Source organism: Halichoerus grypus, chromosome 11, assembly GCF_964656455.1.
Source record: "Halichoerus grypus chromosome 11, mHalGry1.hap1.1, whole genome shotgun sequence".
Classification (NCBI taxonomy): domain Eukaryota; kingdom Metazoa; phylum Chordata; class Mammalia; order Carnivora; family Phocidae; genus Halichoerus; species Halichoerus grypus.
Window position 1 is genome coordinate 50,146,648 of NC_135722.1, and position 62,168 is coordinate 50,208,815.

The 62,168-nt window shown below is 38.1% G+C and overlaps 4 protein-coding genes and 2 pseudogenes across 4 annotated transcripts; 5 read left to right on the forward strand and 1 right to left on the reverse strand.

Annotated features, from left to right (window-relative positions):
* Window positions 1-1,513: 1,513 nt before the first annotated feature.
* LOC118549827 (olfactory receptor 51A4-like) lies at window positions 1,514-2,246 on the forward strand (annotated as a pseudogene).
* A 4,403-nt stretch (window positions 2,247-6,649) lies between these two features.
* Window positions 6,650-7,576, forward strand: LOC118549826 (olfactory receptor 51A7-like; annotated as a pseudogene).
* Window positions 7,577-13,043: 5,467 nt separating this feature from the next.
* On the forward strand, window positions 13,044-13,968 carry OR51A4 (olfactory receptor family 51 subfamily A member 4). The gene is given in 2 exon segments (XM_036114428.2): window positions 13,044-13,264; window positions 13,266-13,968. Coding segments are annotated over 2 exon segments (924 nt in total).
* Window positions 13,969-22,090: 8,122 nt separating this feature from the next.
* On the forward strand, window positions 22,091-25,095 carry OR51G1 (olfactory receptor family 51 subfamily G member 1). The gene is made up of 3 exons (XM_078057496.1): window positions 22,091-22,127; window positions 24,172-24,885; window positions 24,929-25,095. The coding sequence occupies exons 1-3, from the start codon at window positions 22,091-22,093 to the stop codon at window positions 25,093-25,095; spliced, it is 918 nt and encodes a 305-aa protein (XP_077913622.1).
* Window positions 25,096-33,137: 8,042 nt separating this feature from the next.
* On the forward strand, window positions 33,138-34,078 carry OR51G2 (olfactory receptor family 51 subfamily G member 2). The gene is given in 2 exon segments (XM_036114416.2): window positions 33,138-33,633; window positions 33,636-34,078. Coding segments are annotated over 2 exon segments (939 nt in total).
* A 9,169-nt stretch (window positions 34,079-43,247) lies between these two features.
* OR51A7 (olfactory receptor family 51 subfamily A member 7) lies at window positions 43,248-44,185 on the reverse strand. Its single transcript, XM_036114414.2, is given in 4 exon segments — window positions 43,248-43,459; window positions 43,462-43,867; window positions 43,869-44,093; window positions 44,096-44,185. Coding segments are annotated over 4 exon segments (933 nt in total).
* Window positions 44,186-62,168: the final 17,983 nt, after the last annotated feature.

Consider the following 62,168-nt stretch of genomic DNA (forward strand, 5'->3'; position numbering starts at 1 on the left):
AAAGAAAAATAATGAAATAAAACTCAATAGTTGGAATACATTTCAGACCAGCCACAAACGAAAACAGAATTAGTAAATAAGAAAGTAGTACTGAAGAATGCACCAAAATGCAACAAAAACAAATGAAGAGTTTGAAAATATGAAGCAATCTAACTAGGAAGTTAGATTGAGAAGGTTCAACATGTCCCAGCTAGATATATTGCTTAGCAGGTAATGTTGAAAGTTATAATGGCAGAAGATATTCAAAATTGAAAAAAAAAAAAATACATGACTTTTCAGGTTGAAAATACTAAGTTACAAGCAAAATAAGTTAATTGTAAATCTCCACCTGTGTATTGCATGTTGCACTGCAGAACATCAGTGATAACAAGAACAGCCTAAAGACTAGAGGAAGAGGAGAAAATCTTAAATAAAAGGAATGAAAGACCATGTGCCAGCAAGAAACAGATGCACATGAGGAAGTCAATTGAGGAGTGTCTCCTGAAGGATTTCTTTACAGAAGTGCATACATGGTTAAGGGGGCAAAAGAAGATAAGGAGGCACTCAGAGATCTATGGTAGGAAGGGAGGATACAAAAAGAGAATGGCCAGCATAGACAGGCTTATAATGGGCTTCTATAACAAAAATCTGCAGTATTCCTCTACATGACCAGTAATCATTACAAAAAATAGAAAAATAAGAGAGAATAAATGATCCTATAAATAATGGCAACAATTGCATAAGGATTCTAAAATATTTTTACAAAAGATGTAAAATTTCTGTGGAGAAAGTGACCAAATGTGTTGGAGAGACATAAAAGAAGATTTGAAGAAAGAAAAAACCCATGTCTACATTAGAAGACATTGTGTAAAAATATATTACTTTGGGGCGCCTGGGTGGCTCAGTTGGTTAAGCGACTGCCTTCGGCTCAGGTCATGATCCTGGAGTCCCTGGATCGAGTCCCGCATCGGGCTCACTGCTTGGCAGGGAGTCTGCTTCGTCCTCTGACCCTATCCCCTCTCATGTGTTCTCTCTCTCTCTCATTCTCTCTCTCAAATAAATAAATAAAATCTTTAAAAAAAAAAAAAAAAAAAAAAAAATATTACTTTGTCTCTGAATTTTATGTCAATTAATTGAAATTTTAACAGTATGTAAGTTATAATATTTACATTAAAAAGTGAAAGTATCAACTTCTCAAATTGGAAAAGAAGGGCCTGTATAATTATCTTAGTTGACCAATCAGTCCTTGTATAGAACTTATACCTGTTACAACTTGTATCTGTTGTAAGATTCAATTTTGATATAAATTTGTTTCCCTTTTCTCTCAGTTTATGTTTTCAGTTGGATATTGATGACCACTCTTCCTATCTTTCTCCATTTAGGTTTATATCTTAAGAATTATGTGCATATTGCTTGGAATCACAAGATCTCTATGACTGCAACTGGATAGAGTCCGGCGTCTGAGCCAGTCTATCTGCAGCACTGCAGGAAGCCTCTCCCAAGCCTCTCATCTTGATTCCTTCATTTACCTGGCATGTCTACCTTCAACACCTCTAAAATTGAAATCTCTGCCTTCTTCTTGATTGGGATCCCAGGAATGGAGCATGCCAACATTTGGATCTCCATCCCTATTTGCCTCATGTACCTCGTTGCCATCCTAGGGAACTGTACCATTCTGTTTTTCATAAAATCAGAGCCATCTCTGCATGAAACCATGTACTACTTTCTCTCCATGTTGGCTCTCTCTGACTAGGACTGTCCCTCTCTTCTCTCCCTACCATGATAAGGATATTCTTGTTCAATGCTCCAGAAATTTCCCCTGATGCCTGCTTTGCCCGAGAGTTTAAATTCATGGATTCTCGGCTATGGAGTCATCAATTCTTCTCATCATGTCTTTTGATTGTTTTATTGCCATCTGCCACCCTCTGAGATACATCTCCATCCTGACCAGTGCCAGAGTCACCAACATTGGGCTTGCCTTTTCTTTGAAAAATGTTTTATTGATGCTCCCTTTCCCTTTCACTCTAAAACATCTAAGATACTGTAAGAAGAACCTCCTTTCTCATTCCTACTGCCTCCATCAGGATGTCATGAAGCTGACCTGCTCTGACAACAAGGTCAATGTCATCTATACCTTATTTGTGGCTGTCACAGGCATCCTAGATTTGACATTTATTTTCATGTCCTACATGATGATACTAAAAGTGGTATTGAGTATAGCATCACAGAAGCAAAGGCTCAAGGTCAAGAATATAAACCCTGATTAAGACTAATTTTCAATAAAGGTAAAATTATAGCTCTCACAAAGACATAAAATGAACATCCATTAGAGATCTAATTTAATTCATCCTTTTTTGTAGGCTCCACACCCAGTATGGAGCCCAAAGTGGGGCTTGAACCCACAACCCTGAGATCAAGACCTGAACTGAGATCAAGAGTCAGACGCTCAACCAACTGAGCCACCCAGGTGCCCCAAATTTAACCCACTTTTAATGAAAGAACCAGGCAAATGATACAACCAGTTCAAAGGAGACCCCATATAAAAGACAGATAGGAATATTGGAATTAATTTGCAAATGAGTACAAACAGCCTCTTCCACTTAATGGAACACATGCTTATTGACTTTCTACCAGACAGAATTTATTTGCAGGTCTACCTACATGAAATACTTTGATTGCTATTAGTATCTACAACTTACAGAGTTGGAAAATAGCTCAAAGGCATTGAAAACACCAAGTCCACATACTCAGAATCAGATAACCCATAAGAATGTGTTCTAAACAATGTAGTTTTCCACTGAAGCACACATTTTCCCCTATGGTCTCCCCCATTTTAAATAAAGTATAATTTCAAAGAAAGATTATTCTTGATCACAAAATAAGCCTTTCATTTGATTTTACCTCATTATTTACACAGATGCAGAAAGAATGGTAATATACCAAATGGGCTTCTTAAGCTTTCAGTTCTGGAGATTTCTATACAGAATCAGATTGGATGTTCAAAAGCTGCTATCATATGCTATATCTAGGATAGGGAGTTACAACCAAGAAATTGTCTTCATCAAATTACTCCTTCAGGTATCTATACATTTGGGCAATATTTTCTTTTCTCAGACTCCCCAAAACATCCCAGGATCCTGGTCTGCCATGGAAGTGACCTCCCTTACCAGCTTTAAGGGCTATGCCTGTAAGTCAGGTAACAGGCTAATTTACTTGAGAGAGCTTTGTCAGCACAGATTTTATACAGTCAATTATAGTTCCCTAAAAGTCACTAACCATACTTGATTAAATGAGCAACATTTTCAAGTATGAAATTCTAGGAAAGGCCTTGGTTACATAACCAATTCTTCAAATTATATCCTAGGTAAAAAGAGGACAGGTTCTTATTGCACCCAGGCAAGTACACATTGTAATGAAAAGAAACACACTTGGGACACTTGGGTGGCTCAGTCAGTTGAGTGTCTGCCTTTGACTCAGGTCATGATCCCTGCGTCCTGGGATCAAGCCCCGCAACCAGGTCCCTGCTTGGCATGGAGCCTGCTTCTCCCTCTTCCTCTGCCCTCCACTCCCTTTGCTTGTGCCCGCTCTCTCTCTCTCTGTCAAATGAATAAATAAAATATTTTTTAAAAAAGAAATACACTCAATAAGAGTTTCTGAACTCTAAAGATTCAATAACAATCAGCTACAACCTCAAAATGTTTCATTTTATAAAAGCAGAATCTATTGGATTATTGTTGGTTGGAAATAGCTTAAGAGAAAGAAAAAATCCTCCTTATATATTCAGAAAAGAGAACATAAGATAACATCAACAATATTCCAAACAAACATAATAGAATGTTACCCATCAGTTCATTCAGTCCTATGCAATTAATTCTTGTTCTCTTGGATCTTGGGTTAACAGTCTCATGAAGCTATCATCTATTGACTGAAAAGAGTCCTGAAAATCACCACTCAACCCACTGGAATAATCTGAAAGTTACCCCAAGAGTCTATTCTTTGAAGTTTGAAGTACCTGGTGTAGGCCTTCTCCACAAGCTCTGGCTGGGTCCTTTTCTACTGAAGACAAAACTCTGGCCTGTTGCTAATTGCAGAGCTTTCATGAATGTATCAAAAAACTATCTATTGTTTTAAGATATTTAAGCTAATGTAAGAGTGTTACATTAATCTTAAATGTCCATTGTTAATTTTACTTACACCATTCAAATATAAAAGTCTAATGAAAGTTCATAATACATATAATGCAACTGACAAGTAAATTCGGTTGTTTCCATGATAAGCAAAACAATACTATTACCAAAAAAAAATGTTTTAAAAAAATGTCTCTAAGGATGATGATATAGCCTATACACAAGGACAGTGAATGTTACATCTATTGTATACAAATCAATAAGCATAATTTTTACAGTGAAAACAATACTGATATATAACATAATAATCATGGGAAATAATTTACATAATATACCAAGAAAACACCAACACTATACCATGAATATCAAGGAAAGAGATTCAGTGAATCTGGAGCAGGCTTAGAAATCTCTGTTTATAAAATTCCACAGTGAAGGCTGAGTGCAGTTGAAAACTACCATCTTTCCACAACCCTCAGTTTGTTGAGGAAAAGGAGGTGGGTGGGGGGATGGGCATTGAGGAGGGCACGTGATGTGATGAGCACTGGGTGTAATATGCAACTAATGAATCATTGAACATTATATCAAAAACTAATGATGTACTATGCATTGGCTAATTGAATTTAAATAAAAAATAATAAATAAACAAATAAATAAAATGAATTTCCACATTCTTAAAAAAAAACTACCATCTTTGCAAACGCTAGATGAAAATTAAATTTTCCAAAACTTTGTCAATTTGTAGAAGGAAACACATATAAGTTTAAGGGAGTAAAGTTCACTGGAGGAGACAGACACATAAAGGCATAGTTATCATATACCGTGAAACTGTTCTGATTATAGCATATTCTGCCAGAGGGAGCAGAGGAGGCTTAAGGGGTGTTTTGCTCAAAGAATTAATTCTCACTTACAGGGGTTGGATGACTCTCCTGGGCTCCAGTCGCCTTTGAGGGGTTGCACCTACAGGGAGTTATTTCTCTGGGTACAGCCTGCTGAGCTGGAACCCTCAATGTTTTCTGGGCCAATAGGAAAGCAGCAAGGAGGCAGGACTAGATTCTGAAGGTCAGGATAGACTATTGTGTCTACATAGCAGTGAAATTCTGGTGACTGCATGCCACCTCATTTCCTCTTTACTCTGACATGTGGGTCCAACAACTTACCAACTTACTAGTAGGCTTCCTGATGTTCATAGCTACCACTCGCCTTTGCACAAGCTTGAGCAAAAAATTCACATAGTATCTGCCTGGCTATCGTTGCTGAGTGATTAGGATGGATGCCATTACCCTAACCCTCTAAAAAGTCCAACAATTCTGTAAATGCATGGTAGAAGTCCACAGTCCTGCTAAATGATAGCAGTCAACCAAGTCCTAGGCCAGAATCACGGACCAAGAACAAAGAGAAATTCAAAGCCTTGAACCTGGCTGGCTCTGGAGTGGCATGTTTGCTGAATGGTCGAGTTATGGCTGTGCAGATACGAGAGACCTCTTGAGTTTGCAGAGGGCTTCGGTAAGAAGGCAGTAAGGACCACAGGGAGTTACTTTATCCATAGTCTGTCCTAACTCCACACCCTTCTTCATAGTTTTAAATATCTGCTTTACATTTTCTCTCTTGTGATGAATAGAAAGCAGTCTTATGATTCTAAAAAAAACTATGAGTTCACGGATTTTAAGTATGGGTGTGAAGGTGAGTTTTGTATAAATTTCATTTAATCATTTAATTTGTAAATAGTGGCCTCCATCGAGGGTATAACTTTTCATTCATTTAGTCAGGTCAGTGTACATCAAATGATATCTGCTTCTATAAGATCCTATGAAGCCAGAAAGAGGACAAAGAGCACCAGTGATATCACAGACCATACAGCCTCAGGTGACGAAAACTTACCACCTAAGTTTCCTTCTAAGACTTTTATTGTTTTAGCTATTTTTAGTTTTAGCTCTATAATGTATTTTGAGATAATTTTTGTGCAAGATGTAAGACACAGGCCTACCTTCATTCTTTTAGATATGGATATTAAGCTTTGTTAGCCCCGTTTTTGAAAGAATACTGTTCTTTAAAATTAATATTATTTAATAACTACAAATGCAATTTTATTAAGTGTTGTCCTTCATTGATCCTATATTTCTCCAAACAGTCTTCAAACTTAAAGGCAAGACTATCCTTAAAATGTTGCTACAGGAAATAAAAGCTGTGAAATTTACTGCTTCCTTCATGCATGATGAGCTCAAGAAAAGCATTTAAAATATTTAAAATATCTATCTGCTGGAAATTACTTGTGCAGATTAATATACATTCATGTTTCTCTTGATATCCTATCTATATGGGTCATGCTATTACTCCTAACGATATAGTTTAAACTATACTGTTTTAGTCCAAGAATTCTTATACAAAAAAGTTGCAATCCCCAGATTTCATACTAACGTTTAAAGCATACACATTTGAACTAATTTATTCGTGCCATTGCAGGAAGGCTTTTCTGAGATCCATATTCTGATCCCCTCACATTCCTATACACAAATTAAATGATCCCCTCACATTCATTCTTTAACACCTCAAAAGTAGAAATATCTACCTTCTTCCTCATTGGGATCCCAGGAATGGAGCATGCTCACATTTGGGTCTCCATCCCCATTTGCCTCATGTACTTCCTTGCCATCTTGGGGAACTGCACCATCCTCTTTTTCATAAAAACAGAGACCTCTCTGCATGAGCCTATGTATATTTCCTCTCCATGCTGGCCTTTTCTGACCTGGGACTGTCCATCTCTTCCCTTCCAACCATGCTGAGAATCTTCTTGTTCAATGCCACTGGAATTTCCCCTGATGCCTGTTTTGCCCAGGAGTTCTTCATTCATGGATTCTCAGCTGTGGAGTCATCGGTACTTTTCATCATGTCCATCGATCGCTTGATAGCCATCTACAGTCCTCTCAGATACACCTCCATCCTGACCAGTGCCAGAGTCATTAAAATTGGCCTCGTATTTGCTGCATTATGTATTATGTTTGTTCTCCCTTTCCCCTTTATTCTAAAGAGACTGAAATTCTGTAAGAAAAGCCTTCTATCCCACTCCTACTGCCTCCATTGGGATGTCGTGAAGCTGGCCTGTTCTGACAATAGGGCCAATGTCATCTATGGACTGTTTGTGGCTCTTAACATCTTTATTGTACTTGGTATGCATTTCTGTGTCTTACATGTTGATCTTGAAAATTGTTCTGGGCATTGCCTCACACAAGGGCCGCCTCAAGGTCCTCAACACTTGCATTTCCCATATCTGTGCTGTGTTCATCTTCTATGTGCCTATTGTCACCTTGGCCGCCCTTCACCACTTTGCCAAAAATGCTTCCCCAGTTGTTAAAGTCATCATAACTGATATCTTCCTTCTGGTTCCCCCTCTAATGAATATCATTGTGTACTCTGTGAAGAGTCAGAAGATTAGAAATCGGATCCAGGCAAAACTATGTGAGAAACAAGGTTGATGAGCAATTTCTGCCACAATGAAAGCTCAACTCGGCAATTTCTGAACAGCTATAGAAACCTGAAGATGGTAATGACAGAATAAAGACTGAACACAAAGAGCCACAATGCCTGTACTCAGTGGGCCCATGAAATGTCTAGTTATTGATTTAATTAAGCAGCAACACAATCTAGATTAGATGTTTTAGGAGTCAGGATTGGGGTTCTTGTCTTCTTATAGCTAAGTGTCCCATCTCCTTTCTGATTTTTATCTCTCTGTGCAACCAGCTATCTATCAATCTTAGCCATAGCAGTGCAGTCCTAATTAGAGTTAAAAGATTTTTAAAGTATCATTCTAAACAAAAATAGAAAAAAGTAAAATAACATATTCATGGCTTTAATTATCTTAGGCGTGATCAGCAGTAACTAAAATGTGCTGATTAAGCACACATACTCAACCCACACACAGACTCAGCATCTCCTGAACATCTAGTGTGTATATGTGTGTGTGTCTGTCACCAGCAATTCATATAAACTATTAAAAATTCCTCTGTCCTATAGTAGTGTGATATATGTTTGGAGATACAAGGTTCACATACATAAAATGATTTAAATTAAATGCAAAAAAGTAGATATGCAAATATTTCATTCATTTATATTTTTAATTGTTTGAAATTGACTCCATAAATTATCTCCTTTAAATGTATGTTGGGTAAAATGGTTCTATTAGTGGGAATGCAAATTGATGCAGCCACTGTGGAAAACAGTACAAAGGTTCCTCGAAAAATTAAAAATATAATTCATATGACCCAGTAATTTCACTGCTGGATATTTACCCAAAGTAAACAAAAACACCAATGTGAAAAGATATATGTAACCCTATGTTTATTGCAGCATCATTTACAATAGCCAAGGTAGGGAAGCAACCCAAGTGTCCATCAAAAGATGAGTGATAAGCAAAATGTAGTGTGTACATATATTTGCAACAAGGTATAATGCTAAGTGAAATAAATCAGTCAGAGAAAGACAAATACCATATGATTCCACTCATAAGTGGAATTTACAAAAGAAAACAAATGAACAAATATTAAAAAAGAGAGATAAAACAAAAACAAAAACAGAACAACAACAAAAAAAACAAAAAAAAACAAAAAACAAACCCCAGACTCTTAAACACACAGAACAAACTGGTCATTACCAGAGGGAGGTGGGTAGGGGGATGGGTGAAATAGATAAAGGGTATTAAGAGTACACTTATCTTGATGAGCACATTTTTTTAGAATTTAATTGTAAAAAATGGAGTAATCTCATGTGTATATAGGATCTCATCAGATCTATGGGATCTCACTAAAAGTTCCCTACTGAATTTAAACCTAATTCTAATACTAATACCATTACTCCACACTCAACTCTGAAAATCAAAAAGCTTACTTTAGTGAGATACACACTCCATTACAAGTGACAACAAACCAAATAATATTATCTTAAAACATTCTTAGGTAAGATATTATAATGGCCTATAGATATGGAGTGAAATCTGTAGGACTCTGGGGAGCTACTGCACACTTCAGTACAGGAAAGGTCATTTGTACCACCAACTCTCACTGTCTTCACCTCTCTTTTCTATATTGTCAGCGTTCTCAATGAAGCTAACCCACATGGTATGGTAAGTGGTCACAGGCTGAATAAACAGGGAGTGGGGACACTTCTTACATCTCATCTAACAGAGAACTTTCACTATCAGCTCCACTGAAAGGATTGAATATAGCGTTCTTAATATCCTAAAGAGAACAGACACTATATCCAAGGAGATGAGTTTAAGGCCAATCGCAAAATTAGTCATGGCAAATGTACTTAGTAATAATTGTGAATCATTATGGAAAAATAAAGTCATCTTTGGAATGTTATGCTTAAGAATAGAGACAGGCAGCCAGGTATATGTTATCTTAACTGACAGCACCTACACAAGACCCATGAAAGCCCTCTTCCTGAATATAACTGAAGTTGTATCTTTGTTTTCAAATATTCTTTCCTAATAATTGAACCTTACCTATATGTTTCCATTGAGGGATTGCTTAACCTGCAGTCCACCCCTTTGATATGCATATTTTTATTAACATTTGGTACATAGGGCCAAGAGGAACTTCAACTAATCTGTAATGCCTTTTATTTATTATAAGAAAAATGCTTCAGGGACGACTGGGTGGCTCAATCAGTTAAGCGTCTCCCTTCAGCTCAGGTCATGATCCCAGGGTCCTGGGGTCAAGTCCCACATTGTGCTCCTTGCTCAGCAGGGGGCCTGCTTCTCCCTCTGCTTGCAGCTCCCTCTGTGTGCTCTGTCTCTCTCTCTCTGACAAATAAATAAAATAAAATCTTAAAAAAAAAAAAGAAAAATGCTTCAAATGTATATGATCAAATGTTAGTAATTATGATATCTACACATAATTCACCCTATTGTGTCATAATATTCCATATTTGAAATATTATCTATATGCAAATAAAACTTTCAAAATAATATTATATAAATGACACATGCAAAAATATAAACAATGTCAGCTTACACAGTAAAAATTCACATGAATAGATGTTACATTTACCAAAATCTGTCCTGTTACTCCATAGCAAGCATAGACAAATGGGAAAGATACTAAAGATAATAAAGTTAAAAACAGAATATGATTGGGGTGCCTGGGTGGCTCAGTAGTTAAGCGTCTGCCTTCGGCTCAGGTCATGATCCCAGGGTCCCGGGATGGAGCCCCGCATTGGGCTCCCTGCTCCACGGGAAGCCTGCTTCTCCCTCTCCCACTCCCCCTGCTTATGTTGTCTCTCTCTGTCAAATAAATAAATAAAATCTTTAAAAAAAAAAAAGTATATGATTTAAGATGCCATTTTTTTACAATGCAATTCATTCATTCATTTATTCCACAAACACTTACTAACCTACCACATGCCATTCAATGTGCTAGAGACTGGACATACCTAAACAACAATAATAGATATTATAACTGCCCTGTGGTAGCTTATTAACATTGTCATAGAACAAATGGAATCAGTCTCCAAAGTTGGGCAACAAGCCAATAAACACATAACACCACCATCCCAATTGTGACACACACACATACACACACACACACAATGATAATAAAAAACCCAGACACATTCTGCCTTCTCCTTTATGAGAAGGAATTGGAAAGTGCAGAGATAAAGCAAGAGTTGAAGTAGAGCATTCTGACAACATCGCCAAGGGAACTTATTTCCAAGGAGGATGAAAACAATAGGACATGTGTAAAATAAAGTAACTATCATAAAGTTAAAGAGAGATTATTACAGAGGATTATGGTAATACTCTGTTACACTTTCTCTCTTAGATCAACTCAATAGTAGCTCCCATCCAAGACTATATATTAATGGAGGTATATATATATATATTTTTTTTTTTGCTTCAAGAGCATTTTCTCTGTAATCCTTAAAAAGTATTTTCTTTGTTACAAAGGTCAACAAATGTGAGATTACATGTTCCATATAATTCCCTAGAATTAACTAATAGGCAGTTTAGAATGAAAAAAAACTGTAAGATTCTATCATCCATTCAATCCACAACTCCACAAACATTGACTGACCATCCTCTTTGCATGAAATCTGTTCAGTTATCAGGCATCCAACAGACCTGAGTTCCTACCTTACCTCTACTGTACAACCCTTACATGATCGTGAAGAGACAACTTGACCTCCTTGAAAAATATTTTCTTCATCAGTAAAATTAAGATAATAAGTGTACTTGTCACTATTCAAAAGATTCAAGGACTCAAAATCACCATCCAATAATGAATGAAAGTCAGTAAGTGGAGCAAATTAAATTCTCAATAAATGTTGACTATTACTATGAACAAGATGTGAGCCTGAAGAGATTAAAGGGATCAAATTTGGAGTTTATAAAATATTAAGCTTAAAGGCTTATTATGGAAATGGGTCCTAAGAAGATGTCAGAATTGGAAAAGGAGAAAATGAAGTCTATTGGAAGTTGATTTTAATGGATATTTATATTCATTTTATTAAATGAAGTTGATTTTAAGGGATATTTAGCCAGTGATGTCCGGGAGTAAATATGTGGAAGGATGAATCCAGGCTTCAGGAGTTAAGCCTAGGCTAAAAATATATATCATAGGATGTTTGTCCTACATCATTTCCTTGAATGCACAGATTCAACTCACAGCATTTCTGTTTTGACTCTGTTCAGAGCAGAGGAGTAATATCTGAGCCAAATACCCAACGGAAGTGTCAGAGGCTTTGCACAGGATTTACTGTGCCTTTACCACCCCTGGTTATTAAGGACCTCTCTTCAACCAAAATGGTCCCTAATTCAGTGTCTAGATACTTATTTCATTTCTTTGGTATTAACCATCTCTGTGGATTTACTGCATCTGCACATGTTCATTCTTATTCTCAGAACAGATTCATCCTGGCTGCAATCTTCCCAGGGTTCAATGCCTCTTGGGATATTGAGACAAGCCTTTGTATATAAGGAGGCACCTTTGGTGACAGACTAGTCATTGATTTCTAGGATCCTTCAGCTACTCTCAGAAGTACTCTCCAAAATGTCCACTCTCTGGTGAGTGCTCAAATATCCTCATCTATTTTGCTTTCATTCTCTTTTTTGGCAATCAACTGCAAACAACTTCATATAGAGCAGGAAGAAGCCTCCAAAGGCCACATCTCTAGGAAAATTTTTCCTTTCAGAGATGTATAAATGGACTATTTACCTTTTAGGGAATCAATCTTCAACAGAATTCAGATTCTTCTAAATTGTGATACTGACTTCATTATTATTGTCTCTTGTCAACACTACACAAGTGGTCACAAATTCCAGGCCAGGAGAACATGAGACATTATCTGTCAGTAATCTCTGCAGTGATTGCCCTTACAAATATATACATGATTTGAAATTAGTGGGAATTTTTTTAAAGGATATTTAAATAACCAACAAATTTCAGTTGGCAGGGAATAGAACTAAGGGTAGTTTGTGAAATCATACTTTTGTGGGAGTTCCGAGAGGTAGGAAGAAATTGAGTTTTGAGATTCCTTTGCCTTCATAGTGTCATTCTAGAAGTCATATATTCTACCCAACATCCTATCTAGGATGTGAAAGCAAGGAATAGTAGAGAACTCCACATTAATTGATTGGAGTTTATTAATATTTCACAGGGAAAATGAAATTAGATTAATATCTGAATGTAAAATATATTTTTAGTTTCTCTATAGGAAAAACATGGTCAAAACGAATTTTCTTCATCTATTAAATAGGTAGATATTAGTCTAAATTGACATCCACTTCTCACTATATGATAGTCACATAAATATTTTGTTCTGTGGAAAAGAGCTAAAAAGAGCCAAAATTTCAACAACTGCATTTTTTTCTATCAAATTTCCAGATATCCATATTTACTAACTCAAGAATCTCTGTTTCATTGTGTAGAGCCCTCTAAATGCATCATGTCTATTACTAACAAATCGAATGTTGAAATCACCAACTTCTTCTTGGTTGGGATGCCAGGGCTGGAATATGCACACATCTGGATCTCTATCCCCATCTGCAGCATATATCTTTTTGCTATTCTGGGAAACTGCACCATCCTTTTTGTCATCAAGACAGAGCCCTCTTTGCATGAGCCCATGTACTACTTCCTTTCCATGTTGGCCATGTCTGACATGGGCTTCTCTACCCACCATGGGGAGGATCTTCTTATTCGATGCCCCTGAAATTTCTGCCAATGCCTGCTTTGCCCAGGAATTCTTCATCCATGGATTCACAGCAGTGGAATCCTCAGTGCTCCTGATCATGTCATTTGACCGCTTCCTAGCTATCCACAGCCTTCTGAGATACAGCTCCATTCTGACTCCTGTCAGAGTTGCCAAAATAGGAATAGTATTACTCCTAAAGAGTGTCCTCCTAGTGCTGCCCTTCCCCTTCACTCTGAGAAGTTTGAAATATTGCAGTAAAAGTCAATTATCCCATTCCTACTGTCTCCACCAGGATGTCATGAAGTTGGCCTGCTCCGACAACTGAATTGATGTCATCTATGGCTTTTTTGGAGCACTCTGTCTTATGGTAGACTTTATGCTCATTGCCGTGTCTTATGTCCTGATCCTCAAGACTGTGCTGGGAATTGCATCCCAAAAGGAGCAGCTCAAGGCCCTCAATACCTGTGTTTCACACATCTGTGCAGTGATCGTCTTCTATCTGCCCATCATCAACCTTGCCACTGTCCATCGTTTTATCAGACATGTCTCACCTCTCTTCAATGCTCTCATGGCAAATGTTCTTTTACTTGTGCCTCCAATGATGAATCCCATCATGTACTGTGTGAAAATCAGGCAAATTAGAGTGAGAGTTCTAGCAAAATTATGTCAGAAGTAGATAGAATAGTCATATATTGGGACGCCTGGGTGGCTCAGTTGGTTAAGCGACTGCCTTCGGCTCAGGTCATGATCCTGGAGTCCTGGGATCGAGTCCCGCATCAGGCTCCCTGCTCGGCAGGGAGTCTGCTTCTCCCTCTGACCCTCCTCCCTCTCATGCTCTCTGTCTCTCATTCTCTCTCTCTCAAATAAATAAATAAAATCTTTAAAAAAAAAAAAAGAATAGTCATATATTGTAGAAAACCTATCTTGGGAATGTCTTAGATAAGAGTTTAAAGGTGAGTTGAGAAAACCTAGTATTTGCCACAAAAAATCATCAATACTTTTTTCTTGTTATTATCATCAGATTTATTTTATTCAAACTGAATACTGAATAAGGACATAAAACAAGAAATAGGAAGTATGCTTTCTGAGGTTTCCATCCCAATTAAAAAAAAATGAAAATAGATGTCTCGTGATGTCATCTCTGAAAAAAGCAATAAATTCCAATCAAGACAGTGATATGGTAGTTTATCTTTCTACCAGAAATGTATTTCTTAATCCCATATTCAATCTATCTATACTAAATTCTTTTGATTCTAGACCCAAATTACATCATAATTCATCTCCTCATTATCTCCTTTTTAATCCCCCTAGTGTGTCACCAGCATTTCTTTAGTAAATCATTTCAATAACCTCCATAGTTTCCAAATGTCTACTTTTGCTGCTTTCTAACTGATTTTCTTTTTAAAAGAAAGATGGAATGATATACTGTCTCTTTTAATTCTGTACTCTAACTTCTTTGGGATTAGAATTAAAACTATAAACACATACTAAAAATCTACACATGTCCATGGCCCTCTCTATCTCTCCAATATTATCAGATAAACTACAGCTACAGTGGCCTTCTAAAAATTTGTTGAATTTACAAATATTTCTGTTTCTTTCAGGTTTTCACATCTGATCCTTATTCTTAGATGCTTTTGTCCTCAATTTCATTTAACTTTATTATTCACCTTTTTAAAGTTTCAACATAATTTCATAATAGATTACCTGAGCTCTCAGTTCAAAGTATGACCCTCCTTTTTAAAAATCTTTTTATTACTTGTTTATTCTTTATTCTTCATGATACCTATTATTATTTGCAATTACAGATATAGCTTATGGGCTTTTTATTTCTACTTTCTAAATAGAGTGTGCTATTAATGGGAGGAAAGACCATATCTATTTTTTTTATATCTCTGTGCCTATTATCTATGATAATTCTGGCACAGAATAGATCTCCAATAAATAACTGTTAACAAATGAATGTGGAAATGAGGTCATGTTTTATAAAGGGAATTGTTTGTTGAACAGTTCAAAAATACTCCATTTAGATGGGATATAACTTTCTTAAGTTGTTTATTTCAAAAGTAGGCATAGCACAGATGCTCACGGATTTTGAAAGTAGGAAAAAATAATATGGGATTAGGGAGGAATTTTTTGTTTTGGGTTTGATGGATGACTAATAGTCCAAATTCTCCTCCTAATGTGACTTAAAAACCTTGTGGATCATAGAAAAAGTTTCTTACATTTTCTTATCCCCACTCATTGACCCAAGTCCTCTCCACCACCCACACCAGTTCTAATCTCCTGCACTTTTATCCTCAGGTAAGTAGACAATTTCCAGCAGTGATAAATGCTTAGGATTTAATAATCAGCCTTTAAAGGGATAGTATCTCACAATTAATGAAAAACTTTCAGATACAAGCATTGCATTTGAAATGTTAAAATATGCAAAATATACTTCTAGGCATTTTCAGGCACACATTCTATTTTGATTCTCACAATACCCAATTTTATAAATCATTCTTCCTATTTTTCCATTGAAGAGACTGAGGTTCTGAGAGATTATCTTACTGAATTCCACACACACAGGAAATCAAAAGCTGGGAATCACACCTTATCTTTTATACCCCAGGATACTACTATTTGGCTACATTTTAGCTTTCACATTTAGCATTGCATCTCTTTCCACAATTCTATCATCGGATCTGGGAGCTAAGTGCTTCTGTGTCTGAGGTGCATAATTTTCCATAACCTCACAGATGTAGCCATGGGCACTGAGGGCTATAGCACAACAAAGCCCGTGTTGACATACTTTATTAATTGTAAGAAATGGAAGCACATATTTTCCCAGTGTGAAGACAGGCAGCACAAAGAAGGCTTTGACAGTGTCCGTTAATAAGAAGAGGGATAATAAAATGGATTTGAAGGCTATTAAATTATCATGGTTTATTGTATAGGCATGTCACACTCAGCACAATTTATGTTTCAGGTTGTTTCTGACCTCCTTAATAAAATAAGACAAAAGCAAGATAAAGCTACAAAAATGCCAGCAGGGTTAGGGGGACTTTATGGTCACCCTGATAATTTCCACATGTTCCTGGAGGAATGAAAGCCTAACTCTGGGCCTCCTAAAACAATGGTTCCCAACTGGGAACAATTTGGCCACCAGAAGACATTTAGCAATATCTCGAACAACCATTTTTGGTTGTTGCAGCCTGGGAGGTGAGGTGTGTTATTAACATCTACTGGGTAAAGATTAGGGATGCTGCCAACCCATTCTACAGGACTCACTCTACAATGCACAGTACAGTTGCTTACCAAAAATAACTATTCAGCCCAAATATCATAGTGTCGAAGATTATAAACCCTGGTCTAAATGTAACTGTCAAACAAGAAATGGCTACCCCATGGTTACCCAGATTGCCTTGAGCTAGACTACACAGCACTTGGGCATGATCTGCTGTCAGGGAAGTCCCTCAGAAAGGCACTCAGTGGAAGACTGAGAAAACTTCTGGAAAAGCAAAAGAATCCACTTTTAAGATGCTGAAAACCCTCTTCCTTTACAAGAAGAAAGAGCAAAGACATATGGAATGTATATAAACCTTATCAAGGGACAATAGTTTAAAGATTTTTAAAAATTGTATGTTTTATTTTTTGTTGTTTTTGTTTTGTTTGTCTATTGGATGTTGGCCAATTATGATAAATTTGGGGAAAACATTGCAAGGGATGGTACACTGTATAAAATTAAAAGGACAAAAAAGGGCCATTATTTCCTAGATGTATTATGCCTGAGAATCAGGCAGAACGAATATGTCTTTGTGATACTACAGTTACATGAGCACATTACTGTAATTTTCAAAATAGATGACTATTTGCCTGTGTAGCCTAAACATCTTAGTGTTATTAGGGCCCTTTCTTTAGCATATTTTCCTCAAAGATGACCTTATAAATTAAAACCTCAAGCAAATTGGAAGCCTACTCCTTTCTAGACTTCAATTCTGATGTGTAGAAGTGAGTGCCCAGTTGCATCAAATCAAAGACAGCACTGATTGTAAACTGCATTCCAATTTCAGAGATCTTAAAATGTGAAGAATGTGCATCTTAGAATACATAAAATATATTATTATTTATATACAGAAGTTGTTCCTGGTCATTTTGTCTAAGGACATTTTCAGACTTATGCAGGTTCTGTAAATCTTAAATTCATCAGTGGCAAGAGACTCAGAAATAAATGCCTCCATTTCTTGTACATGTTTAGAAAATAATTTCTTTGCAGTGTTCTCTTTTTCTATCTTTTTCCCTCTCTCACAGGCACTCTGTTTCTATTCCTGCATGACCATTCATCAATCAGTTGTTGTTATTTTTTTCCCTGAGATTCTTCAATTTCAGTTGGAGATGTTCTACATTTCCCTTTTGCCATCATAAGCTGTTTGATAAGTTGTTGATCAAAGAAACAGTCCAAGATTCTCATTATAACTGCATATTAAAGTGCTCAGTGAAGACACATTTAATTATTCAAAAGCCATTTGTTAAATACCTACTTTGTTTCAGTCACTTTACTACATGCTAATGAAAAAATGATTAATGCGATGAGAAAATATTCTATAATACATTTCAATTCATTGAGTATAATCAACCAAGTGAATTTAATTGTAGTATAAGCACTGTCAGCTGGTTTTCTTTTTTGTAATGCAACTCACTTAAGTTTGGTTGCCAAGGCAACCACTTCAAAGAGACAATCCACTTCAAAGATAAATGTATTGACAACCACTGAACTAGATAAATGCCAAGCTATCCACTCCAGTCCAGCCCTCACTTCTACCCACCAGGCTCCTTTGTTTTAGAGATCTTGATTGATTTCCGTAAGTGACCATTTGGGCCACTTATTTTTTCTCTACCTGCAATGTACATTCTGGCTCTTATGTTTTATTTTATTTTTTTTTTTTTTCCTGCCACATGAGATTATTTTATTAAAAAAGTCAAAGGAGCAGACTGGCTCTTATGTTTTAAAATCACAAATAAAGAGTGAGCACATAAAACCCTGAGCCCCAACAAGAGCAGAACCCCAGTCCTGTGCCATGTGCTGGCAAATGAGCCAAGAACAAAAGTTGATAAATAGCTGTTGAATATCAATAAGACCTCCAAGCTCTTATCATACTCAATTTTCTCTATCTGAGTTTATATTATGAGCTCAGGCCTAGATCCATGTCCCCTGAGTCAACCCCTTAGAAGATTTTCCAGGAGGTGTGTGGTGTTATTCTCCAAAGAGCTCTTGCTTGTAGCCATCTCCAAGGACTCTCTTGGCTTCATAAGATATTGTCTACAAAGCACAAAGGGGAGTCTATACATTCTTCCCTGATTCTAATCTCTTCCTTTCCATTGACTTTGGGGTGGAGTGTTACATTGGTTTAAAAAAAGTCACAAAGGAGGTAAGATATAAATCTACTCTTTCAGAATATTTGACATCATTTGCATTCCATTCTCTATCTCTTTGGATCCTGAAAAGATGGGCTAGATGTTAAAACAAAAGTAAATCAGGGGGTGTCTGGGTAGCTCAGTCAGTTAAGTCTCTGACTCTTGGTTTTAGCTCAGGTCATGATCTCAGGGTTGTGAGATCGAGCTCCAAGTGGGGTTCCGCACTCAGTGTACAGTCTTCTTGGGATAACTCTCCCTTCTGGTCTGCTCCTCCGCCAGCTCTCTCTCTCTCCCTCCCTCCAATAAATACATACATACATATATACATAATACATACATACATGCATGCATACATAAAATCTTTTTAAAAAAGGCAAATCAGAAGATTTGCTCATGGAAATTGAGAATCTTTCAGAATTACCAAAGAGAGATAGAATGTACATGCTGATGGGAGTCTATCCAAGGAAATTTCAGAAATCCCCAGTCTGAATGAGATGTATGAGAAGTGTCTATATCTCAAATATTGCATGATTTTTTTCTTTATGTCCCAGTGGCAGATAGATACAGGACCTTGGACAAATTATTATACCTCGCTAAGATTTTTTTTTTAATCCATAAAACAGATAAAATTATAGCATAACAACATAAATGAGAAAATCTACCTAAATCATTTAGCAGGGTGTTATATTACTATATAAAACTTTAAAAATAATAAATATATGATAAAATAATTACACTTATGGATGCTTGTCATATACACTTAAATTAAATCTCAGTAATACCTAGTTCTAAAAAAAATATTCTTCAAGACAGTGGTGAGACCAATGGCAGAATACAAATGGTCAGTCTGTCAGTCTATCATCATAAGATAATTTTGGTCAAATCTAGGAGTCAGAAAAGCAAGTAAGTTCTACGGCTCAGATAAGAGTTTCAGAAGATGGGCAAACTCATAGAATGGTGGATATAATGTACTTATTTTCAGCCTTGGTCTTTCTCTTGTGTCCTGAACACTCATCCTTAATAAGATACAGATCCCAACGAAACCAGGTCCTTGGACAATACTGTGGGTGTTCACTCATTTGGAGGTTGAGAAGAAGAGCAAAATCCAGCAAAAAAAGCAGCCAGTATGAAACTGAAACACTAAGAGATTATACTTTCTTAAAAGCCAAGGTTCTCCCATGTTCTTAACATTCTTGGAAAACTCTTAAGAGTCAATTCTAACAGGTAATTAAAAATGAAGGAGATTGTGTGGATGATTGCATGGAGAGTTAATAATGACTGATCATTAAGAAAACGGGGGGCAAAAACCAATAAAGTTAATGACTTTGGAAAAGACAGACACTCCTTTGGACGAACAGCCAAGGAATTGTGTTTTCATATGTTAACAAGCACAAATATTTGTTAGTAATGAGCACCAAATGAGGAATCTAAAGGAAAACAAAAGGTCAAAATTCACATATACGTTGTTTCACAAAATAAATGAAGTTTAGTCTAAAAGGAGACAGCTAATGGAAGAAAGCGTTACTGTCTTCAACTCTGGGGAATTACATTCAATTAAATAAACAATTATGAAGCTGCAACTGTGTTTCACTAGTAAAAATGCGAGGCACTGGAAATGCAGTAGTGACTGTGTGCCCATGATTCCCTACCCTTATATTCTAGCCGTAGGAGAAGACAGATATCAATCAGGAACTAATGGGGGAAATAATAAAGAAGTTATTTTGTGTAAATGGAATTATATTCTGTACCTGCAGAGAAAAAAAAATGAATTACATATAACACTTTGTGATAAAATGAAAAATATGGGACAGATTCCAAACTGGTTGGGAAACAAAAACAGTAAGTGTAAATTAGGCCCATTGTTGGCAAATTAGAATAACACTCACTCTACTAATTATTTTAATAATTGCGTTTACTGAGAATCCATTAAGTATCAGCTATTCTGTTCAGGTGTTCCCTCCAATTGTTAAAATCAATTCTGGAAGAACTCGATATACATGTTGGTAGTTAAAATGGGTTGATGAACTATTTTAAGGTATTAAACTGGTATTTGGAGTACAAGTTTCTGAATTATGACCCAAACCACATGTGTACTGAGCAGAATATACAGGGAATGGCCAATAGTAATTAAGAAACTCATAGTTTATGACTGAAGGCCAAGGTGGACCTTTCTTCTCCCTAAACTCAAACCAAATTACACTAGCCAATAACTCTAAAACATGTCTGATTGTACCAGGCTCTGAATAAAAAGAAGAGGGAAGAGGTTCCCTTTTTAGAATATAAGGAAATAATTTTTCTGGCAGGTTAATTTTTCCTAGGTTGCATGGTCACATGGTTAGAAAGTATCAGAGATAAGGTTGGAATCAGCTTTATCTTTTATCTGAATCTGAATCAAAACACACTCTCTCTTGCAATACTGCACACCAAGCCACCTAGATCCTTCTTATCTAGTTTCAGAAAATGATATCTAGAACTAGAAGCATCCTAACATCTTGAAGTTATCCTTTGCCCACATACAGAATTGAAGTTTCTCAGCTTCCCATGGCCTCTGTCCTCAGCTAAGCATCTTGAGAAATCTTCAGGGAATTCTCAGCCTCAGCAGAGGTCCCGTGGGAGAAGCTGCTGGGCTCTTCAAAAAGACCCTGTATTTTAAGCAGATAATATTCTTGTAGCTGTGCTAGCACTCATCCTGAGTTCTAACTGGTCTCTCCAGCTTTTGGTATGCTCCTGTGTATATTGCAAGAAGAATCTGCAGATGGTCACCAACACAGATGCTGATAATCTTGAACACCTTTGTGTGAAACTATATGAGGAATAAGTCAGAGGAAGTCAGAGTGTCATTGAAATCACTGCTCAACACATCTCTCCTCTTTTCTGCCATAGACATTAGGATGACATCCCTGTAACCCCAATAAATTAAAGTTGAAGGGAGGATCAAGGATGTATGATATATTCTAGCCAACATTTCTCTGATCTGTTAATCTGGAGGTGAGTGCCTTGGAGAAGAAAATGTAGTCACTGCACTAAAAATTATGGTTTAATCCCTACTGCATCTCATCTCTTTTTTCCAACCACTCACTTATGCATTTATTCAGCAGACTTTATTAGGTTCCAAATCTGTACCAGGGTTGCAAGTCTCTAGTCAGTCATACAGCAATTCCATCTCTCCTGTGCTAGTTATGGCTTGCATTTGTTTCCCCTCCCATATCTGGCACACTTGCCTCTTACCCACCCCCAAAATATAATACGCAAGTAATATATTTGGAAGGCAAGATAATAGCAGGGTGAGAGATACAATGGATGCAACTCTTCACTAAGCAGCAGAATGATCTTCCCTGTCTGGAGATACAGGAGTGAAACACATTGCCTCTAAATGTTTCTTCTCTTTCACAAACTCTGAAATGGCTCAACATAAGATGCATGGAAACCAGCTTCACTGTGAGTCTGCTGGCTGAAAAGCTACACATATATTTAAACTCTTGTTTGCATCTCCCCTTAACTGATGGGAAAATTCCCCCTTCTTTCTTATCATTCCTTTTTAAAAATTCTGTTGCTATTTTCTGTCTTGGTATCGGAGCGAGATTGCATTGTCCCCTGTGCTGCCCACAGCCTACCCGGCAAATGCTGTGATGGTCCCTTTTCCTTCACAGCTCGTCTCCTTCCGGTCTCCACCTCTCTTCTTCATTCTCTTTCCCTTTTCTAACTCTGGCTGGAATCACAAAATAAGAGGGGTTTTATTATTATATTAATTATTGCATTATTATTTTATTATTCCTTGCTTTCATTAACACACGAATGGCAAAAGCTGGGTACAGGGTTTTCTTCTGTCTTTATCCTCACTCTTCAATGTCCCTTTACTTTACTGAGAAAAAGAAAAAGAAGCCTTCTGAAAGAGTACCCTGAACTCCCCATCTGTCCTCCTTAAAATATCCTGGTATCTTCACTCATCCTCTAAGATTTTCTCTTAGAGGAAAACTACAAACAACACTTTTTACTTATTCCTCCCCACCCACTGATAATTTCAGCCCTTATAATCTTTCTCCAATCTATCAAAATATTCTCTAAACAACTGGCGATGACCTCACCATCATGAGTGCAATGCCTTTTTAGAAACCCTTTTTCTCTTTTTGTAGTCACAGTGGTGACGTGACTTTAGTGATATAATACACTGCTATTTTTGTTATGTTTCCCTGATTCTCCATTCTCTGTCTCTTTTAGCTCTTTTAAGCTTTTTATGCATGTGATAAACAATATACTAGTCACACTGTATTAATATACATAGAACCCATTATAGTGTAATTGAATAATTAATTTTTCAATTATAATTAATAATTGCAATTAATGTAATTGAATAAAAGTTCTGAAGGCAGAAGTTAAATAGAGCCCAGTTCAAGTATTACACAGACAGACCTATACCTGTGTGTCATATTGATCCAAACCCCAAAGGCATAGCTTACTCTGAGAGCCTTAAGGTTTAGTTTCCTCATTATAAGCTAAAGATTAGAGGCTTTTCCTGACCATTTTAGGTTTCTCTTTGTTATTTCTGTTTCAGATCTGATGCATACTTCCTCTGCATCCTCATCTCTACATCTAACCCCAGCTTAACTGCCCTGATGTTGGAAACTCACATCTCTTCTGATAATCTCTCAGAACTAAGCCCCAATGTGCCCTTTCCTAGAATTACTTGTTTTCTGAAAATCCTGTTTCTTCTCAGAAATTTCTCAGTTCCAGACTTCAGATTTGCACAACATAACTTGCATCCTTAGTCAACAAAGGTTTTTACGTAGATTCAGGAAAGGCATCACTCTGGTCACAAGTTACAAGTTCAAAGAGTTCAATAAACATTTACTCAATGCTTCCTCTGCATTTCCCTGCAGGCTAGGCATTGTGGAATAAAGCACAATCCCCAGCCAAACTAAAAATACATTTGAAGGCATATTATATGCACTTGATCGTAGTACACAATTATGCAAAATGGTGTACAGTACTAATTCCCTACATATATGATACAGATTCTGAATTCTTTAGTGATTAAATTGGATTTTTCTCAGGGAGGAGCATATGAAAAAGGTGCCATCTGAGATGACCTCATTAAACTGCTGAGAGTCCCAACATTGGCAGACATACCACCATAAGGCTAAATCATATGGCATCCACAGACTACAGAAATCCCCTGTAAAAGTCCCCATCTTAGGCCCCCCAAAAAGGCTAATAGATCAAGTCCGCTAATTCTTTCTCATTTTATCTGCAGGCCCTTTCTCTCTCACTGGTCCCAGGACACTTTGGTGAGTGAGAATTCAGTTCTGTCACTTTCCAGGAATCCCATTCTCTATTGTAGGTTGGTGAATCCAAGATTGTAAAGCCATGACAATCTCTTATAATAGCAGCCTCCAAAAAGCCACTTTCTTTCTAACAGGCTTCCAAGGGCTGTAAGATCTCCATGGCTGGATCTCTATTCCTTTCTGCTTCATCTACTTGACAGTTATTGTAGGAAACCTTACGATCCTCCACGTCATCTGTACTGATGTCACCCTCCACGAACCCATGTACTATTTCTTGGCCATGCTGGCCCTGACAGACTTGGCCCTTTGTCTATTCACACTGCCCACTGTGTTGGGCATCTTCTGGTTTGATTCCAGAGAGATTGGCATCCCCGCCTGCTTAACTCAGCTCTTCTTCATCCATACCTTGTCTCTGGTAGAGTCTTCAGTTCTATTGTCCATGTCCATTGACCGCTATGTGGCCATCTGCAACCCACTGCGTTACTCCACAGTCTTGACACCCACATGTATTGTCAAGATGGGGCTGAGCTCAATGCTTAGAAGTGCCCTGCTCATCCTGCCCCTGCCATTCCTCCTTAAATACTTCCAGTACTGCCACTCCCATGTGCTGGCCCATGCCTATTGTCTGCACCTAGAGATCATGAAGTTGGCCTGCTCTAGCATCATTGTCAATCACATATATGGGCTATTTGTTGTGGCCTGCACTGTTGGTGTGGATTCACTGCTCATCTTCCTCTCCTATGCCCTCATCCTCCGCACTGTGCTAAGCATTGCCTCCAGCCAGGAGCGACTTCAAGCCCTCAACACCTGTGTCTCCCACATCTGTGCTCTGCTACTCTTCTACATTCCCATGATTGGCTTGTCCTTTGTGCACCGCTTTGGTGAACATCTGCCCTGTACTGTACACCTCCTGTGTACTGTGTACATATATATATGTGCTGTACACATATATATATATGTCTTATGTGTATTTGCTGGTACCACCTCTCATGAACCCCATTGTCTATAGTATCAAGACCAAGCAAATCAGCATCCGCGTTGCTAAGAAGTTTGAGTTTGTAAAATCCCTTAGGGGTTTTCGATACGACTGGAAGGGAGGGAGTTTGCGGCATAAAGCCTGTTGATATTTTTAGTTTCCAGTGAATCAATAGCAGATTACCTCCTCAAGCAGCTTCTAGAAACTCTCTGGTGATTCCAGCTGGTGCCTCAACTGCTCTCCAGAAAGTCAACAGTAACCCCCATAGGTGGCTTCTTGGAAAATTTCATCAGTCTTCCAGCAAGTGGTTCTCCACCAACCAGTCTCAGCCTAATTGTGGACCAGATCTGGCCCAGAACAACCTAGTGAACTCTCTGTCATTCAATAAGCTTCACTCACATTCTCTCCATCAACATCCAAACACTAGCTTTGGGGAGGATTCTTACCCTGAACACTTGTTTCTTCCTTAGAAACTCTCCCTCAGCCCTAGAGTATCTTTTATGGTTCTTTCTTTCCCACTCTTAGTTGATTCCCTGTTACTGTAATCTTTTGTTAATAAATCCTTCTATGAAACTTTTCTGTTAAAAGTACTGTGTGGTTTCTGGGTGCCTGGGTGGCTCAGTTGGTTAAGCGACTGCCTTCAGCTCAGGTCATGATCCTGGAGTCCCAGGATCGAGTCCTGCATCTGGCTCCCTGCTCAGCAGGGAGTCTGCTTCTCCCTCTGACCCTCCCCCCTCTTATGCTTGCTCTCATTCTCTCTCTCAAATAAATAAATAAAATCTTTAAAAAAAAAGAACTGTGTGGTTTCTTTCTTCTGATTGGACCCTAACTAACACCCCACTCAAAGTAAGTTTTTTGTTTTATCAGACCTACCCCACATTTTGATCTAGTACCTTAAAGGAACCAGTTAGCATCTAGGAACTGTGACTTGCCAAATGAATCCTATTTCTGTGTGAACTCATACTCTCTGGGTCTCAGACTAATCTCTCCTATGCTTCAGCCAGTCGAAGTTGAAGATTTTCTTCCAGAATCTTCCAGAGGCTTTGCACCACCCTTGGACTCATGTCCATTGAAGAGTTCTTACAAAACTAAGTTTCAGAAGGCAGCTTAAAACCAAAGTTGCTAAAAAAAAATAATAATAACATCCTGTGTTGATGCCTGGATGTACATTCAAAATTCTGTCAGAGGACATACAAGTGTTGGGGATGTGGGAGCATTCTCTAATACGTATACATTTTAACTTTCAAAATAAACAGAACACCCTGTATTTCCTCCCCACCTCCAGCTTTCTTAATGATTATCTGGGAGATAACAATTAAAAATAATAGTGACAACTGTGGCAATAGCACCTAACAATTATTGAGCATCTACTATATACTACAGTCTCAATGCACTTACATGCAATATCCAATTTGACTCTCCTTTGGAAATTAAGATGGCAGAGTCAAAATTTTAAAATATTTTTGTCAGTTATAAAAACTTACTGCAAGAATGTGTTCTCCAAGTAGCAGCTAGGTGACTGCTATGTCCTGATTATTTAATTATTGACACATCAAAATTATGAATTTTCTTTTATATAGAACTATAACCTAGGATCCAGATCAAGAATTGGCATGTTTATTTCTGAAGAATGGCTTCCCAGACACTTAAGTAGGGTAGAAAAGACCTCATAGGAGTTAAAAAGGTATGTCTTATTAAAAACTTCAGGAATGTTAATTGAAAAGCATGCTTATAAGACACATTTTAAATGGTCATGATGTTTACCTAATTACTACAACACTGAATATCAATCATTTTGTTAAAATTTTAACTTCTCAAACTATTTTTATTCAGTGCTATCTTACCATTTAAGATAGCCAATTTCCTCTTAATTCTCATATAATCCTTTTAGATGGAGGTTCAATGAGGTAAGTTACTGTAGCCAATATCACATCTAATAAATGGAAAACCCAAAAACCACATTCAGGTCTGTCAGATCTCAAAACCTAAACTTTCGGCATTGTGCTGTTGAGAGTTTCTGGACTCTACTTTTCCCACATATGCTAAAATTTCAGATCAATGGGCACCTATTTTCCCTCAGTAGAGACAAAGGAAAAAAAGGATATGAAATAGCATGGCATGTTCCTGGGAACTATACATTGTGGATATTCTGTAAAGATAGATGGGCAACAACTTTATTCACACAACTAGGGTGCACAGGAGGAGAAATGTTACTTATTTTCTTTCTAAATCATCTGTCTTCTGCATAAACATCTGCCAACTAATTGTCATGGAAAAATTGCAATAACAACAATTTAAAAACCATACTGAAATTTAAAAAAAAGACAAATTTTTGCATCAGTTGTCTAAGTCCAGTGCAATAATATTCTCCTTAGGTCCTTTTAGTCTCTCCTAGCTGGTCTCTCCTCCAGCCAGCATCTTTATGTTCAAGGTATTCCCTTACATTCTGCCTCTACCTTGTTTCTTTTCCCTACTCTTTTCTGGGCTAGGAGATATGAGCTTTTTTTTTTTTTTTTTGGTCTCTCCCCACATCGTATCCCGTTTTTCCCTCATAGAAGCTGAATAGCTAAGATTTAAAGAAGGCAGGATATCTTCCCTGTAATATGATCAAACTCTATGCTCTTTCTAATCAAAGCCGTTCAAAGATTAATTCAGTCTCTCTCTCTCTCTTTCTCTCTCTCTCCATAACATCTGAGATTCAAACCTATTTTCTTCCAAAACATATCTAACAGTACTTCTCTTTTCTCAGTGCTTGGACTCAGAGGCTGTAAATAAATATTGCTTGTGTGTTTTTATGGAGGGAATAGGAGGAGTTATTTCTGTTATAAAATATTTGTTAAATAGGTGAAACACTGGGTGATAAGATGCATGGATAAACAGATATTATGGGCTGAATTGTGCCCCCTCCCCCCCAATTCATATGTTGAAATCCCAACCCCTAGTACCTCAGAAAGTAATTGCATTTGGGTAAGGTCTTTTAGGAGATAATGAAGTTAAAACGAGGCCTTTAGGGTTGGCCTTAATCCAATATGACTCATGTCCTTATAAGAACAAGAGACATCAAAGATATGCACAGAAGAAAGGCCATGTGAGGACACAGAGAGAAGGTGGCCATCTGCACGCCAAGGAGAGAGGCCTCAGAAGAAACCAAACCTGTCAACACCTTGATCTTGGACTTTGCTGGCCTCAAGACCTGTGAGAAAATAAATTTCTATTGTTAAAGCCACCCAGTCTGTGGTATTTTGTTATGGTGGTCCTAGCAAACTAACAAGAGGTAACTGTTTTTTTTTTTTGGTTTTTTTTTTTGGTTTTTTTTTTAAAGATTTTATTTATTTATTTGAGAGAGAGAATGAGATAGAGAGAGCATGAGAGGGGGGAGGGTCAGAGGGAGAAGCAGACTCCCTGCTGAGCAGGGAGCCCGATGCGGGACCCGATCCCGGGACTCCAGGATCATGACCTGAGCCGAAGGCAGTCGCTTAACCAACTGAGCCACCCAGGCGCCCCAAGAGGTAACTGTTTTGAAATGAATTCCAGGTTAAAGGTGAAGATGTATTTTTAATTATAGAAGGAATAAAAAATTCTGGAATCAGAATTGAAAACAAATCATAAAGACAAGGATATATGAAAATTCTTAGACTTTTGTGGTTGTCACTAATGTTAGTTTCTGATTCTGCACTACACAGCTAAGTCCCAGAAATCTGCATTTTTAACAAGCATTACAGGTGATTCTGATCCTGATTATCTGGGGACTCTGATTTGAGAAATACTGTTCATAACAATCAAATGTGTCTACAATGTGCTTGACCAAAAATTAAGGGAATGTGGCCACAAGAGGAAGCCCAGAACATTCTAAGGGGACCAATCAGGCCAATTAATTGGAATAACCTCTTATGGTTGGTGTGGGGATCTGGACATTCCTTAATATTTATACCTTTATAATCCCAAATTAGATTCATTAAGCTGGATACTAATTAGGTGAGTAATGAAAACAATGAAATGGCCCTCCCTTCCTCTCTCCAAAATGCCTTGCCCATCAGCTTTCAAAGTCTAAAAAACGGATGATTAACACTTCATATCCCTGTATTGACATATAAAAGTCCCTGGTTTAACTATCCTTCACAGGGGCTCATGTTGCCCAGAAGGCTCTAAGAATGAATTTGTTTCTCCAGTTAGCGCCGGGAAGTCTGGAAACAAAGGGCTGAGTCCTGTGTCTGTGTCGATCAGAGACAGGAAGAGAAAATGGAGTCCCTCAATGTAGGCAGGAGTCAGGAGCATATATAGGGTTACTTGGGGCATCAAGAATCAATGCTATCACAATATTTCCAGGAACTTGGTCTGACTCCTTTCTTGCCCTTTAGTGATGGGAGAAGCATTGAATTAAAAAGCCCCTTTTAATGTTACATAAGGTTATATATACCCAGATACACACACCTGTCACACCTGATGTGCTTAACTATACAGTTATGATACATTATATATAAAAGACTATCAACAACACCCACTATGCTTTTCTGAAGTTGTGGAGTTGTTCAAAATTTCATGAGATCTTTAAAAAGTAGCTACAGTGTGTAACATCTTCCCATGTAGGTATCTTATAAGACTATTCTCTTCTCCTCTTTCCCTTATCCCCAGAGTATAAGATAATGAGGTCTAGGGAGCCAGTCCTAGTAGGGAATTCATTAAAGATTCTTGAAAGAATCTCAGTGGGGACCTCAGCAATTTCATAAAAATCAGGGAGTTCAAAATCCACCCTCTAGTCTCTCCATATCCCTCAGAGCCTCTAGTTTTAGCCTTCCTTCTCCCCTGTTGCAAGGCCCAGAGGTTCTGGGCCTAGCTTTGGTAGGTGAGACAGGGTCTGGTGCTGAGTTGTGGAGCCAGGAGGAGGTGCCAGAAAGCTCAGCCTGAGCTCTGGAAAGGGAGAGGATAGAAGGGCATTTGAGGCACAAGAAAGGCTATAGAGGGTGCCTGTGGAAGGTGGTGACCACTGCAGTCAGATCTCACTGACTAAACCCAGGTCTGGTTTTAACACTAGCTTAGCAAAGAGACAGCTGCTTTCTCACACTCATTCACTTCCTTGATTTCCTGCCCAGAGAGTGGCAGTATGGGAGTATTACTGAGACCCAGGGAGACAGACAAATTAGGCAGACAAAACTGAGATGCAGGAGTGAGATGAGCTATAGGTTGGTGTCTACCCCTTAGCCTTAGACACAAGGTTAGCAGAATCAGGAGTTATTTCTAAGAAGCAGAGACAGAGGGGTAGGAAGTAGAGTGATCCTCTAAAAGAAAAGCTTGTCTGCGACATGAAATGACATTTTCCTGAGTGACCACAGAGTCTAAGTGTTAGAATTAGAAGTAGCCATTGAACTTGCCCAAATCCCTCTAGGAAGTATTCTCCAAGAACAACTACAAGCAGGCCATTTGTTAAATTTCCAACTCCCCTCTACCCTAGACAGCTGCTTTTTGAACTGGTCAGGAAAAACAATCCTCACCAAATCTGATAATGGATACTCTGAAGACCTTTAAATAAGAAGACCTTAGAAGAGTTACCTCACTAAGACCTCCCCAGTCGACAGGCTAAAGGTAATCTTTCCCTGGCAGATAACTCCTGGCTTCACTATTTTGGATTTTCTTTTACGTCCAGGTCCCTCCCTTCAACTTATTCTAACTCTCTCTCTGATTCCTATTCTGCCCTACGCCCTTTAAAATGTGAGGCACAAACTGATTCCAAAGAGAGTCCATCTTGAGCTAAAAGAAGGTGGGGCACAAAGACTTTTGATATTTCTATCATTTGTCATTCAATCTTCACCCATTTCAAGCTATCTCAGCTTTAAAAAACTGCCTGAGGGGCCCCTGGGTGGCTCAGTCGTTAAGCGTCTGCCTTCGGCTCAGGTCGTGATCCCAGGGTCCTGGAATCGAGCCCCATATGGGGCTCCCTGCTCAGCGGGAAGCCTACTTCTCCCTCTCTCACTCCTGCTTGTGTTCCTTCTCTCGCTTTGTCTCTCTCTGTCAAATAAATAAATAAAATCTTAAAAAAAAAAAAGAAAAGAAAAGAAAACTGCCTGGATGTATTAACCTAAATGCTTCCAGATTTTCAGAATGTTCCTTGGAGCTCCAGAGATTTAAGTTTGAATTCCAGCTCTGTCAATGATTGACGGTATGACTTTATGCACATTATCAAATTCTGTAAGCCTCTCTCCTCATTTGCAAATCAAGGTAATACTACTAACTTGCAAGGTTTTTCTAAGGTCTAAATGGTATTTCTTTTGTAATGCTCCTAGTACAGCATCTGGCAAACAGTAGATGCATCAGGTATTATAAATAAACTTTTATATTATTAAATAATGTATATTCTTTCTTCATTACCCTACTTCGTTTTCATGTCAAAACATTTTCTGCCTTAAGTTTTCTGATTTATATTGTTAACCACCATGTAGCTTGCCTGTCCCTGACAGGTAAGTTTATCACAGCTCTTCTGAATTCACTTTGATGAATGATGTGGTGACCACTGATCACGGCCAAAGCAGAAGCTGAGGAACAACACACAGGAGCCAAGCTGACCTTCAAGTGGAGAGTGAGTTAATGACACTGGCTACAAATTTCACTGGTATTTGGAGTGAGGAAAAAGTGTCTACATATATATTTGTGTGTATGTCTCTAGTAAGTTTATTAATTTAGCTAAAGAGTAAGCACTTTTTTGGGAGGTCTATTAAGCCCTTGATTTTATGCTCGCTGCTTCTAGTTGACAGTGAATTGTCCTCTATGCAGGACGAAAGTGTAATGGTTGTTGAGATCCTGGAATCTAGAGAAAAATCAGATCTTGGTTCAAATCCCATTTTGGCTCTTTCTTATATCTTCGATCTTAGAAATATTAATTTTCTCTAAACTTCTGTTTCGTCATCTATAGTATGGTACTATTAATAGAACTTTATTCACAAGATTTTTTTAAATAGACACCAAGTTAGTAACAGCTAACTAAATAAATTTAACTTTTATTCATGCATAAAAAAAGTGCTGAGTGCCTACTGTGTACCCAGGCACATTCTAAGCACTGTCTTTACAGAAGTAAACAAAGCAAAACCTCTGCCCTTTTTGAGCTCACATTCTAGTGGAATTATTAACTGAAAGTGGGCAGATTAGTGTTCTGAAAGTCAGGAGGCTTAAACTGACATAAGACCTCTGCCCAGTGACTGTACTTTCCTGAGCCTTCATTTCCTAATCTAGAGAAGAATAAGTCCTACCAGCATTATTGCCTTCTATTCTGTGGACTGTCATGGACTCTGTCTTGCAACTGGGGGTGTAGCCATGGTTGATGATGCTTCAGTCTTTCCTCCCACCTAGGTTCATAGCAGTTGAATTCTAGATCTCTAGGGAATGCAGGTTGCTGACTAATAGGAGAATCAGAGCTTTGATACGACACTTCAACAGTCAAGAATAACTTTACAAATAGTCATTCATTCACTCTCCAGTTCTTACTGGAATTATGTGAGCTGAGTAGTACATATGAGCTGTCTGGATCAAGCTAGGCTTCCATAACTGGAAGATCAGATGAGAAGGTGAGTGAAGGACTCATCTGTGTCTATAACACAAAGGTGAAGAAAGAAAGAAAGAAAGAAAAAGAAAGAAAGAAAGAAAGAAAGAAAGAAAGAAAGAAAGAAAGAAAGGAGAAAAAAGAAAAGAAAAGAAAAGAGGAATGAAAGAAAGGAAGGAAAGAGGAAGGAAAGAAAGAAAGGGGGAGGAGGGAAGGTAGAGAGGGAGAGGGAGGGAGTAAGGAAGGAAGGAGGTAAAAGAATAGCAAAGGAAGTAAAGGAAGAGAAGGGAAAGGAAGAGAAGATGAAACAAAGGTTGGAACATTAATGAGAGTCCTGGCAGAAGAAAGGCGAGTGAGGAGTGTTTGCTTAAAGATCTCCTCAAAAGGGGTAGGCAAAGTTAGGTATAACCAACAAGAATAGTGAAGATTCTCAGACCTCTTAGTTTGAAGGAGAAAGAAAGAAAAAAAAAATTCTAAAACAATGTTCAGAGGGATTAAGGGGCCAGAAGGAAATGACCTCTGGAAGAGCTGTACAGTTCTGGGTCTAGTTGATTCTAATGTTTTGTTTGGCTTCTAATTTCTTCCCAGGTACAACCCCTAGCTTTTTCTGAATTCATTTTAAGAATTTGGGGAATCCAACTTTCCTCTTCCCTCCACACACAATGACTTTGGGATCCCTGGAAAGCAGCAGCAACATTTCCTCCACCTTTCTGCTCAGCGGCATTCCTGGGCTGGAGCACATGCACATCTGGATCTCCATCCCATTGTGCTGTATATACCTGGCTTCCATCCTGGGCAACTGTACAATCTTTTTTATCATTAAAACAGAGCCCTCGCTCCATGAGCCTATGTACCTCTTCTTATCCATGCTGGCTGTGACTGACCTGGGTCTGTCTCTTTGCACCCTCCCTACAGTGCTAGGCATCTTTTGGATTGGGGCACGAGATATTGGTCATGATGCCTGTTTTGCCCAGCTCTTTTTCATTCACTGCTTGTCCTTCCTGGAGTCCTCTGTGCTACTGTCCATGGCCTTTGACCGCTTTGTGGCCATTTGTCGCCCCTTGCACTATGCTTCCATTCTCACCAACACGGTCATTGGCAGGATTGGCCTAGCTTCCCTGGGCCGCAGCGTAGCACTCATTTTCCCATTGCCTTTTATGCCAAAAGATTCCCCTACTGTGGTTCCCCAGTTCTCTCACATTCCTATTGTCTCCACCAGGAAGTGATGAAATTGGCCTGTGCCAACATCAAAGCCAACAGTGTCTATGGCATGTTTGTCATTGTTTCAACAGTGGGTATAGACTCACTGCTCATTCTCGTCTCCTATGCCCTGATCCTGCATACTGTGCTATCCATTGCATCCAGGGCTGAGAGATTCAAAGCTCTTAACACCTGTGTTTCCCACATATGTGTTGTGCTCCTCTTCTACACTCCCATGATTGGCTTATCCATTATCCACCGCTTTGGGAAGCAGACACCTCATCCGGTCCAGGTGATCATGGGCTTTGTGTACCTTCTATTCCCTCCCCTGATGAACCCCATCGTTTACAGTGTGAAGACCAAACAGATCCGAGATCGTATAACCCATGCCTTTTGTTGTTAGCTGGGTCTTGTCTTAGAGGCATTAATTCATTAAGTGTACCCTTACTCCTCTATCCTTTATAATATCCAATGTGCATGGAATGGAGGAGACTGTTATTTATTTACTCAACAAATACATAAAGGAATGATCAAGAAGTCACAGCTCTTGCAGAATTATCTCTGCTCTGATGGAGGGGAAACACAATGCAGTATGATATGGGAGTTTTCATTTTCCAAAAATTGCCACAGGGGTATTTCTAATCCTACATTCTCCTCCAGAAACTTGTCACTCCCCCTCATCAAGAGATGAAGTCCATTTTTTCTCTCCTTGTAACTGTGTAGGCCTTTCTACAGTCATGTGTTACTTGTGTTGCTCAAAGTAAAAATAAGTTGATATAGGAGCAAAAAGAGAAATATTTTCTTCTAGCTGGGAGAACAGAGTGTCAGGAAAGATTTCCTTGAGTTGACACAGTAGCCAGCCATAAGGAACATATTGGAGTGTGGCAGTCAGACTGGAAAATTATGGTCTTATCTGAAGGAATAGAATCTGCAAAGCTGAGGCAGAGGTGAGAGAGAGAACAATGCATCCAAAGAGATATCTTAAGTTGTTTTTGTCGTCATTGTCCTCTAGCATGTCAGGGAAAAGTAGAGAACAGGGGGGTGGAGGAAGGGGAGGTGGTAAGTAGAAAGAGGTTGAGGCTCTGGCCATATCAGAAAGGTCATAAACCAATGAACCAAAAATAGATAATTCCTTATACCCTTTTATCTGTCCATTACAATTTTGCCACCACTTTGCCCAAGAAAAAAAAATATCTTTCAAGACCTAAATGTGAGACTTGAAACCATAAAAATCCTAGAAGACAGCACAGGCAGTAATTTCTCTGACATCAGCCACAGCAACATTTTTCTAGATATGCCTCCTGAGGCAAGGGAAATAAAAACAAAAATAAACTATTGGGACTACATCAAAATAAAAAGCTTCTGCATAGTGAATGAAACAATCAACAAAATTAAAAGGCAACCTACTGAATGAGAGAAGATATTTGAAAATGACATATCTGATACAGGTTAGTATCCAAATTATATAAAGAACTGTTGCAAATCAACACCCAAAAACCAAATAATCCAATTAAAAATGGGCAGAAGACATGAACAGACATTTCTCCAAAGAAGACATACAGAGGGCCAATAGACACATGAAAAGATGCTCAACATCATCCATCGTCAGGGAAATGCAAATCAAAACTACAATGAGATATCACCTCACACTTGTCAGAATGGTTAAAATAAAAAATACAAGAAACAACAAGTGTTGGCAAGAATATGGAGAAACAGGAACCCTCTTACATTGTTGGTAGGAATGCAAACTGGTGCAGCCACTGTGGAAAACAGTATGGAGGTTCCTCAAAAAGTTAAAAAGGGAAGTATTCTATAATCCAGTAATTGCACTACTGGGTATTTACCCCCGATATACAAAATCACTAATACAAAGGGATACGTGCACCCTTATGTTTATGACCACATTATTTACAATAGTCAAATTATAGAAACAGCTCAAGTGTCCATCAATAGATGAATGGATAAAGAAGATGTAATACACACACACACACACACACACACACACACACACACATACACACACACACAATGGAATATTATTCGTCCATAAAAAATAAAATCTTGCCATTTGCAACAACATGAATGGAGCTAGAGAGTACAATGTTAAGTGAAATAAGACAGTCAGAGAAAGACTAATTCCATATTATTTTATTCATACGCAGAATTTAAAACACAAAACAAACAAAACAAAGCAAATGGGAAAAAAAGAAGAGAGAGAGACAAACCAAGAAACAGGCTCTTAACTATAGAAAACAAACTGATGGTTACCAGAGGGGAGATGGGTGGGGGGATGGGTTAAATAGGTGATGGGGACTAAGAGTACACTTATTGTGATGTGCATTGAATAATGTATAGAACTGTTGAATCACTATATTGTACACCTGAAACTAATATAACACTGTATGTTAACTATACTGGAATTAAAATAAAAACTTAATAAAAAATTATCTTTTGAGTAATATATGTCAATATAGTATTTGTAATTTTGTCTTGGAGGTATCTTTGAGGAAAGCAAGTCTGGATAAAATGCTATTAAGTAGGGTTTGAACATCTAGGGGGCAGATTGAGGATGTCATGTTCCTGCACAGCACAGGATCAAGAAAGGGAGTAGCAGAGGGCTAAAGATAAAACCTCTATTACAGGGTTTATGTGGAGTGAGTTCTCATTTGAAGTTGGACTTAATCTGAGGCTATCTGGCACACCTGACATTTAACTCTTGACAGGTTATGCCTTCCCAACCAGTGTCTCATTCTGTCTGACATAAGAAAGCTGTTTCTGCAATGATGGGGTATATGTGAACCTTGAGTGTTATATGAGGAAGATCCAAGGGTACTTATGCAAAACAAATAGAATAAAATAGAATATATGTGTGAGTGTCATGGGTGGTTTGCATTTTGGGTGTCTGGGTACACACAAAACTTCAGGAAAACCATAAAGCCACATGCCTCTATTTCTATCGGTACTACTTTAAGTTTAATATTATCTATCACTTGAACTACTGTGTCTCTTCTGTTTTCCCACCTTCCAGTCTTTTCAGCTTTATTGAGGTATACTTGACAAATAAAACTTGTATATATTTAAGGTGTACAATATGATGTTTTGATATATGAATTGTGAAATGATTATACAATAGTCCATAATTGTGTGTGTGTGATAAGAACACTTAAAATCAATTCTCTTGGGGCACCTGGGTGGCTCAGTTAGGGAAGTATCTGACTCTTGGATTAGTCTCAGGTCATGAGCTCAGGGTTGTGGGATCCGGCCCCACATTGGGCTCTGTGCTCCACGTGGAGTCTGCTGGAGATCCTCTCTCTCCCTCTGCCCCTACCCCTGCTCATGCTCTCTCTCTCTGTCTCTAAATAAATAAATAAAATCTTAAAAAAAAAAAAGATCAACTCTCTTGGCAAATGTTAAGCATACAATACAGTATCATTAATTATAGTCACCATGCCATATATTAGATCTCCAGGAAGGAAAGAATGAAGATTACTTCCTGGTTTGAGTTTGGAAGAATTAAGTGTATGAGACTTCTACTTAGTGAGATAAAGAATACTTTATAAGGAACAGGCTTAAAGGGAGGAATTAATTAATTGCATTTTTAAGATATTGAGCTCTAGTTGTCTATGTAACACAGAGAGTGTGTAGTGGTTAAGAACTCCAACTCAGGAATAAATCGGCCTGAGATGAATCCAAATTACATCACTTACTAGCTGTGTGTCCAGGAAAGTTTTTTTTTAACCCCTACAAGCTCCTACTTTCTCATCTGTCAAATAAGGATAGATAATAATACCTCTTAATGGGTTAACAGAGGAATAAATGAAATAAGGTACCTTATGTAAAGCATTTGGTACAATATATGGTACTTAGTAAATGATCAATAATTGTGAAGTACTTTATTATTGTCATGATTCTCATTAAAAAGTAGAATCAATTAGGCATTTGGATCTATGGCCCTGGAGTCTGGAAGAGAAGGCAATGCTGTGGAAATAAATTCATGACCTGGAGTTATATATTAAACCTATAATAAGGCAAGACTATTCTCATTTACCTCTCTCAAAGAAAATTCAGAACTGGAGTCATAAACTCAAATCCCTGTGAAGGTCACCTAGTAAGATAAATGAATGAGGAAAAATTGTGGAAGACAAATAGCAAGTGGTAGGGTCTGATCTCCTGGAAACCCTGTCTTAAGGGACATGACTACTTGGCTCCAGAATACTGGGCTGATAGTACTAGATGTGCTGACTTTTAAAAAGAAAATAAAAATCTGGTCCTCTGCCCTTTTTAAAATCAGATTATTCAGGGGGTTTTCTTGAGGCTGAGTTGTATAAATTCTTTATGTATTTAGGATATTAATCCCTTATCAGACACATCATTTGTAAGTATCTTCTCCCATTTAGTAGGTTGTTTTTTTGTTTTGTTGATGGTTTCCTTTGCTATGCAAAAGCTTTTTATTTTGATGAGGTTCCAATAGTTTATTTTTGCTTTTGTTTCCCTTACCTGAGAAGACACCTAGAAAAATGCTTCTACAGCTGATGTCAAAGAAATTTCAGTCTATGTTTTCTTCTAGTTATATGGTTTCAGGTCTCACATTTAAGTCTTTAATTCATTTTGAGTTTATGGTGTAAGAATGTGGTCCAGTTTCATTCTTTTGCATGTAGTTGTCCAGTTTTCCCACCATTTATTGAAGAGACTGTCTTTTCCCCATTGTATATTCTTGCCTCCTTTGTCACAGATAATTGACCATAAATCACTATGTTGTACACTTGAAACTAATATAATGTTGTGTGTCAACTATACTAAAAAAAATTATAGGATTAGAAATAATCAAGTATATTATTGTATATGAATAGCACAAAGTCAAAATGTTGCTTTGGAAGAATATTTGATAAAACATGAAAATAAATTCTTTACAATGTAACATAAAAAATATCCAGATTCTTATGTAAAATATCATGGGTTTTTTTAAAAGATTTTATTTATTTATTTGACAGAAAGAGACACAGCGAAAGAGGGAACACAAGCAGGGGGAGTGGGAGAGGGAGAAGCAGGCTTCCCGCAGAGCAGGGAGCCCGATGTGGGGCTCGATCCCAGGACCCTGGGATCATGACCTGAGCCGAAGGCAGACGCTTAACGACTGAGCCACCCAGGCGCCCCTAAAATTTCATGATTTTTAAAGATTGAGAACTAGTTCAGTTTTTAAATAATTCACAGTTATATGGATGAAATAAAGCCTTATTCTGTAAGCTTTGTCCTGTGGACCAACACTTTGCACATCTGGCCTACCAGCATCCCTCAAACAGCCAATTTCTCTCATTTGTTCTTTTTCATTTATATCCTGGACAATGATGTAACATAAGGCTTTAGACCAAAGGCAAGTGGCCCCAAAGAGACCTGACCCCAGTCCTCAGGCCTGCAATTTTAGTAATCACTCAATTTCTCTAAGCCATAAATTTTGGACAAGAGTAATATCTATTTCAGATATTTACAACAAAGATCAAATGAGATATTGTGCATAATATATTTGGTACAGTATGGACAAATAATACATCATCAATTAAGTGTATACAATATATTTGCCTCTCAGATATATGACCTAATCTCTCCAAAGCACTAAATTAATCTATCGAAGATCTTATTCCCTCCTACCAATCTGACCACACATGAAAGAGGGTGAAATCCCAACACCTTCCTTCCCTCATTGTTCATGGCTTCAATTCTTCCAGCTACCACACCCAGGACCAACCCTACAGTGCCCTCACCTTTGGAAGTCTAGAAAAGAGGCTTAGGTCCGACATGTTCTTTAACCCAAAAAAAGTAATTCTCTTTTCTTCCAATTTCTCCCTTCTTTTACTCCATTGGATTTTTTTTCAGAATTTTTGGGGGCTTATAATAATATCTACTTTAATAAGTTGAAGTTAAGACTCAAAACAAATGACTGTATGGAAATATTCTGAACTTCATTTATAACCATTTCAGTTATCATTTGTTGTGTGGCCTTAAGAAAGGTATTGCATTTTTATGGGCTCTGGTTCTTTATTTGCAAATCAGAAACTTGTAATCAATGAATTCCATGGCTCCTTCCCATTTGTAAGAGTCTTTGTTCTCTGGCTATTGTCTGTTTATCCTTGCCTGAGTTTTCATCAGGCTTACAGCAAAGAGGTCCAGCTCTTTTCAGCCTCTTGACCCAAGGTAAGGCAGAAAAAGACACAACAGCCAGATCGTGGCTGGGGGGGTGGGGATTCTTTAGGGCCATGGACTTTGTTCTTTACCCCAGTTGTAGTAAGAAAGAATAGGAGTGTTTTAAGTGAGTGGATAACATAAGGTGTTTTACGAAAGGTCACTCTGGCTGCAAAGTGGAGAATAAACTGGAGGGTGAGACAAAAGGAAGGGTCCAAATTAGGAGCCGATAAAAAAGTTCTTGCATAGGAGGATGGCGATTTGGATGGGAATTATGGCAAAAGAGATAGATCAGGAAAAATTGATAGATGGTTGGGAGAAAAACTTCTATAGGTCTTCATGTCAGTTTGGATGTGGTAAATAGTGAGATAGTGGACACTGGTGTAAGAATAGATTTGAGTTGAGAGAAATAATAGGGGAGGCAGTTCTTCACCTTTCGTAAAGCAGACAGCAAAGTTCTGGTAGACATTATAGCCTTTTCTTTAGGCTTGGCATGATTGTAGGACAGGAACTGCCTGAGGAAGGGGTCACAATGCTCTAATCTGTAGTGATTGACACGGTATAATTTCAGGCCTCTGTCCACAGAGATGTTCAGGATTTTTTTTTTAAATAATTTATTTCTTGGGGCCCTTGGGTGGCTCAGTCGTTAAGCGTCTGCCTTCGGCTCAGGTCATGATCCCGGAGTCCTGGGATCGAGCCCTGCACGGTGCTCCCTGCTCTGCGGGAAGCCTGCTTCTCCCTCTCCCACTCCCCCTGCTTGTGTTCTCTCTCTCACTGTGTCTCTCTCTCTCAAATAAATAAATAAAATCTTTTAAAAAGAATTTATTTCTTTATTTGAGAGAGAGAGAGAACACACACGTGGGGAGGGGAGGAGGGAGAAGGAGAGAGAAATTTTAGCAGACTCATTGCTGAACCCAATGCAGAGTTTGATCTCAGGACCCTGAGATCACGACCTGAGCTGAAACCAAGAGTTGGATGCTTAAACAACTGCACCACCCAGAGGCCCCAAAATGCTCAGGGGTTTAAGCTTAGGAAATGAGCAGCAATTTTATTCAATGATGGTCACTCATGAACTCACAAACTTATCAACAAATATTGAGTGCTTCATTGTCCAAGTATGTGTTAAGCAACTTGGATGCAAAAATAAGTAAGTCTTACAAACATTTGTAGATCACAGGATTTACACTTTGGCAACAGCAAACAACCTTAAAACAAGTAAGAGTTAATGCTTGTTGAAATTATGTTGTAGAAATCAGTACACCGTGAGAGGGAACAAAATTCAGACATGAATTTATTATACTTGGAGCAGAAGGGCGCCAGCCAAGTATTAATAGAGGAAGTATATTGCTACCGAATTGTTAAATGGGACAGATTCAAAGAGTTGAAGAAATGTATTTTTCTTAGCAGAATAATATTCCCCCAAAAGATGTCAATGTCTTAATCTCTGAAATTTATGAATATATTACCATATCTGGCAAAAAACACTCTGTAGATGTAATTAGGGTTAGATACCTTGAGATAGGGAGAGCATCCTGGATTATCAGGGGGGCCCAATCTAATTACATGAATCCTCAAAAGCAGAGAACCTTTCCTAGTTATGGTCAGGGGAGATGTGACAATGGAAGAAAGGCACAGGAGATGTAATATTGCTGGCTTTGCATATGGAGGAAGGGAGCCTTGAATCAAAAAATGCAGGTGGCCTCAGAAGCTGGAAAAACTCCAGAAAGAAATGCAGGCTTGCCAACACCTTGACCTCAGCCGAGTAAAACTCATGTCAGACCTCTAACCTATAGAATTGTAAAATAATAAATTTGTGTTGTTTCAAGCCATTAGTTTTATGATAATTTGTTATGCAGCAATAAAAAACTAATACAGCATTCCTGACATAGAACACACCATAAGCAAAAGATTAGGTATAAGTAACAGTGTAATGTATTTATATTACACCAATCAAGTGCAAGACAGAGTATTAACAGACAAAGTAGTATTGAATAATGGAAAGACTTTGTGCAAATATGGAGGCTTACCATTATCTTGTAACTTATTGGACATCTATTGAAGGATTTTAAGTGTGGCGACAGTTACATTTTTAAAAGATCCTTCAAACAGTTCATCTCAACATACAGGATGATGGGATAATCCAGGGGTAATTTTAAATCTGGACTAAAACAGCTGCAGAGGGAATCAATGAATGAAAAAAAAAAATATTTGAGGTAGCTTAATAAGGAGGATCTTCACAGTTTGATGATTGAAACTTGTTTAAAATATATGTTTATTTATTTATTTTTAAAGATTTTATTTATTTATTTGACAGACAGAGACACAGCGAGAGAGGGAACACAAGCAGGGGGAGTGGGAGAGGGAGAAGCAGGCTTCCCGCTGAGCAGGGAGCCCAATGTGGGACTCGATCCCAGGACCCTGGGATCATGACCTGAGCCAAAGGCAGACGCTTAACGACTGAGCCACCCAGATGCCCCAAAAAATATATTTACTTCCATGTCTACAACTAAGTATTGTTGTCTTACAAATACCTTTCTAGTCTTGGCAGATAAACAGTATGCCAGCCTCCTCTTTCAGCTTGTCTGTCTCCGAATATTCAGTCACATATGTATGTACACTCGTTGTTTAGTGGAATTTGTGAATTTCTTATAAACTATGTTTGTTGTATAGCAACAACAAAAACAACAACAAAAAGCAACCTAAATGATTTTATTCTGTCTCTGCCCCTTCCCAGAATCACTTCATAGTGGGATTGTTGCTGCGGCCTCCTGTCAATGCCCTCTTCATCTCTCTCAATATCAATCCATCTTGCTCATGCTTTCAGACATGCCATTCATACCATTTGATTTATCATGTTAGCTGTTTGCTGTAGAGATTAAATTGTCTCCCCAGTATCTCCTGCATTTAGACTTTTCAAGGCTTTTATAGGTACTCCAAAATCTGATTCACTCACACTATTCAAAATTATCCCTATTTGCCTAATCATACTCTTTATTCCAGCCAGACTAACATCCTTTATGGCTACTATGTGCTAGTTCATTTCTCCTTGATAGTATAGTGAGTGTACATTGTAAATATGTAAATTTAATAAATGCTGCTTGAGTAATGATCTCAATCTGTCCAATTTTATCCATTATTTAAGGGATGACTCAAGCCCAACTACTCTATTATATAGTGTTTTGTTTCAACTACTCAAAATATGAATTAATCCTCTGTGAATCATCATCTATCACCTGATTATTTCATCTTTCTTGTTCAATAATGTATTCTTGACTTTATTGTAAATTCTTTTTGCTCTCCCACAGTCCTCCACTAGATAGTGACCACTGTGGCACTGAAATAGGTGCCAATTCACACTTACCAGTTGATAATTTATTACTTCCATATTCAAATTTTTATCTCTTACATATGTTAAGCAACCTTCCCAAGACCTTTTCCCAGATTTGTTGAGTTTTTACACAATACACAATGGGGCTCATTAGGGGTAGCAACAACAAGAATATATCTGCAACAGGGATTACAACTAGAGGGCTTTTGTGCTTGGCAAAGTGGTGCATGGCAGCCAGGGTAATGATGGGTACATAGAAAATGAGCATAGCACAGATTGGGAGACCCCGGTCTTGAGGGCCCTGAGCCTCTCTGCCAGAGATGCAATGCTGAGTACTGTCTTCAAGATCAGCATATATGACAGAAAAATTAATGCCAAGTCCAGCATAGTACAGAGAGCAACAAAGAAGCAATAGATAACATTGGTCTTGTCAGAGCAAGCCAGCTTCATGGTATCCTGATGTAGACAGTATGAGTGAGAAAGGAGATTCTTCTGACAGTATTTTAATCTCCTTAGAGTGAAAGCAAATGGAAGCACTAAGAGAATGCTCCTGATGGCTAAAATCAATCCCATTTTAGCAACTCTGCTGCTAGTGAGGAAAGAACTGTATCTCAGGGGATTATGAATGGCAAGAAAGCGATCCAAAGACATAACTAGCAGCACTGAGGAGTCCATGACAGTGAATCCAATGGATGAAGAATTCTTGAGCAAAGCAGGTATTGGGTGAAATTCCCATGGAATTTAACAAGATGATTCTCAGCATGGTAGGAAGGGAGGAGAAGGACAGGCCCAGGTCAGAGATGACCAACAGGGCAAGGAAATAATACATGGGCTCATGAAGTGAGGGCTCTGTCTTAATGATAAAGAGAATGGTGCTGTTGCCCGTGATGGCAACCAGGTACATGAGGCAAATGATGGAATGGAGAGCCAGATGTGGGCATGTTCCAGTCCTGGCATTCCAATCAGAAGAAAAACCTGGACCTCAGAATTATTGAAAGAAGACATGAGTGGGAATAGGAGCTTTTTAGCCAGATCTGAAATCACATTTATAAAAAGCAGTCACACTTTTGGGTAAAATTCAGTGTTGTGGAGATAAGCAGCTCTTTTATATGCTATGCTGAGAAGCATATTTGGCATAATAGTAATAAAATGCAATTTTCAACATTTATCAAAAGTCCTTAAACATGTTTATATTCTCCAACATGGGAATTTCACTTATAACAATTTATCCTATGGTGGTGGTTTTCCAACACTTTTAGCCAAATATGAAATCATCATATCAAAACAGAGCTGCTTTGCTTGAATCAGTGATAGGCATTCAGAATCTTTCTCACTGTTTTCCACATGATCTTTAGTAGTTCTCTCATTGCTTTATAACAAGATCCTGACTTCATGTAAAAAAGTTAAAAATAATAGTCTAAGAAAATAATCAAATATCCCTGAAAATATCTACACTATGGTAAATATTAAATGCTAGAAAGTAAATTTATAGACTAATATGAAATGAAATAGTTCCTAGCTCAAGCATCCATGCACCACACTTCAGGTTATCATGTTATTATTCCAAGGGAAAGTATAGGAAGCATGTTCATCATATCTCTCCTGATCAAATTATCTTCTATTTTATATTCATGACTGAATTAGTCAAAGAAATTCTAAATGAAAAACATCCAATCATTCAGTTTCTCTTTGTAAAGTAAAAATTTTAAATCCACCTATATATTAAACTAAACCCTCATTTTATTGTTAGGTCTCTATTAAAGAGTTCACAAATTGTATTTTCCAAGGAAAAATATACAATCTTTCAATTTATTACAAACTTGTTGAGCTTCGGAATATCACGATGTTGAATCATCAGCATAAACTGCTGGACAAATACACATATCTAAGATAACCACCATCAATCCCATCTATGTTTAGTAAGCATAATGAATATATACATAAGTAAATGAAAATTATTAAATTAATAATTTCAATTGCAAAAAAAATGGCCAACTGAAAAATGAAAGGAGAGCCAATAGAAGGTTAGAGTTTACACACAATGCGAACCTCATTCCCCAAATTTTTTATAAGTTAAATGGCAATAGAAGAAAAATCAGTCTTCATTGGAAAATATAAGGGACACTGGAAATTATTGGGCTCCTCTAAATTGAAGTTTGATTGTGAATTGATATTTTATTTTGTAATTCTCTAGAGGATAACTACAGAAAACATATAACAAGCAGTCCGCTACCAAAAATTTGATATTTTCTGGGTACTATCGATGCAGATTTGTTTTGTCAGCTCATAAATTGAGCTGCAAATGCTAGACTGGGAGCTCCTAAACAGTTTGACATGTCTTATTTGTCTCCAACCATGGCAGTAAGCCTAATGCCAAGCCCAAAGAGTGTATATTTTGAGCATGGTAGTAGATTTTCAAATACCATGAAAATCATTCTGTATCTAATCTGTCAGACTGCCCAGTTAGCAAATTTTGTTCTGATCCCTCTTCCTCAGGAGTCATAAGAAAAGTCCTCATTTCCAAAAACACTTAATCTTTATACCCTTTTCTTTTCCTCTTTGGCTGAGGTCTTTCAGAGAATACTTCTGTTGTGCATCCTTTACAACAGTTTCTACACTATTTTATAATGTACTATTTTCATGTACCCCTCCCCAACCCAACCCCACCACCACCACATACACTGACTGCTAAATACTGAAAGGCACAGAAGAGATTTTTTTTTAATTTTTTATTGTTATGTTAATCCCCATACATTACATCATTAGTTTTAGATATAGTGTTCCATGATTCATTGTTTGTGCATAACACCCAGTGCTCCATGCAGAACGTGCCCTCCTCAATACCCATCACCAGGCTAACCCATCCTCCCACCCCCCTCCCGTCTAGAACCCTCAGTTTGTTTTTCAGAGTCCATCATCTCTCATGGTTCTTCTCCCCCTCCAATTTCCCCCCCTTCATTCTTCCCCTCCTGCTACATTCTTCTTCTTCTTTTTTTCTTTCTTAACATATATTGCATTATTTGTTTCAGAGGTACAAATCTGTGATTCAACAGTCTTATACAATTCACAGCGCTCACCATAGCACATATCCTCCCCAATGTCTATCAACCAGCCACCCCATCCCTCCCACCCAACCCCCCACTCCAGCAACCCTCACTTTGTTTCCTGAGATGAAGAATTCCTCATATCAGTGAGGTCATATGATACATGTCTTTCTCTGATTGACTTATTTCACTCAGCATAACACCCTCCAGTTCCATCCATGTCGTTGCAAATGCCAAGATCTCATTCCATTTGATGGCTGCATAATATTCCATTGTGTATATATACCACATCTTCTTTATCCAGTCATCTGTCGATGGACATCTTGGCTCTTTCCACAGCTTGGCTGTTGTGGACATTGCTGTTATAAACATCAGGGTGCACGTACCCCTTCGGATCCCCACATTTGTATCTTTGGGGTAAATACCCAGTAGTGCAATTGTTGGGTCGAATGGTAGATCTATTTTCAACTTTTTGAGGAACCTCCATACTGTTTTCCAGAGTGGCTGCACCAGCTTGCATTCCCACCAACAGTGTAGGAGGGTTCCCCTTTCTCCACATCCCCGCCAACATCTGTCGTTTCCTGACTTGTTAATTTTAGCCATTCTGACTGGTGTGACATTGTATCTCACTGAGGTTTTGACTTGGATTTCCCTGATGCCGAGCGATGTTGAGCATTTTTTCATGTGTCTGTTGGCCATTTGGATGTCTTCTTTGGAAAAATGTCTCTTCACATGTCTTCTGCCCATTTCTTGATTGGATCATTTGTTCTTTGGGTGTTGAGTTTGATAAGTTCTTTATAGATTTTGGATACTAGCCCTTTATCTGATATGTCATTTCCAAATATCTTCTCCCATTCTGTTGGTTGTCTTTTGGTTTTGTTGACTGTTTCTTTTACTGTGCAAAAGCTTTTTATCTTGATGAAGTCCCAAGAGTTCATTTTAGCCCTTGCTTCCCTTGCCTTTGGCGATGTTTCGAGGAAGAAGTTGCTGCAGCTGAGGTCGAAGAAGTTGCTGCCTGTGTTCTCCTTTAGGATTTTGATGGACTCCTGTCTCACATTGAGGTCTTTCAACCATTTTGAGTCTATTTTTGTGTGTGGTGTAAGGAAATGGTCCACTTTCATTCTTCTGCTTGTGGCTGTCCAATTTTCCCAACACCATTTGTTGAAGAGAATGTCTTTTTTCCATTGGACATTCTTTCCTGCTTTGTCGAAGATGAGTTGACCATAGAGTTGAGGGTCCATTTCTGGGCTCTCTATTCTGTTCCATTGATCTATGTGTCTGTTTTTGTGCCAGTACCATACTGTCTTGATGATGACAGCTTTGTAATAGAGCTGGAAGTCTGGAATTGTGATGCTGCTAGCTTTGCTTTTCTTTTTCAACATTCCTCTGGCTATGCGGGGTCTTTTCTGGGTCCATACAAATTTTAGGATTATTTGTTCCATTTCTTTGAAAAAAGTGGATGGTATTTTGATGGGGATTGCATTGAATGTGTAGATTGCTCTAGGTAGCATTGACAGCTTCACAATATTTGTTCTTCCAATCCATGAGCATAGAACGCTTTTCCATTTCTTTGTGTCTTCCTCAATTTCTTTCATGAGTATTTTATAGTTTTTTGAGTACAGATCCTTTGCCTCTTTGGTTAGATTTATTCCTAGGTATCTTATGGTTTTGGGTGCAATTGTAAATGAGATCGACTCCTTAATTTCTCTTTCTTCTGTCTTGTTGTTGGTGTATAGGAATGCCACTGACTTCTGTGCATTGATTTTATATCCTGTCACTTTACGGAATTTCTGTATGAGTTCTAGCAGTTTTGGGGTGGAGTCTTTTGGGTTTTCCACATAGAGTATCATATCATCTGCAAACAGTGAGAGTTTAACTTCTTCTTTGCCGATTTGGATGCCTTTTATTTCTTTTTTTTGTCTGATTGCTGTGGCTAGGACTTCTAATACTATGTGGAATAGCAGTGGTGATAGTGGACATCCCTGCCGCGTTCCTGACCTTAGGGGGAAAGCTCTCAGTTTTTCCCCATTGAGAATGATATTCGCTGGAGGTTTTTCATAGATGGCTTTTATGATATTGAGGTATGTACCCTCTATCGCTGTACTCTGAAGAGTTTTGATCGAGAAAGGATGCTGTACTTGGTCAAATGCTTTTTCTGCATCTATTGAGGGGATCATATGATTCTTGTTCTTTCTTTTGTTAATGTATTGCATCACGTTGATTGATTTGTGGATATTGAACCAATCTTGCGGCCCAGGGATAAACCCCACTTGGTCATGGTGAATAATCCTTTTGATGTACTGTTGGATCCTATTGGCTAGTATTTTGGTGAGAATTTTTGCATCCACATTCATCAAGGATATTGGTCTGTAATTCTCCTTTTTGATGGGGTCTTTGTCTGGTTTGGGGATCAAGGTAATGGTGGCCTCATAAAACTAGTTTGGAAGTTTTCCTCCTATTTCTATTTTTTGGAACAGTTTCAGAAGAATAGGTATTAATTCTTCTTGAAATTTTTGGTAGAATTCCCCTGGGAAGCCATCTGGCCCTGGGCTTTTGTTTATTGGGAGATTTTTGATGACTGGTTCAATTTCCTTAGTGGTTATAGGTCTGTTCAGGTTTTCTATTTCTTCCTGGTTCAGTTTTGGTAGTTGATACATCTCTAGGAATGCACCCATTGCTTCCAGGTTATCTAATTTGCTGGCATAGAGTTGCTCATAATATGTTCTTATAATTGTTTGTATTTCTTTGGTGTTGGTTGTGATCTCTCCTCTTTCATTCATGATTTTGTTGATTTGGGTCATTTCTCTTTTCTTTTTGATAAGTCTGGCCAAGGGTTTATCAATCTTGTTAATTCTTTCAAAGAACCAGCTCCTAGTTTCATCGATCTGTTCTACTGTTCTTTTAGTTTCTATTTCATTGATTTCTGCTCTGATCTTTATTATTTCTCTTCTCCTGCTGGGTTTAGGCTTTATTTGCTGTTCTTTCTCCAGCTCCTTTAGGTGTAGGGTTAGGTTGTGTACTTGAGATCTTTCTTGTTTCTTGAGAAAGGCTTGTATTGCTATATGCTTTCCTCAGGACTAACTTTGCTGCATCCCAAAGATTTTGAACAGTTGTGTTTTCATTTTTATTTGTTTCCATGAATTTTTTTAATTCTTCTTTAATTTCCTGGTTGACCCATTCATTCTTTAGTAGGATGCTCTTTAGCCTCCATGTATTTGAGTTCTTTCCGACTTTCCTCTTGTGATTGAGTTCTAGTTTCAAAGCATTTTGGTCTGAAAATAGGCAGGGAATGATCCCAATCTTTTGGTACTGGTTGAGACCTGATTTATGACCTAGGATGTGATCTATTCTGGAGAATGTTCCTTGGGCACTAGAGAAGAATGTGTATTCTGTTGCTTTGGGATGGAATGTTCTGAATATATCTGTGAAGTTCATTTGGTCCAGTGTGTCATTTAAAGTCTTTATTTCCGTGTTGATCTTTTGCTTAGACGATCTGTCCATTTCAGTGAGGGGGGTGTTAAAGTCCCCCACTATTAATGTATTGTTGTCAATGTGTTTCTTTGCTTTTGTTATTGATTGGTTTATATAATTGGCTGCTCCCATATTAGGGGCATAGATATTTACAATTCTTAGATCTTCTTGTTGGATATACCCTTTAAGTAGGATATAGTGTCCTTCCTCATCTCTTATTACAGTCTTCGTTTAAAATCTAATTTGTCTGATATAAGGATTGCCACCCCAGCTTTCTTTGGGTGTCCATTAGCATGGTAAATGGTTTTCCACCCCCTCACTTTCAATCTGGGGGTGTCTTTGGATCTAAAATGAGTCTCTTGCAGACAGCATATCGATGGGTCTTGTTTTTTAATCCAATCTGATAGCCTGTGTCTTTTGATTGGGGCACTTAGCTCATTTACATTCAGGGTAACTATTGAAAGATAGGAATTTGGTGCCATTGTATTGCCTGTAAGGTGACTGTTACTGTATATTGTGTGTGTTCCTTTCTGGTCTATGTTGCTTTTAGGCTCTCTCTTTGCTTAGAGGACCCCTTTCAAGATTTCTTGTAGGGCTGGTTTTGTGTTTGCAAATTCCTTTAGTTTTTGTTTGTCCTGGAAGCTTTTTATCTCTCCTTCTATTTTCAATGACAGCCTAGCTGGATATAGTGTTCTTGGCTGCATATTTTTCTCATTTAGTGCTCTGAAGATATCCTGCCAGTCGTTTCTGGCCTGCCAGGTCTCTGTGGATAGGTCTGTTGCCAATCTAATGTTTCTACCACTGTAGGTTATATATCTCTTCTCCTGAGCTGCTTTCAGGATTTTCTCTTTTTCTCTGAGAGTCGTAAGTTTTAGTATTAGATGTTGGGGTGTTGACCTATTTTTATTGATTTTTGAGAGGAGTTCTCTGTGCTTCCTGGATTTTGATGCCTGTTTCTTTCCCCAAATTAGGGAAGTTCTCTGCTATAATTTGCTCCAATATACCTTCTGCCCTTCTCTCTCTCTCTTCTTCTTCTGGGATCCCAATTATTCTAATGTTGTTTCATCTTATGGTATTGCTTATCTCTCAAATTCTGCCCTCGTGATCCAGTAGTTGTTTATCTCTCTTTTTCTCAGCTTCTTTATTTTCCATCATTTGGTCTTCTATCTCACTGATTCTTTCTTCTGCTTCATTTATCCTAGCAGTTAGCGCCCCTATTTTTTATTGCACCTCATTAATAGCCTTTTTGATTTTGACTTGCTTAGATTTTAGTTCTTTTATTTCTCAAGAAAGTGTTTCTCTAATAACTTCCATGCTTTTTTCAAGCCAAGCTAGTATCTTTAAAGTGATGATTCTGAACTCCAGATCCTCATTGTACTAATGTCTGTATTGAGTAGGTCCCTGGCAGTCAGTACTACCTCTTGTTCTTTTTGTTGAGGTGATTTTTTTCTATCTTGTCATTTTGTCCAGAGGAGAATAGATGAATGAGAGAACAAAATGCTAACAGGGTAACAACATCCCCAGAAAATATACTCTAAACAAATCAGAAAAGACCTGAAGCTGGGGGAAAAGAAAGGGAAACAAAGAAAAAAGAAAAGGAAAAAAAGAAAAAGAAAAAGATAAAGATAAAAACAAACAAAAACAGAACAAAACAAGAAAAAACAGAATATGATCAAATATGATCAGGCTGGTGCATAGATCAGTACCACACACTAGATTTTGGGTGTATTTTGGTCTGTTAGAAGAAAGGGCCTCCCAAAATTTTAAAGAAAGAAAAACTTACATATGTACAAAAATAAGGGTTGATATGATGAAGGGATGGAATATGACTGTAAAGATGAAAATTATAAAAAATTTTATAAAGGGAATTGATAAGAAGTTGTTTGAAAAAAGAAAGAAGAGGATTTAAAAAAAAAGAAAAGAAAAAGGGAGAGAATGTGATCAGGCAGGCGAGTAGAAAAAACCATACACTAGAGATTTAGGGTATATTTTGATCTGTTAGAAGAAACTATCTCAAAATTTTAAAGAGAGAACAACTTATGTATATATGCCAAAAATAAGGGTAACTACTATGAAGGGATAGAATATGACTCTAAAAATGAAAAATAAAAATGTTTTTTAAAAAAGGGATTGATAAGATGTTGGTTGAAAAAGGGAAAAAGAAAAATTCAAAAAAAAAAAAGTTAAAAAAAAATTAACTTTGAAAGACTAAAGAATCATGGTAAAAAAAAGCCATGGATTCTATGTGCAGTGTTCCCCTAGCGCTGAAGTTCTGCCGTTCTCATTGACCGGTAAACTTGGTCTTGGCTGGCTGTTCTTGCTGACCTTCTGGGGGAGGGCCTGTTGCTGTGGTTCTCAAATGTCTTTGCCAGAAGCGGAATTGCCCCGCCCTTACCCGGTCCAGGCTAAGTAATCTGCTCGGGTTTGCTCTCAGGAGCTTTTGCTCCTTGCAAGCTTTCCGTTCGGCTTTGGAGGAGGAGAGTGAAAATGGCGGTCTTCCAATCTCCACCCGGAGGAGCCGAGAACTCAGGGCCCCGCTCCTCAGTGCGCCCCCAGAGAAAAGCAGTTAGTCACTCCCGCCTCCCCAGTCTCCGGCCGCACTCTGTGCTCACCCGGCCTGTGACTGAGCGTTTCTATCTCTGGCACCCAACCCTGAGTGGAGTCTCCAAACCCAGCAAATCCCTGTGGTGCACTCTTGCGCCGCTCCCCCCGGGGGGGGGGGGGGAAGGGGAGTCTCCCCGGATCTGCCGCTTGTTGGGTCCCTGCTGGAGGAGCAGTGGCCTGACTGTGCCGTGGATCACAGTTTATGGCAACCCCAAGCTGAGAGCCCATGCCTCGGCTCCGTCTCTGCAGCTGGCTTCCCCGCTCCGATACCTGGGAGCTCTGCCTCACTCAGGCACCCCCAGTCTTTCTGTGACCCTGAGGGTCCTGAGACCACACTGTCCCACGATGATTCTACCCCCCGCTTAGCCACTGGAGCGATGTCCCTCAGCGGAGCTGACTTCTAAAAGTTCCGATTTTGTGCTCCACAGCTCTATCACTTGACAGAAGCGGCCAACGGAGGCCCCCTGCCCCGCCATCTATCCTCCCGAATATCGCCTCGGATTCACTTCTCCACACGTCCTACCTTCCAGAAAGTGGTCGCTTTTCTGTTCAGAGAGTTGTTGCTATTCTTTTCTTAGCTCTCCTGTTGAGTTTGTAGGTGTTCAGAATGGTTTGATCGCTATCCAGCTGAATTCCTGAGACCAGACGAAATCCAGGTCTCCTACTCCTACACCATCTTGCTCCGCCACCCCCTCCCCGCAAATTATCCTTCTAACCAACCAAGATTCCTCCACACCCCTACAGGCATTTTTACTGAAAGTCTACACACACACACATACACACACACACAGAGGGAGAGAGAGAGAGACAGAGAAAGAGAGAGAAAGAACTAAAAAGATATCCTTCATGCTAATCTCCATCTAAGAGTCTATTCTTGAATGAACCCTACCTTAAATAGAGTCAAAAACCAATAACTTCTGGGAGAGATGGATTTTGGAATTTCTTTTTAATGGAGAAGGTAAGTAAATGTATTTTATATGTTAAAGAACATACCCATGGACATTTCTGAGACAGATAAATAATGTATAGAAATCTATCTCTTTTGTTAAAATGTCTATATTACCCAAAGCAATCTACACATATAATGGAATCTCTCTCAAAATACCACCAGCACTTTCCACAGAACTAGAACAAACAATCCTAAAATCTGTATGGAACCACAGAAGACCCTGAATAGCAAAAGCAACCTTGAAAAAGAAAAGCAAAGCTGGAGACATCACAATTCTGGACCTCAAGCTACATTACAAAGCTGTAGTGATCAAGACAGTATGGTCCTGACACAAAAATAGACACATAGATCAATAGAACAGAATAGAAAACTCAGAAATGGACCCTCAACTATATGGTCAGCTAATCTTCGACAAACAGGAAAGAATATCCAATGGAAAAATGACAGTCTCTTCAACAGATGGTGTTGGGGAAACTGGACAATTACATGCAGAAGAATGAAACTGGACCACTTTCTTACACCATACACAAAAATTAATTCAAAATGGATGAAAGACCTAAATGTGAGACAGGAAACCATCAAAATCCTAGAGGAGAACACAGGCAGTAACCACCTTGACATTGGCCATAGCAACTTCTTACTAGATCTGTCTCCTGAGGCAAAGGAAATAAAAACAAAAATAAACTATTGGAACTTCATCAAAATAAAAAACTTCTGCACAGTGAAGGAAACAATCAACAAAACTAAAGGGCAACCTATAGAATGGGAGAAGATATTCACAAAAGACATATCTGATAAAGGGTTAGTATCCAAAATATATAAAGAAGTAAAATTCAACCCCCCAAAAACAAATAATCCCTTAAAAATGGGCAGAAGACATGAACAGACATTTTTCCAAAGAAGACATACAGACGGCCAACAGACACATGAAAATATGCTCACCATCACTCATCATCAGGGAAATACGAATCAAAACTACAAAAAGATATCACCTCACAACAGTCAAAATGGCTAAAATTAACAATACAGGAAATGACAGGTGTTGGCAACAATGTGGAGAAAGGGGAACCCTCTTATACTGTTGATAGGAATACAAATTGGTGTAGCCACTCTGAAAACCAATATGGAGGTTCCTCAGAAAGTTAAAAATAGATCTGCCCTACACTCCAGAAATTGCAATACAAGGTATTTACCCAAAAAAATACAAAAATATTATTCAAAGGGATATATGCACCCTGATATTTAGTAGCATCATCAACAATAGTCAAATTATGGACAGTCCAAATGTCCATCAACTGATGAATGGATAAAGAAGAGATATATACATACACACACACAATGGATTATTGTATATATACAATATACAATGGAATATTACTCAGCCATAAAAAAGAATGAAATCTTGCCATTTGCAATGACAGGGATGGAGCTAAAGACTATTAATTCTATGCAAAATAGGTCAGTCAGAGAAAAACAAATATTATATGATTTCACTCATATGTGAAATTTAAGAAACTAAACAAATGATCATGGGGAGAAAAAGAGAGAGCAAACCAAGAAACAGACTCTTAACTATAGAGAACGAACTGATGGTTACCAGAGGGGAGGTGGGTGACGGGGGTGGGTGAAATAGGTAATGGGGATTAAAGAGTGCACTTGCTGTAATGCTCATTACAGGTGTTGTATGTAAGTGTTGAATCTCAATACCAGGTGTTGTATGTAAGTGTTGAATCACTAAATTGTATACCTGAAACTAATATTACACTGTATGTTAACTAACTGGAATTTAAATTTAAAAAAAATCTATTTTCTCCTTATTTTTAATAAGATAATTCAAAGACTTTTTTGTCCCTAATTAGAATGTGGAAAAATTTTAAATACATTAATTTATGTAAAAAATGAGAATGTCCTAGACTAAATAAAAGTCATTATTTTCTATAGGGCAGTAAAAAGTAATAGGTGTAAGAAAGTCTTAATAAACTGAAACCCAGACACATCACAGTCAAATCCTGAAGAAAAAGAGAGACATATTAAAAGCAGAGAAGAAAAAGATAATACAAAGAGAGAAACAATGGTAAAGAATGCTAAGATGGAAGACAGTAGAATTACATTTTGAAAGTACTGAAAGAAAAATTTGTCAACCTAGAATTCAATATTTGTCAAAATTATCTTTCAAAAAGAAAGCAAGATATATATATTTACAGATAAACAAAACCTTAGAAAATTCACAGCCATGAGATCTGCATGCAATAAATGCTAAAGAAAGTTTTCTAAGCTAAAGTAAAATAAAACTAGGTGGAAACTCAGATAAACAGGGAAGAATGAAGAATGCTCAAAAGAATGAATACACGAGTAAACATAAAATATTTTTTTTCTTTTCTTAATTTCTGTACACGATAATTTACTTTTTAAAGTAAAAGAATTACAATGTACTGAGAGATTTGTAACATAGATAGAAATATGTACTTGGCAATAACTGCATACAATTTTAAAATGAGATAAATGGAAGTATACTGTTAAAGGTTTCCTAAATAAACAAAATCTTTTAAAAAGGGAGGGGGGGTGCCTGGGTGGCTCAGTTGGTTGTGTCTGCCTTAAACTCAGGTCATGATCCAAGGGTCTTGGGATTGAGCCCTGTGTTGGGCTCCCTGCTCAGTGGGGAGTCTGCTTCTTCTTCTTTATCCCCCACCCCACTCATGCTCACTCTTTCTTTCTCTCTCTCTTAAATAAGTAAATAAAATCTTTTTTTAAAAAAAGTTTCTTGCATTATCTGTGGGGAAGTATAATAAATAATTATATTTATTAATATAATAATTAATAGTTTAAATTAAAAATTTGCATACCATAATCCAAAGAGCGACTACAAAAAGCAAAACCCAAAAAGTATAGCCAAAAACCCAACTGAGGAAATAAAATAGAATACTGAAACATATGTGAATTGATTTGATTTAAAGATTTTTTAAGAAGTGAGTAAAGCTATATAACAGAGAAGAGAAAACAGATGAGACAATGAGGGAACAAATAAAACATGATAAACATAAAACTAAATGTATTAATAATTACATTAAATATTATGGGCTAAAGACCCCAATTACAAAATAGCACCAGTCACACTGGATTAAAAAACATGCCAATTATAAACGTTTGGTATGAAATACAAAGACACAGATAGGTTAAGAGTAAAAAGAGAAAAGATGTACCATGCATACCAATATATATGGTGAATGTGGCCATATTATCAGAGCATATGCAGTTTAAAGCAAGACATAGCACCAAGAAAAAAGGAGACATTTTGTAATGATAAAAGGGTCAATTCATAAAGTCATAAAGTTATAACAACTTGAATGTTTATACATCTAATAAGAACGCTTCAAAATACACAAAGAAAAAGTAACAACTAAAAAGAAAAATTCATAATCAGATTTGGAGATTTTAGCACATCCTTGATTGTTACTTGGTTGCATGTGTAGGTAAAAATCAGAAATCTGTGTCTTTCTATATGTAAGTTATATTGCAATAATAAAGACGGGAAAAAACACTTTTCACCCATGAAAAAAAAGAAGAAACAAAGAAATGGTGAACCAAAAATAATATATCAATTAATTTGGAAGTAAATGATTTCTTGGAGCCTCAACTGCTTTCCCTAATCTCTGGGGCAGGCTCTCCCTGATATGTGCAGGTCTCCAGAATCTGTGGGACATCCCAGTCTGACCTTTTCATGGCCTTGTGGGAACCAACGAGTTAGAACTATGGTCCTGAACCAAGCCCTCTTCCAGGAATTCCTAGGAAATTTCTCAGGGAATTCATTTGTTTACAGAGGGTAGCAGAGCTGGAGGAATTGTTGTCCCATGAGTGCAAAACTCAGAAGACAGCTCAAAAAGTCTGTAATCTATAGATAAAGGTCTTAGTCAACAGATGTGGTACACTGAGGCTGAGAAGCCTGTGGCCTAAAGTCATTTCTGTTTCACTATGTGGTCAAATGGTAAGTGCAATGGGGCCCAACATAATTGTGCCTTATAATATGGCTTTGTATCCTGAAATGTGCCTGAAACTTGAGTACCCAAAGAACTGGGTACTGTGCATAAGGGGACTGTGAATGAGGAGCACTGCGTGGAAGCTGATATAAGGAGGGCTAAGAGGTGAAAAATAATTTAATTAATTAATTAGTTAATTAATAAGATTGCAAAGGGGGAAGGGAATGGAGGGAGCTTTTCTCAGAGCAGTGTTTGCCTGACAAGAGGGGAATTTAACTTAAATTTGGAGAAGAAGCTATGAAAATTTAAAATGTACTGGATCTTCTTTTAGCCATCCACTGGCACTGTTCACTTCACCCATCCATGGTTCATCTTAGAAAGCATCCAGTTGTTCAGGCAGTTAGACAAAATGCTAGACAGAGTGAGAGAGGGACTGGGAAATAGGAAAACCAGTCTGATGAAAGCATAAAATTTATCTGGCTAGATAAAAACAGAGAGGGAGGTAAATCATAAGAGACTCTCAACTATAGTTATAAGAAAGCTGATCTGAGGCATCTTCAGGTCACAAAGTGACGCCCTCGGAGAGCCTGCGCCCTTAGCGTCTCTGCTTGTGTTTCTCACTTAGAGGAACCCAACAGCAGCGCTCACGTGGACGGCCCGCTCCGCTTTGGGGTGTGGAGAGCGAGCCCCGCCGAGCCTCCTCCCCGCCCCACCCCGCCAGCGAGGGGGCCCGGCCAAGCGGGGGGAGGAGGGGCAGACCTCGCGGCGCAGGGGTTGGCCACGCCTGGCATCTGTGGACAGCTCGTGTGGTGGTCTCTTTGTACAGAAACATTTTTGAAAAATTCTTTTCAATAAGAAGCAGAGTCCTCTCCAATTTTTCAACCTGATGTGATAAAATAATTTGATTTTGTTCTAGATTTCCTGTAGCTGTGAATTGTTCAAACGTGGCTGATTCAGGATAAAACGTAAACACGTGCTGCTGTTAACGATTTCTTGTGGATTTTACTGTTTTGCCTTCAAATAAAAACTTTTTTTAAAGACAAAAAAAGAGAGAGAGACTCTTAACTATAGAGAACAAACAGGGTTGCTGGAGGGGGGAATGGGTGGGGAATGGGGTAACTGGATGATGGGTTTTAAGGAGGGCACTTGTGATGAGCACTAGGTGTTACATGTAAGTGATGAAACACTAAATTCTACTCCTGAAACCAATACTACACTATATGTTAACTAACTTGAATTTAAATTTAAAAAAAAAAAAAATTATCTGCCTAAGCAAAGAATGGGAAGGCAGATATCCCAGGTTGAGTCCAGGCCATGGGTAATAGGGTCTCAGTCTCCAGACTGGAATTACAGGAAGGGCTTTAGTGTTGGAAGAAAGAGCAGCTGAGATGACATTATAGTCTCAAGTTATTGGAAGAACTTTGGAACAGGGACCGGAGGACAACCTAGTTAAATTAAATGAGTCACAGGAGATTGGAGAGGAAGTAATATAAGGAGCAGTAGAAGGTAGTGCTTGGCATCTGGCAGGAGAATAAGACACACTTGGGTTTGAATTCCAGTTTCATCCTTTACTAGCTGTTTCTTTCTTTCCTAATTCATAAAACAAATAATAATAATACCTCCCTCATGGGGTTGCTCTGAGAATTAAATAAAATGATGTACATAAAGAGTTTAAGGTACCATTCATCTAAGAGGAAGTATTCCTGGATTTTAATTCTTATCAGTAATAACATTTAAGACTTTCTCTCAAGACAGTCAATTTACTGAAGAAATATTTCAGTAATGTCTCTGCATGAGGCACGGTACTTGAGAAACAAATGCATTGGGCCCTTTTTGATAACTATTGTTGCAGGATTTCTCCACCTTTAGTGCCTGCGGTTCTTGGTGACGCTGCTTCGAAGAATGAAGAGGTAGACCAGACGAAGAGTGGTGGGCAGCAAAGCAAAGTTTATGGAGCAATAGTACAAAACTCCCAAAGAGGGAGGGGACCTGAGAGGGTTGCCCTTGGAGTTTCTAAGTCTGGGGGTTTTTATGAGCTCTTTTGCAGAACTACCTTAAGCAATCAGGGTGTGCTGAGTCATGCCAATCAGAGCTTTGGTCACGTATCTATCTACCTATTAGGTTAATGTCTATGTGCTGATGGTCTTTTTTTTTTTGCTGCAATCTGGGGGCTTATGTCTTAACTGCCCCTTGCCCATGATACTGACAAATGCTTTGGGGTTAATTGACTTATTTTAGGACATTTTGCTGAAGTCATTTCTGCAAAGGCTGCAAAGCAGAATGGTAGTGCGGCCCTGTCTAAGCTTTAGAACAGGATATTAGTGCTGTTTTATTTTAGCTGTCCTGACTCCATATTTCCTTGTTGGGGACCCTGGCCCTGACTACCTAACTGTCCAACTAACTCCTAACACTATTGCTGGTAGATTTATTTTGTTTCAGACTGATCAGGGCTTTGCCAGTAACCATATCTTCAAAGAAATTCTGCTACTTTGCTATCTCCTGTTCATCAGCAGGGCTGTGAGGCTTCACAGATATTTATTTCCAAGGTCACATAAAAGTTGAACAAAAATTTTGAAAGCAGAAATATCTACATGTAAAAATTGTCTAACACAATGTTTAACACATAGTAAAAGTTCCCAGTGCTTTCTTTTTTCCCTATTTTTAAAATATCTACACCTCTTTTCCCCCCTCAGCTTAAGAACCATCTCTTATCTTCCTCACCCCTTGATCTGGCTAAACAGGTACTGATTACATACTTTTGCCTTTACTGTTTCACAGTTGGTTCTATTTGCTGGATTTTGCTCTCAACAATCTCTATTAGCCTTTTATTTCTCATCTGAAGCAATTTTGTCAGAAATGAAATTGAAATGACTTATGTTGATTAAAATAGCTGTGGAGGTAACTCTATAGGGCACTGGAACTGGGATGCGATAAAGTTCAAGGCTTCAACCTTTCTTGCCATTTATATTACTTATTACCAACACTGATTTTTCATGTCTTCCATCAGAATGCAATTTCCTTGTGATGTCTTCAGTTTTTAAATTTATTAATTAACATGAGATAGGAAGCATGGTATAATTGAAAAAGCTTGAAATTCAAATGACATTGGTTCAAACTGTAAGGAGAAAGAGTCATGGGTCCCCAGAAAAAGAAAGACAAGATGCTGCATTCATGACACTAGAGAAGTCATTTTAGGCCCCCAGCTATTTTCGTGGGATCTACACCCTAGTTGGCCAAGCACACTTCTTGCTAAGAACTTCCTAAAGAGTTGTCAGAATTACAAAGAAATGCAAAAACCTCAGTAGTTAAGGACTTTAAGGGAACAAAGGAAATAATACAAAAACCAACAGTCTCTATGAGGCCAAATAGCCTGACCAAATCAGGGACAATCAACCAGTGATAAAGCTCTTAGTGCTATTTCAAAACAGAGCAAGACCCTGCCTTCTTTACCCAAGATAAGGAGCCCAGTCAGTTTATACCTGCTCTCAAAGCTTGTCCTTAAGTCCCTTCCCTTCCTCTGACAGTTACCTCTGCTTCTTTATAATGTCCAAGTCTCTGCCTGAAAAAAAGCACAAGCTTCGCTGACTTAAGACAAGATGCATGCATGGGCATGTTTTCTAAGTACTCCTGCATCATTTTATGCCCTCCTTTACGTGCGATGACAAAACTCCCCTTTCTGAATATTCATCCTAAACCCTAAATAAAAGGAACCCACTCACCTCTGCTGGGTAGTCACTGCTTTGGAAGTTACTCCCCTTGATCTTATTTGCTGCAAATAAAGTTTCCTTGTGTGACAACTCGCCCTGGTGTAGTCTCCACCTGTTACTCACCAAGGAGCAAATTCATGTTAAGGTTACAACACCTCATGTCTGTTCATAACAATATACGTTTTTTCAAGAAATTAGTCTCTCTATGCTCCCATTTTCAAATTTGTCAATCAGGAATAATAATACCATATGAGGATTAAATGAAGTAGCAAGTATAAAACATCCAGCATAATTCAATAAATCCCTCCTGTTTCCCTATTTCCTCTTTCAATCCACTCTACTGTTCTTCCTTTCTTCTCTAGACTTTAGAATATGGGGATAAAATGAAGTGTTATATCTGTCTTTCTATGAAGTGATTTATTTATGCATTTATTAATTACCTAATGACATACACAAAGGTTAATAAGCTATCTTGACAAGTGTATTTTTTTAAGTATTTTATTTATTGCCCTTAAGTTCAATTATTTTAATATTTTATAAAGAATATACTTTTAAACTAATGCTAATCCCAAGATCTTCTAATAAAATGTATTTTCAAAATACAAAAAAGAATTTGTTACTTTAATAAATCCACTGATATTGTCCTTAAAAGATTTTTTTCATTTATGTAACAAATATTTGAGGATTTACTGTATGCCAGAGATAAACAAACTGAAGTTAATACTGTAACTGGATTTGAGCAAGGGAATAGAACAGGACCGAGGCAACTAGGGTATTCAGGGAAGGCCTTTCTGAGGATGTGACTTCTGAGAAAGCTGTTAGAGCTGAGGAAAGGGCAAGTATATTAGGGAGATAGCAAAGCTGCTGCAATGTTTGAGGATATTTAACAGACAAATATTTAGGGGCATAAATGCTTTGTGAGTGAAAGAAACTAGTCACTGCAATATTGTGATTTATAATAAATATATTTGGTCTTCATGCCTGTTTTTGGCATTGATTTCCCTTGGAATTTGCTGTGTGATGAGAGAGAGAAAGTTGTCTTTTCTCATGTTAATATGGTAACTTTTGGACCTCACCCAAGATTGGGGGCTAGTTGTCTGGGGAATCAACCAGGTGATAAAAGGGTTGGAATTCTCAGTCCCATCCCCTGACCTCCCGGAAGGAGAGAAGAAGATGAACTAATTGAAAAGCTTGTGTTTCTGATTCCTAATAGGCAAGAGTGCTCTGACAAAGCCCAAG

Bases quoted from the DNA above. Each gene is read 5' to 3' on its own strand.
- OR51G1 (XM_078057496.1), top strand. From the start codon at position 22,091: ATGGCTCAACATAAGATGCATGGAAACCAGCTTCACT. The intron at 22,128-24,171 runs GTGAGTCTGCTG...TCTACTTGACAG, and splicing joins GCATGGAAACCAGCTTCACT to TTATTGTAGGAAACCTTACG. The intron at 24,886-24,928 runs GTACTGTGTACA...CATATATATATA, and splicing joins CTGTACTGTACACCTCCTGT to TGTCTTATGTGTATTTGCTG.